Raw genomic sequence first — 69,634 nt, forward strand, 5'->3', positions numbered from 1 at the left:
GTTCTAAGAACCAAGTTGGCTGGCACCTTGATCTTGGACTTCCAGCTTCTAGAAGTGTGCCATATTTCATCACAGCAGCCTGAGCAGACTAATAAAACAGAGTTAACCAGACTGAAAAAGGAAGCCCAGACAGTGTAGAGGCTGAGAGAATTAGTAAAGCTAAAGACTGTGTCACTGAAATAGTTAGTGACAGGAATCAAAGGAGCTAATGGTGAGGGGGAAAAGGCCCCTGCCACCCACATTTTACTGATGGGAAGCCTGGGCCCACAGATGCAGAGCTGTCCTAACTGCCCAGTAGTATCAGGCAGCACCAGGACCAGAACTCAGGTCTCCTGGCTGCTAGTTTCAAGCCTTTTCCACAACACTTGTCTCACTCTGGCATCTTGGATACCTGCCATGGTCTATATGGAAACTACCTACACAACAGGAAATTGCTTCAAACATATTTATTATAATTTTTACAGACTCTAAGTTCATTAATAGTCCTGCAACGCGTGTTGGTGTAACTCGACACAGGGCCTGGAATCACACCTCTGGCCAGGCTGGGCAGCACCGTCCAGCACGCACCTGTCTCAGGTGAGGCAGCTTGCGAGGGCGTTTCCAGTGCAGCATCTCAGGACACCAGAGAAGGAAAGGGCAGCATGGTTCCCTCTGCGTGCACAAGCCTGTGCTGTGCTGTGGATGAGCTGCCACCTGGGGTGGCTTCAGACCCCGACTCTGGCCTGGGAGCCCCAGAGAGCATTTCTAGGCAGGTTAAGACATGATCAAGGTGCCTGAGGGACCAGGACAGGGGCGTGCTGGGTTTCTGTGGCTTGAATGCTTGATTGAGCGCTGCATTTTTAATCACACAGCTGCAATGCAGAAAGGCATCAGGAGGCCTGGCCCGGTGTTAGGAACTGAAAGTGGCCCAACCCTGGGCTACAACTGTATCTATCCTCCAGTGCCCTGTGGTTTCCAGGTGGTTGTGGTAGTGTGTAGAGTCCTTCGGTGTTCTCTCGTTAACACCCTGTTTCATGGATGGCACCTCATACGTTTCAAAGCCCTTTAAATATATCCTCAGGTTTTCTTCTGGGCACTCTAGCTTACACCCCTTCTTGCTCACCGGCGCTGGTTTAGACCTGTCAAATTCTTGAGCTGACAAAGGGATGGAAACAGAGAGTGATGAGACCTTGCCCCGACCCTAGGACTCCAATGGGAAAGATTGAGATTTCCAAGGCAGCATGTGTGGCTATGATGCAGAGATCTGACATACCAGGGTCCCGGGAGTGAGCACTGTTTCCTGATGCCAGTAAAAAATAGAAGTGGGGTACTTGGGATCTAGAGATTGGGACTGAACCACTGTCAGTCTTATTATTGGCTTTCCAGTTTAAGGCTACAAAACTACTTGGGGGTCCGTGACACACGTGAGAATGGATGGGCAGGGATGAGCTGGGCAGTACTCACTGTCACCGCTGCGCCCATGAGTCCTTGCACCAGTGCCTCTCCGGTGGACTTCACCTAGAAGGAGTCAGAGTCAGGTTCTCTCAGGCCCCCACCACTAGCTCAAAGGTGAGACACGTAGGACAAATCAGTAGGCCTATTAGCCCCAACAGGTAGAGTCAAGAGGGCTCTGTGTACTGGAGGAAGAGCCTATGGACAACACAATCACAAATGGGCCAAGTGTGGCTTTCAGGGAAGGCCCTGGGGACTGTCAGCTGAAGTCAAAGGGGAGCAAGAGAACAGACAAGTGACCAGTGTGGCCCAAGGAAGACAGCGTGCCTAGTGAGGAGGCTTCCCAAATGCCTAGCCGCCAGCTACCTGCTTGGCAGCGTGGCCCACGTTCATTGCATCGTTAATTCGGTTTTCCAGGAATTGCCAAGTGTCCTCAAAGTCTGGGGAGGAGTCCTGCAACATCACCAACTCTGTTGTGTTGTAGATTCCAGCCAACACTGCTCGGCGGGTGTACCAGTTAAACTGCAAAGAAACCCATCAGAGAGGTGGGTCACCACCACTGCTGCAGGTTGGGGGAAGTCTAGGTAGTTCCTACCCAAAGCCACTGGCACTCCTGGGCTTCCTCCTGATTTCTTTTCCTCACAGATACACATGGCCCTCTAGACAAGACTGCTATTCCCAAACTAGGCTAGGTGTCAGAATCACCTGGGAGATTAAACATGCAAGCTACTGGCCCAACCTCTTAGGGTTTAGAGTCAGGAGGTCTGAAATAAGTGCCAGGATCTGGATGTTTAATAAGCACCCCACGTGATTTTGCTACATCCACTCGGCTTTGGAAATGCCAGTGAAAAGCCTAAGTCTCAGGACATCTAAGTTCCAGGGAGGCTCTGTGGTCAGGCAGTTACGACCAAACCTTCGTGTGTTCATCAGTGAAGTGAGGGCTGAGAGAGCATCATGGACACACTGGAATACCTGGGAAGAGCTGAGACTTCAAGTCCTTCAGCAGCTTCTGACCGTCCTGCCGAACCACTCTTTACAGCACTAGCTCAGCTGCTTTGTGTTTTATCGCTCTGATTTCTCAGCTTTCTAATTTCATTTTCCTATCATCTCTGTTGGTGGTATATTCTCACACGATGGAAGTTTATTAAAGCACTTTGTTAGAACTGTGGTGGGAGCATCTTTTTGCCTCCTATCCTGGATTCCACGAAGTACCATCACACGTTAATTTCTTTTATGAAGGTATATATATATATATTTTTTTAATTTCCTACCAGAAATATGATAGCATTAACAAGTCAGATTCTTTCCTGGTGCCTGTTTAGAGGCTTATTGATCTCTTAGCAAAGCAGGCCAACATGGGCTACAGGGAGAGAGTTTCTTTTTAAAGCAATGAGTGTCTCCATGGCATTCTTTTTTTTTTTAAATCAGTCTCATAAAAGACACACGCTGAGAAAGTCTGCTACAGAATCTAAATCATAGAAGACTGAGGGGGAAATGATTATAAAATGGCAATCCAATCACAAGGCCCTCTGATGCCTTGTCACCAGTCTAGGGGGGAAAGGAATACCAATGGTTCATGGCTACAGTGCTGGTCCCTGAATGAAGATGACCTAGATCCCACTGTGGCTTGTTGAGGGACCCTCCTCATACCCTAGCCTCTCCTTTCCAAGATGGGAATGACACTGTAGTCCCGTGAAGGGATTTGTTATCAAAGAAATTTCACAAACTTCCCGAGGAAATGCTTAATCCAAGCGTTGCCAGTAGCCCGTGGGCCTGCAGAGAGCACTCACGTCAGTGGACTGGTCCCCGGCGTAATGCCACATGTCATCCACCATGCTGGTGAGCAGGCCCAGGCTAGGCGGGATGTTGTGAGGGAGCAGGAGGATGCTGAGCGCCTGTGGAGAGACGGCAGAGGAGTGGAACTGCACACGGGCGGCAGCGGCGGGCTCAGGTGGCGAGTGCCTCACCTCCCCCTGGAGGTACGGAACGGGGCCTGCCCAGCCCTCATCCTGAGACTCACCATCTCCACCCACGCGTGTGAGCTCCTGGCGTCTAACGCTCCCGACTACAGCTCATGGGAGCCGGGGCAGGTCCGACCCTCGGCTGACCCAGTCAGATTCTCAATCCCTAGCATGTGGACTTGGGAATGCAGACAGCCAGCTCTAGACTGGTGGCTTTGAGTACTGAGAGCACCCCATTCTGTAACATGGAGAAAGAAGCAGGGATAGCTGGGGAGTCTGGGGGTGGAATTCGAGGTGGACTGGGTCAAGCTGGAGATCTGAAACCAAGCATGGTGAGCACGGGCAGGGGACGGGACTTGACTCTGGACTGTACTCCCTCACTCCCGGCCCACAACTGAAATTACATGCTCAACCGTCTCCCAGCCGGGCAGAGGACACTAGATGATCCGTGGGCCCTCTCAGTGCTGATGTGCTTTGAGTTTCTTAACTGAGAGAATGGCCCGCACTGTGACACACTTTGAAACAGGAAAAAAGGACCTTTAGAAAAGGGGTGTGGGAAGCCCTTGGAATGAATCCTCCAATTCTCTAAGCATCACACTGACATACCGGAAGGAAGTCCCAGTTCCCTGAGATCTAGAACACGACAGGCCTGTTAATGATGATGGCCAGTAAAATCTTCTGACTTTTCTAATCCCCTTCATGGATTCCTCCTCACTGAAGACCTGGTGGCAGACTCGGGCCACTAAGACCCCGCCCAGGACGTGATCTCGGACCCACGCCACCCACGTTTCCAGGAACTGAGACACAGATGGCTCAGAGGTCCTCTCTGGCTCTCGCAAATCTGAAACCTGGCTCTGCCAACTGCACCGTGAATCCCTGGTTCTGTGGAGATTAATGAGCTCACACGTGCCAGAGCCTCCAAGTGAAGGTGCTGAGGATCATAAGCAGGAACACTTTATGCCCTGGGGCCTGGGTGTGGACTCCGTACCCGAGGCCAATGCTCAATGTACGGGATCAGCATTCTCAGTCTGGTTTCCACAGCGTCCCTCAGGAACTGGTCTGTCTTCCTCTTCCTGGAAGAGGGAAAAGAAAACGGTGTGTCTCTGGATCAAAGGCAAGGGCTCGGTGCTACACTGTTTACTCAGCCCTAGTGGGGAGGGCCCCACCAGCTCTTGATGAGACAGGCAGCTGCGTTTCAGTCCCATCAGAGCAGCAGGGCTGCTCAGTGCTACCCTCTTGGCTCTGCTTGGATGGGCCTCCTGGGGACAGCTGGTGGCGCCTAAGCTCCTTGAACCTCAGCTGCCACCCCGAGCAATGATGCCATGGGACTTACTCTGCCTGGCCCAGCTGTACCAGCTTCTGCTCCTCTTCCAGCACACGGGTGAGCCGGGCGTTGCACTGGGTCACAAAATGCAGTATCAGTTCACTGCCATCATTCCCAAACATGTTGGCAGCCGCACTGGAGAGACCCAGAGACTACAGAGGGGGAGAGGGAAAACAGGAAAGTGGCGGGCAGGTGGAGTGGACATTTGCCGCCTGTTCATCACTAGTGCCTCTTCTTCTAGTAACAGCAGCTTGGTTCTCAGTGGGACACCCCACTCTTCATTCTTGTCCGTGTGATCTGGGAGAAGCTGACCACCAAATCCCTCCACACTCCATCAAGCCCCTGGGTGTGATGCAAAGCAGGGGATCCAGACCTAGATAAGTGCAGTTCACAGCAACTAGTTCAGGAATGTGCACGTGACCAAATCCAGCCCTGCGAGGCCGCCTCCACACTTTTGCTAGTACCGATGGGAAAGAAGTACCCTCTTTCCTCTGGGGCTGCTGAGCCATTTTTAGTCCTGCATGGGAAGCCCCCGCTGAGAATGAAGCTCACAGAGAGGAAAGCAAAGCAGATATGCTGTAGAGACACTTCCCAGCAGCAACAATCTAAGCCAGAGGTACTTCCAGACTTTTCTGTCATTAAATGAGCCAAACACTCCCTTTCTTGCTTGAGCCAGTTGAGTTTGAGTTCTGACACTTGTAACCTAGAGTTGTAACTATTATAAAAAGGGGCTTGGGAAGAGCGCTCCTAACTCTCTTCCTCACCAACTCACTTAACCTAAGCCTCTTGGAAAGTAGGTCTCTCAGTTGTTTAAAAAAAAAAAAAGTCTCACAAACTTTTTTTTTTTTTGCCGCACCGCAGCACGTGGGATCTTAGTTCCCCGACCAGGGATCCAACCCGCGTCCCCTGCATTGGAAACGCGGAGTCTTAACCACTGGACTGCCAGGAGAGTCCCTCACAAACTTTTCCTATTGAGCTGTCAAAGAGTTAACAAAGCCACAGGGATCCTTTACTATTCCTCACATACAGGACTCATTGAGCAGCTACTGGAGGGAGAACCCTGACGGCAGCAGGGACAGACGGCAGAAAAGGAACCAAAAAAACCATTAACTCTAAATTCCCGCCGTTGGGAAAGTGCCTCTCTTTTGGTGCGAGCACACAGCCTTTCTGGAGGGCAGTTTGGCAATATTCACCTCAACATCAGAGCCGCAGGAGCATCAGTACTAAGGGTGACTGCGTGCTCCCTGTGTGCCTGGTGCCCGGCTGAGCGCATTATACACACGACCTTGCTGCAGCCCCACAGCAACGCCAGCAGGTGGGCATTACCATCATCCACATTTTACAGAAACCGCGGCTTAAAGCTCTTAACCACCAGGCTATACTGCCTCTAACATGTATGGAACAGGAACCTCGAAAATATACACACTCCCTGGGCCAGTTGTTGAGCTACTGTGTCTCAGCTCCAAACCTGCCCTTCCATCCTCAGCTTTGGGATGCAGGGGCTGGGGCTCTGCAAGCCACACTTCTGGCTCCATGTTAGGTCCCCGGATAGGGTCTCTAGAGGGAGACTGCAAGGCTGGAGGAGGAGGAAGGGCCTGGCTCCTCGCGGTTTACTTCCTGTCGGCTAGTGGTCTGTGTGAGCAGCGCCCTCCTTCACCACGGCAGCACTTCTGTCCAGTGGCAGCAGCTGAACCCAGTCTGCAGTATTCTCGACAGGTGCAGACCCAGTTTCATCGAGCCACCATCCTCTCCCTGCCCTCCCAACCGCTCCGCCATTTCCCCAACCCGAGGTCAAGTGCCAGCCCCCAGGGACCCTTCCTCCAAGGTCAGCGGCACCAGCACCCGCTGAGGAGCACCTCCTCCTGAGAGGTGGGAGTTTCACCTTCACAGGGACTCTCCTTCAAGCTCCTAGCTGTATTCATTCCAACTCTTCCCTTTGTTTCCTTAGCCCCGGGGATGAGAGCTCCTCCCTGAAGGTGCTACCTCTACGATACCTTAGTGTTCTTTTTATCCTTTCAGTTACCTGGTTACCAATTTCACATCTAGTTAACAATTCTTTGTGTTAAGTTCTCTCTATTGGAGTAACTGGTGGGATTTCTTCTGATTGATGCACTCCCTGAAAGACCAACTCCACTTCTCAGAATTTGTCCTAAAGAAACCAACCAGAAATGTACTTAAATCTGTCGTACAAATAGGTTTATAATATTTAAAAAATTGGAAACAACCCAAATGTTTATCCATTGAGTTCAAGTAAATGCAATAGGTATTATGCAGCCGTATGAATGGAGATATGCAGAGTGAAAAAAGCATACGAAAAAGAGTGAAAAATTTAACCATAGAATATTGAGTAGAATCAGATTTTTCCAAACAATCCTGTTACCTTTCTGTCCTCTCCTGGTTCCACACCGTTCTGTAATGATTCTCTCGAACCTTCCCTGCTACCTCGGAACCTCTGTCTCCTCCCACCGTCTCCTAACTTCAGGATCAGGAGACAACCACACCTACGTCACAGAGAAAACAGAAGCCATCCCCTGGGAACTCCTTAAAGGTTCTTCTAGAAACTAAGCCTGCAGCTGTCTTCTCCAACTTTGCCCCTAATACACCGAAGGCTAGTCTTTCCACCTGTTTTCCGGATTTCATAATCCTTGCCTTCAAGGAACCTCAGGTTTTTCATTTTGCCACTTTCTCTTGTATCTTCTCCGTCACCGGTGTTTCTGTGCCCTCCTGCCAGGACTCAAACATGCTCATCAAACTTCCATCCCACCTCCCCTGCTTAGTATACGAGCTCCCTTCTCCCCCCACAGCCCAACGCCTCTGCACTTCCTTACCTCTACTCACCCCTCAACCCACCCGTTATTTCGGACCTGTACTCCCTTCAAATGGCTGCCGCTGCAGTCACCGATGTCTGGTTGCCTCATCCACATTCTCCTACTTTGCCTCCAGCGCAGGCTCCTCTACCTCAGTCTTCTTTGCCACCCCACCCTGTTCCACCCCACCCTTAAATGTCAGTGGTCCCTGAGGACCTAGACTCCTCTCTCTTTTCACATGACACTCTAGGCACATTCATGCCACCCTAGGCAATCTCACTCACTTCCATGGTTTAATGACCACATACATATGTGGATTATGCCCCACCATATACTCTAGTCCAGGCAGCTCCTCCAGTTTCAGGCCTGTATGCTTGAGGTCCCCCATTGGCCGACCCAAAGACCCCTCATATTCAACAAAGCTCAAGACTGTACCCATGGGCCTTCCTCAAACCTGGCTCTTCAGTGGCCTTAATCTAAGAAAACGGCACCACCACGGACCCACGCATGCAAACCGGCAGGCAGCTCTGGTGGCATTTTGTCACTCCCTCCTATGTCATTCTCTCACCAAATCTACCCACTTGTCTCCACATTCACTGTCACTGCTCTAGGTCAGAAAGCCCTCATCTCTCCTGGATGACGAGCAGCAGCTCCCAGTGACTCCCTGACTCCAGTACTTTTTCATCCAGCAGCCAGTGATGGTTTTGAAATGTTAAATTGAATTCTGTATCTCCAATTATTCTTAGAATAAAAGAAACCCTAACTCTTCAACATGACCTTTGGACCTTGCCGGATGTGGCCTCAACTAACCCTTCCCCAGCCTCACTCAGCTCAGATCTCTTCCTGACTCTCGGCATGGTGGTTTTCTTCGGTTCCTCTAACGTGCAGGCTTCTTTCCACTTTGCGCATGCTGTGTCTCTGTCTGGACTTGTCCATCCCCCACCCCACCAAATCAGGTAAAGCCTTTTCATTCCTCAGCTCTCAGTTCCAAAGCCTTTCCTCACCACGTTCTCACCCCGAGTTAGATTCTGTCCCTCCACTGCATGTCACAAGAGCACCTTTTCCTGATAGACCTGACCCCATTTTATAAATATGTATTTGTATATATGTGATTAATGTCACCAGACTGGAAGCTCAACAAGGGCAGAACTTTGCCCATCCTGACTACTGTGATGCCCCTAGGACCTAGCACACTCTCTGTTCAATAAATATTTAAAGAGTGAATGATTAATAAATGAAAGGGTTTTTTTTTCTAATTTGAAAGATCAAAATGTTGATCTTTGTTATCACAGACAATTTTTAAGTTCTTTTTTTTTTTTTTTTTTTTTTTTGCGGTATGCGGGCCTCTCACTGTTGTGGCCTCTCCTGTTGCGGAGCACAGGCTCCGGACGTGCAGGCTCAGCAGCCATGGCTCACGGGCCCAGCCGCTCCGCGGCATGTGGGATCCACGTCCCCTGCGGCGGCAGGTGGACTCTCAACCACTGCGCCACCAGGGAAGCCCCTGGCAGTTTTGATCATAGGCAATTCTTGCCTAATGAGCTGCCTTTAGAACCTAACTGCCAAGAACCAACTCCACGGTATATTCTTTTGATATTAAAAAATAATTTAAAAACAAAAGCATTTCTACCCTATTGGGGAAAAACAAACAACACAAAACCAGAAAATCTTATAGCAGTGAGGAGCTCTGGGGCTCTGAGCTGGGCTGGAAGAAAGCCCTCTGCTCTGGCTTCTGTGATTCCCTCCTGGCTGATGTTGGTCAGGCTGCCCCGCCCGCACCCAGACACACCTTGGCTCCTTCTGCAATGGCCTCTGCTGTCCACCCGTGGGCGGGCACATACTCCAGGGCCGCCGTCAGGATGCGCTGCTGCAGCTGCTCCTCACTCTCGTAGTCCTCCTCCTCCTCACCGCCCTGGTCTGTGTACCTGAGACCCAAATGCAAGAGAGACATGGGGATGGAGCCCGGCACACCTCACCTCACCGCCTGCTGCCTGGCATGCAACATGTGCCTGGCCAGAAACCACAGGCTCTGTGCCTCCTCTCAGCACATGTTGAGAGGACATTTACTTATGTGTCGGTATCAGTGTTTGAATGCCAACAGAGCAAAAATCATATCATCCTTCGCCTCCCATAGAGTCACTGAGAGGAAGGAACCATGAGCGAGGAGGTCAGGTGACAGGAAGGTGCATGCTGTCACAGCACCCTGGATTTCCCAGTTTATAGCCTTACCACATTGTTTCCTTACCTGGATTTGTTCCAAACTGTAACTCCATTGAGGACAGGGACAACGGTTACATTATTCACAGGGCCTGGCACACAGTAGATCCTCAAACAATATTTGTTGAATTGAAATGAAAACTACTTTCATTGGGAGACCAGAAAAATGACTGGGAACACTCTAATTTCAGAGCTAGAGGAACTTCTCAGCGGCAGGATTAAGTAAAGACGAAACATCTAACGGAGATGTAAATTATTATTTCCTTTCTGGAGGGCAATCTGGCCTCATGTGTGTAACGAAATGTAAAATGTGCATATCCTTTGACTCAGTGCTCCCACTGCTGAGAGAATCATCTACTTTATCACATTATTTTTCATACCAGTGATGGAAATCTAAATATCCATCAGTAAAAGATAGGTCAAATAAATTTTGGTACTGCCATTTGCTGGAATACTATGCAACCATTAAAATAATATAGATTGTGAAATGACATTATAAACGTACTGTTGAGCGAACAAACAGGTTCTGGAACAGCATGTATAGTGTACAGTGTAATTAATCATTTATAATATATACAGGGTTATATATGAAAAACGTTAGAGAAAAGGATATTCACAAAAATGTCAGAGTTATTTCTGGGTTTGCGATTTCTGATAATTTTTTTACTTTTGTGAACTTCTTTGTATTATTTAGAATGTACAGGCACCGTTTTCATAAAACAAACAAACAAACAAACAACAGGTTCCTTTCAAAGATAAGGTTGAAAATGATGAAAGGTGTGAAGGGAACAGAGAGGCTAGAGGAAGGAGAAGCACAGATTCACCCAAGCACGCAAAGTGGTCAGAAATGGGTGGACTGGGGTTCTACTGCCTACCTGGGGGGTGAACGAGAAGACTCCTGATTGGGTTCTTCTGTGCCCTGTGTCTCAGAATGTTGCTGAGAAAAAGAGGGGGGAGGTTGCTGCTTCTGCTGATCTGAAGACCTCAGCTGCGTAGCTGAAGCATGGAAGGCACGTGGCACCAGGGCTGGTCGGCAGCGGGACACTGAAACAAACTGAGCTGGTCAGCCAGAGACACTCACCAGAGAAGACCCTTTGAGACCCAGAGTGGTACGAGGGATGGGGAGGAAGAAAAGCGCAGGAAAACAAGAACCAAGTGTTGGATCCCAGACAAAATTCTCGGGTAAACTGGGAACCTTTCGACATGATGTGGTGGCAAAAGCAGGAACCAGGAAACGGAAGACCTGTCTTCTAGGCATGTTTCCATCATTTGTTAGCTGTCTGTTAATGGGCAAACCATTTCACCCCAATGAGCATGATTTAAAATACGCAAATTAAGAGAAATAATCTCTACTTACTCAACGGGAGTGTTGTGAGGCCCAAACAAAAACATGAAAGTGACTTGAAAACATTATATATTTATATATCATGGCAAGAGCACTGGACTATAAATTAGAAGGGCTGAGTATTGACTCCCTAGTGGTTATGTGGTGTCTCTATCTGTTTTCTCATCTGCAATATTGCAACACCCATTTACTTTAGGAAAGGGCTTTTGAAAAGTACAGTATTGTATTTCCTAAGCAAAGGCTCATACTACTTTTTTCTTTCCCAGCATTTTACTACAAAAAAAAATTCAAACATACAAGCAAGTGGAAAGAATTGTGGCATGAACACCTGTATATCCATCACACTCTTCATACATCAAGCCATCTTATTTATTTTTTTGGCCACACCACACGGCTTGTGGGACCTTAGTTCCCCAACCATGGATTGAACCTTGGCCTCGGCAGTGAAAGCACCGAGTCCTAACCACTGGACAGGCAGGGAATTCCCCAATCCATCTTATTTTTTGATGCATTTGTTGCAGACTTCAGAATTCTTTATCTTTAAACATTTCAACATGCACATCATTAACTAGAGTTCAATATTTATTGAATATTTACTGTTATTTTATTGAGGTGATATTTACATTCAATGAAATGCACAAATCTTAAATGGGCCAATTCTGAGTTTTGACCAATGTATACACCTGCCTAACTTGAACCCCTATCTAGAGATTAACATCACCCCAGAAAGTTCCCTCTTATTCCTTCCCAGTTATTCCTCACCCACACTATTCTGAACTTTTCATTCTAGTCTTGCCTGTCCTACAATTTCATCTAAATAGAATCATACTGTGTATCCTGTGTATGTATAAGACTTCTTCTGCTTAGAATACTTTTTAGATTGATTCATATTTCTGTGAAAATCAGGAAGTTGTTACTTTTTACTGCTGAGTAGCATTCCACTAAGAAACACTATTCTATTGAACACCTGGGCTGTTGGCTATTATAAAGGTGCTACGAATATACTTGTTCAAACCTTTTTGTGGACATTTTGCTTTCATTTCTGTTGAGTAAATACCTCGAGGTCGATTTTCTGGGTCATAGGCATTACTTTTACTAAACATATTTAGTTTGGAGCTTTGTATAAAAACAACACTCATTTTTAAAAAAAATCTATGGACCAACTCAGGAAAAAATGATTTTTAAAAGAAACAGCACCTATGTGTGAAAATATCAATTATTTTAGCATATGTACAGAAAAAACCGGACCAAATATTCATAAAACTTCGAAAAGGACCTGGGAGGTCCCAAAGCAATATTGCAGAACCACTGCAGTCCAAGAGAAGATTTTAGGTGAAATACAGGAGAATATTATTTCATTAGTTATATATTTATGTTAATATGTTAATTCATACGTTCTATTTGTGGAAGGTGACATTGGTTTTCCATTTATGGTAGTGATATAAAGTTTCCTCTTTTAAGTAAACGTCTACATTTTTACGAAATCAGACGTATAAACAAAAATACTGACTATATGGTGGCAAAGGTGGTACGAGGATACTGAAGAATTACTGAAGAGGTGGGGAAATGACCGACTTGGGAAAAAGTAGACTAGGCGCGTAGACTAGGCGCTCTCTGTGTCTGTGTTTCCCGGGATCAGGGCCCAGGGACTTGGCAATGGAGTTGAGACTGGGTACAAGTGTGCCGGTCTGCAACCGACCGAGCTGTGTGACCTTGGGCACCCACAGCCCTCTCTCAGGCTGCGTCACCTCCATGAAATGGGAGTGACAGGCCCTTCCCTGATGCTCTTGCTCCTCACAGGTCGAGAATGGAGTCAGAAGCCAGCCAGACGGCCACTTCAAGCCCGAGGAGCCGGCGCGAGCCGGTATGCCCTTCACCTCACCTTGCTCTCGAGCCGCCACGAGGCTTCTTCCGCCCCTCACCCAGCCCAGATCAGCTTCGCGCCCCCTCCCCTTCCCTCCCCGTTCCCGGGATCGGCCGCCCTCTCACCGGGGAGGCACCGCAGCTGCAGGAGCCTCCACCCCGCCCGGCCGAGCGCGCCAGACACCCTCGCTGCCATCTTGGAAGCGGGCACGCTGCCTACGGCGACGCGCTGTGTAGCACCGAGTCAGCTGCATGGCCACTTCCGCCCTCCCCGCGCAGCGGGAGCTTCGTCTTCTCGCGAGAGGCGCGAGGTGCGGAGCCGGCCGATGCTGAGAAGCCGGGAGCGATCCCCGGGCGGCAGGTGAGCGATCACCAGGTGGTCCGAGAGCCCGACCTTCCCCAACGCCCCCGTTCCGGCCCACCCTCTGCCCCACGTCCTCTCATTTCCCATCCCCAGCCTCGTCCTTCGGCGGAAACGTGGCTATGGCCACCTCCCTGAGGACCACAGCGGGCTTTCGCCCTGGGGAAGCCGGTGTGTGGGGTCGGGCCCGCCCTGCCTCGTCCCGGTCTCCTGGCGTGGTGGCTTCTGCTCTTCCCGGGCTGCCTTATCTCCCGCGCTGCCGGACCCGGCCTGAGGCCCCGGGGGACAGCGCTGAGCTGGGGTCCGGGAGACCGGAGTCTGAGATCCGGTTCTGCTAGTAGCCAGCTGTTGTGACCTTGAGTCTCAGTCCCTCTTCGCAAACATCAGGGAAGCTGAAGTTTCCGTCTTTGGGGGTACCTGGACCCCCCAGGTTGTAATTTTGAACCTTTGACTTCCCTGAACCCCCAAAGTGTTGAGTTGATATAATTGAGTATTCCCAAACTTGCCGGATTGGAAAAACCATCAGGACGCTTGTTAATAAATCGGATACCGAGGTCTTTCTCCTGGAGAGTTGATTCAGTACATCTGGATGTAGCCCTGGAATCTTATTTTAACAAATGCCCCCGGGTGATTTGGATGATCTGCAAGTTTGGGAAAGGCTGGTGGCCTTTATTCTGGCATTGAGTGCCAAGCGCTGCGTGACTCAGGGAGGTCATGGACTAGTCACTGAGCAGATATGTAAATGCGGAGCGCCTCACGGGGAAACCTATCACCAGGGAAGGCTTCATAATAGTCGGAAGAAGTAAATGGTTTGGGGATGAGGGATAACCAACAGCTGGAGCTAAGCATGCCATTCTGTAAGTTTCGTGCAGTGAGACCCTTGTCTTTGTGTTTTTGCACACTCCTTATCAACCTTTTCAGAACCTCTTACTCTCCCCTGCGTGAGTGTGGGGGAAGCCTCCCCCTAAGCCAAAACTACTCCCCAAATGTTAAAACTTCAGATCCATATTTCTGGATTTCGGTAAAGCACTACTGATCTCTCCATGAGGTTTTGTTTTCTGAGTTCTGTCCACTCATCTTCGAATGAATCTTTCCTGTGGAAAATCTAGCACTTGGATATCCTTCCTGAAACCCTTAAGTTTGACACACACCTAATTGCCTGGAGACAAAGTCTTCTATTTCTTTTCCTTTGAGTTTACTGTTTCCTTGCAGATTGTCACCTTTTTTTCTGTATGTGTGTGTGTGTGTGTGTGTGTGTGCGTGCGCAAGTGCGCGCGCTTCGGTCAGTTCATTCTAATTAAATTTTTCTTTCTGTTAACTGTCAGTATTCTTAGAATTTTTTATGCATTTGACTTAAAAGGATTTGATCCTTGGTTTGAACTGATACCCAAACTTCAATCTTATTTTTTTTCTTTTGGCCCTCTTCATCCTTAAAAGGAGCCAAATGCCTCAGGATTTGATGTTTACTGGGTGCCTTAAAAATAAAGAAGTACATCTCCAGAAGTTGTTCTCAGACATCTGCTTTCACTGCCTGCCCACAACATTTTAGAAGGGCTGTGGGCATATGTGTGCAGCAGTCAGAGTTGGAGAGATGCTTAACAAGTCCAGTGACGTGACAATGACTTCTGTTCCACCTCTTTTTATTTATGAAACCGGGCTCTGAGTCACACTTCTAAGTATGTTGACTTAGGTGCCAGTCATTTTTTCCTTGTTTTTTTAGAAAAGACATTGACAACAACATAAAACTCTGATGATGAATAGTATCACACTTTGGCTTTTACATATTTAAAAGAACACTGTGTCCCATTTTATTTGGAAAATGCTGACTGAAAGTGGTGGCTGTGTCTTTTTGAGAGTTAATGTTTAATAAATGTATTTTATGAGCTCCCTGTTGCCCTAGAAGATTAGTTTGGGGGGATATGGAAAACAGGGCACTTTCCATTCTTCTAATTTACGGACACAATCCCACTGGAGTACTGTATAAGATGTCATAAAGTGCAGCTTTTATGTTGTATAATTTTAACAATAAAAAAGGAGCTTCACATTTCTCCCTGGGGTGTCCTCCCAGCAGGTATGGCTGAGGAGGAAGAACAAGATTTTATGGGACTGTTTGAAGCAAAGGCAAATAAACTGGCCACAGAGAAGTGGAGGCTCAGAGTTCTCTTAGAACATTATTTTATTGAGCTCTGTGTGCCAGGTCCTGCTGAGTATATTGTATATTTTTATCTTCTCATTTACTTCTTGCAGCAGCCTTGCAAAATATAAGATTATTCTCCCTACTTTATTAATGAGAAAAGAGGCTAATCTCTGATCCATTGTCATGTAGCTAATAAATAGAAGATCTAGTGATAGGTAGAACCCCAGTTCATCTGTATTCGAAACCTGTGCTCTCTGAAACTCTGCCTGATAAATTGGGAGATTGGGATTGACATATATATATACTAATATGTATAAAATGGATAACTAATAAGAACCTGATGTATAAAAAAATAAAATTCAAAAAAATAAAAATGAAAAAAAACCCTGCCTCCATTAAGGTTGCTGAAAACGTCTCGACATCTGGCTTTTTGTGTTTCTCTAGTTAATGAGTAGCCTTTGGCCCCTCGGTTCTTCCATGAAGATTTTTCTGTGAGTACAGTGCAAGGTTGTAGTAGTGGGAAGGGAACTTCTCATCTCTTTCTATTGTCCCAAGGGAGAGCCTGTTCCAACATCATTCTAGAAGGAGATCATTTATTTCTTATAACTTCATACCCAGCAATCCATATTCCTATCTTCCCCAGCTGGTTCTTAAATGTGAGATTGATCCAAATTTGTTCACTTGAAAGATTTGTAAGGGTTCTTCCTCAATATCATGTTACAGTTGAAAGCTTAAAGTTTCAGTTCTTGATTGTGTGCTTTTTAGGGATTTAAAAACCACAGTTCAATGACTAAGGAATCCTGTTTATCTGATAACACTTGACATCCTTTTACCACGGCATGCAGTCAGGTCAGGATAATAAAGAGGGCATTCCACAAGGAAGGAGCCAGATAAAAAGCATGATAGAGTGAAAATGCCAAGATTTTTCATACAACAAGGAAGAATTCACTTTGGGGAGGTGGGAGATACAGGTGGTGCCAGATTACGGAGCACCTGAATCCAGAAGACTGAAGAATTTTGATTTTGCTCTAGAAAATAAAAGCCTTAGGAAATGAGCAGCAAAATCAAAGTACTACAGTATTTAAGGATGACTGGCTGACCTAGGCATGTTTTGTAGGCTGAGGAGCAAGTCATTTGAAGGGAACTTTTTTTTTTTTTTAAGATTCTGCACTCAGATTGCTTCACATGTCTTTTTTCTTTAAGATTTATTTATTTATTTGGCTGCGCTGGGTCTTTAGTTGCAGCACGTGGGATCTTCGTTGCAGCACGTGGGATCTTCGTTGCAGCATGCGGGATCTTTAGTTGTGGCATACGGAGACTTTAGTTGTGGCATGCGGGGTCTAGTTCCCTGACCAGGGATCAGACCAGGCCCCCTGCATTGGGAGCACAGAGTCTTAACTGCTGGACCACCAGGGAAGTCCCTGAAGGGAACATTTTTAAAGAAGGAAGAGTGTGTAGGCCTGACTTAAACTTGGTCCCGGAGTGTCTGTGGTGGCATAATTGTCACTGGGTTAGCCACCTCTGCAGAATACAGAAGTATTCGGCTTAAGACCCATCTATGTGTGATCCCTCTCCCACAGCTTTGGTCTCATGTCATTTGGTAGAGCTGTCTGAAGCCGGGGACTTGGAGTCATTAATGTTTAAGAAAGAAATGGGGAACTGAGTAGACTGCTATCTCCTGACCTGATTGCATCGTGAGGACATTCTATACTCATCTGAGTATCAAGTCAAAGGGAAAGTTGACCCCAGCAGGAGGAAATTTCCATAGGTTAAAAGCATGGGTTTTACAGTCATATAGACTTGGATTCAGATCCTAGCTTTTACTTTTTCCACACAACACTTACTAGTTGTGTGACCTGGGCAAAGTCAACAGCCTGTTTCCTGACTTTAAAATGGGAGTAATATCTAGTTTAAGGTTGTATTGAGGTTCAATTGAGACAATGTAGGTAAAATGCTTTGAAGAGTCTGGCTAATATTAATTGTTAGAGATAGTAGATACTATTGATCAATGCAGAGTCAGTAGAATTGAATTTTTATATCTTGATGAATGGGAAAATATCATTATTCAGTTTGCTAAATTTACATATGTTGTCTCTTTTTTAAAAAAAACACTAAGCTTGTGGTTGGGTTATATCAGCCAATTTATTTGCCTCCCTTGCTGAGTCATACTTCTGCCTAATTAATGTCCTGTGTGTTTTACATTCTGTTCAAGCTGACATTATTTTGTCTCATACCAAAGAGAAAATAGTATTTGTGCCTTCAACCTCCTTACTTGACTGCCCAGTCAGGATTCTCACCAAGGAAGCCACCTGCCATATTTGGGAATGTTGGGGTTATGAAACCTTGGGATAATGGGTTTATTTATTCACACTCTGGTATCTACAGTGAGTTTTTCTAATGTGGTCAGCATTCCCTGGTGGGAGGTCGGAATTAGGTTGCAATTCTAATCACATTTGGTGGTACCCCATGGATTGAATTGCGTTTTGTCTCTGCTCACTCTTGACTCTCCTTTGGCCCATAGCTTTTAGGTCCACAGCACTGCAGGAATGGCAGATTTTGGGATCTCACCTGGCCAGTTTGTGGCAGTGGTCTGGGATAAGTCATCTCCGGTGGAGGCTCTAAAAGATCTGGTGGATAAGCTTCAAGCCTTAACTGGTGATGAGGGCCGAGTGTCTGTGGAAAACATCAACCAGCTGTTGCAGTGTAAGTACCTACCCAGGTTGTCTTACAGGGAGGGCAGTTTTGATGGCAGTGCTCCATTTCTTGTCGTTCCTTGATAGCTGGGGTTTTTGTTGTTGTTGTTCTTTTAAATAAATTTATTTATTTATTTTTGGCTGTGCTAGGTCTTCGTTGCTGCGCGCAGGCTTTCTCTAGTTGCTGTGAGCGGGGGCTACTCTTCATTGCGATGCACGTGCTTCTCATTGTGGTGGATTCTCTTATCGCGGAGCACGGGCTCTAGGCACACGGGCTTCAGTAGTTGTGGCTTGCGGGCTCTAGAGCGCAGGCTCAGTAATTGTGGCGCACGGGCTTAGCTGCTCTGCGGCATGTGGGATCTTCCTGGACCAGGGCTCAAACCCATGTCCCCTGCATTGGCAGGCAGAGTCTTAACCACTGCACCACCAGGGAAGCCCAATAGCTGGGGTTTTTTTTTGGGGGGGTGGCACATGATAGTAGTTTTTTCAGTTGAGATACAGTGGACTTAGGAGTATAGTTGATGATTTGTATAAGTAAGTTCTTATTTCTTATTAGATGTTCCACATTTTTTTAAAAAGCTTGGTTTTCGTCCACCTTCCTTTTTTACTTTTTCCCCTGAGCATACAAAAGGAGATGAAATTAGTAAGACTGAGGGAGAGCAGGGCAGCAGTGTCCTGGCCCCTCTTGCTAGTAACGGTGGTATAATAGCATTTGCTGAACAGGTAGGTGTTTATTCTACTAGGCCACGCGTGTAGCCTTTGTGGGGACTTGGGAGAGACTGGGAGATTCTGGGGCCAAGGTGATTGTTGATTAGAGTCTTCCTTCTTTTCAGCTGCCCACAAAGAATCTAGCTTTGACATTATTTTGTCGGGTATAATTCCTGGAAGCACCACTCTGCACAGTGCTGAGATTTTGGCTGAGATGGCCCGGATCCTTCGGCCTAGTGGATGTCTTTTTCTGAAAGAGCCGGTAGAGACAGCTGTAGGTAAGGAAGTTTTCACTTGAAAGACTAGAGTTTAACAGGGTTGACTCTTTAGGTGTGTTTTCTGCATCTCTCTGAGGAGGAGGTATAATGTGGAGATCAACAGTCCTATACAGAACCTTATCCTTAGGGATATGGGATGAATTATTGTAAAACTCTGAACCAACACATCTGAATAAATTGTGATATTTGACCCATTAGGTAGTAAAATAGAAGGAAACTGCTCATCTGAAAATGGCTGGATCCTTCAACAGGTGAATGCTTAAACTGGTGCATCCACACCATGGAAAACTATGCAGCAGTAAAAAAAGAACAAACTATTGCCACATGCAACAACTTGGATGAATCTCAGAGGAATCATGCTGAGTGAAAGAAATCCAATCTCAAAAGCTTAGAGGCTGTATGATTCTGTTCATGTAACATTCTTGGAATAACAAAGTTATAGTGACAGAGAACAGGTTGGCCATCGTCAGGGTTAGGAATGGGAGGGAGGGGGTACGTGAGGCTGTAAAGGGGGTGGTGTGAGGGTTCCTTGTGGTGGTGAAGACTATGCACACACACAAACAAGTGTATGTAAAACTGGTGAAATCTGGATAAGCTCTGTGGACTGTCAGTGACAACTTCCTGGTCTTCATATTATATGATAGGTGTGTAAGATATTATCGTGGAGAGAAGAGGTGAAGGGTCCTTGAGACCTCCCTGAACAGTTTTTTTTTAAACTTCCTGGGCATCTATAGTTATTTCAAACTAAAAAGTTAAAAAAATAGTGACTAGAAGTCTGAGAGTGATGAGCTAAGTATTGATTCATGTGAAAGTAAAGATAGAATCCAAGAAACAAAAACCTCTTTTTTGCTCAGTGGTAAAGCTGTCAGAATCATTCTAGATTTTTAGCATTTTTAACTAGACTTTCTATCAAAATATGATGACTTATTTCATCAAATAATAGAAATAAAAGTATTTTGAAATGTGTAAAGGCATTTATGTGGAAATATAAGCTTGTGACGTTAATAGCCGCTATAGCCTTCTTTGCTGAGATGTAAACCTTGGGTGACTAAACACAGTGTCTGTCAGAACTATACAGAGATACTTGTATACTTTACAGTTTCTCAGCCTCTTGGTCATTATCCAACAGCCCCTGGAAGGTTAGGTATTTCAAAGAAACAGAGAGTGATATGAAGCAATAATCATGGAATTATTATATGACACTTAAGAGCATCAGTAAGAGCACTTTGACCAACCAAAAGGAGTTGTCCAATTAAAATACTATCACTAAAATATATATACATTGAACAGAATAGGTTATTATTATTTTAATGCCGCTGACCTGAATAGGAGAGAGCCTTTACTATTTGTCCTGCTTTGACCTATAAAGCTATTAACTGGGGTTTTCCTCTTAGCAGTTAACAATAGCAAAGTGAAGACGGCATCTAAGCTGTGTTCAGCCCTGACTCTTTCTGGTCTTGTGGAAGTAAAAGAGGTATGTTTGTAGACGACCTTCTTTGCTGGGAATTTAAGCCTTGGGTGACTAAGCCCAGTATCTCTTTTGTCAGAAGATACGGAGAGAATCTGGGAGAAATAACAACCCTGAAGGTGAGGTGATCAGTGTCACTCAACTAGGAAACAAGTTGAGAAGGGCTTTGCATGTGAGAAACCTGATGCCTCGAAGGACGAAACCTCTGAAATCAATCTCCTCTGAAGAGACTCAGCTCGGGCCCATGTGGGTTGGGACATATTTTGGTCTCAGTACTAGTGGTGACCACTGAGGCAGGGAGAGAGCGACACACCTCTTAGTGGACACGAATCTTAGGCCCAAGTGAAGGGCAGTTGCCTGTATTTTCCTCGGCTTTTGGGTGGGAGGCTAGAACACGTTGGAGGGGGAAATCCTTTTCTGACAATTCATTAGAAATATTAACATTAAATAGAGGTATTTATGGTTCTACATTCTTCTCCAACGCTGAAATTTTCTTGTGTGAGAGGTGTTAATACCACGATAGCTGTTATACCATTGATCTGTACATGACCTAGGGCCTCAGTTTCTTCACGCCTACCCTTTCTTATTTTTCTTTTTAGTTAAAGTTCTTCCATTTTTTATTCCAAAATATGGGATGTTCATAAAAATTCAGTTAAGACTGAAGAATATAAAGTGACATCTCAGGCCTTGCTTACACTTTCCTCCCCAGAGGGAGCCACCAATACATTTCTTGGTGTGGCTGTTCGGACTTCTTTTTATGTATTTACAAGTGTGTTTTGTGTGTGTGTGTATACACATTTTTTAATGTAAATAAGGTCGTATGTATACAGTGTTCAGTCACTAGCTCTTTTCCCCACCTTTAGCTGTCTTCGACATTATCCACCTCAGTGTACTGACCCACTTTCTTACTAATGATGGAACGGCATTCAGTGCTTTAGATGGACTGCGGTTTATGTAGCAGTTCCATAATTGTCGGACATAGAGGTGGCACCCCCAGCTTCTTCCCGATCTTTCCTGTCTGCTGCTTCTTCCCAAGGAACATAGAAAGCATTTCCTTCCCGCTGTGATTCTCTTTCTCTACTGCGTACTTCATTTCTAGCATCTTTACTGTGGGCATGCTCCCCCGCCACAGGCTTCGATTCCATTCAACAGCCTCTTCAACATGTCCGATTCATCTTGATAATCATAATCATTACAATCTCCACAATGCCTCGCACAGTGCCTTGTACCTAATAGATATTTGATAAAACTCTCCAAGGGGCAGGCTCAACATAAACATGTAAACAGAAGTTACACTCCAGGGTCCTGATCAGTGAGAAACTGAACGTGAGGCACGAGGCAATATCTGTGATCTCCTGCTGTCGTGTACTTACTACAGATGTGAGCATTTGACACCTGTGAGGGCGACATAGTACACCATCATACTGTAGAAGAAGTGTGGCCTAATCCTCTGATATCTTGAATTTCAGCTGCAGCGCGAGTTCTTGAGCCCCGAGGAGATTCAGTCTGTCCGAGAACACCTGGGTTACCACAGTGACAGCCTGCTCTCTGTGCAAATCACAGGAAAAAAGCCCAATTTTGAAGTGGGTTCTTCTAGTCAACTTAAGCTTTCTACTACCAAGAAGTCTTCCGGTGAGACTGGCCTAGGGACATTGTTCTGTCTGGGTGGGCCTGAAAAGCCCTATTAAAAACTGAGCCAGAGATCTGAATGAGGTGGTGATATCTTTAGAGGATCATTCCCTTCCTTAATTTCCCTCATTTCCAAATGGAAGAATGCTTAAGTACTGTTGTTCTGGGCATATTCGGATCCAAAACTGAAATGATGCATAGATATTACCTAGTTCAGCCCCTTCTTCTGCACCAGAGGACACTGAGGTCTCCAGATTCTAGAGGTCAGACTCCCATATCTTCATTAGTTAATGAAGTCTTTCCACACCCCAGAATTATGACATGTACCCTCAGAAGACCTCACAGCGACGGTCATGGCAAATAAGAGTGTGCTGTTCCTCTTCCCATGTGTCCTTTTCTCTGTGCCACTGAAGTCAGCTTTTCTTTGAGGATCTTAAGACACTTATAAAAATATCTCCTCTCAGAAGATTGCACTCCACCCTTTGTCACCATTCTCACCCTTCCTATCACTATTTTTTAATGCCTGAGTTGAGAAAAATTGTCCTAGCTGTGAGGTATGCAAAAATTTACAGGTACATTCACACTGCTCTGTTTTGACTGTCCAGCCTATATCTTCAAGAAATCCTTTAGCGTCCTAACCTTTGGAGTCACAGTTCCAGAATGGGTAGGAGCAGCTTAGGTGACCTGCCCTGTGGGAGAGCTGAGCATCCAGTTGTGACAGTGATCTCTGGGGGGTGCACTTACCCCCCAAGGCCCATTCGTGGACTGGCCCACACTGAACCCTCAGCTATTTCAGGCCCAGACAGAGAATCAGGAGGTGTGATTTGCTACTGATTTGTTGTTACGCCGCCGCCATCAGCTCTCGAGCCCATTTTCTTGTCTGTAACAGGTCTACATGAGACCGGAGCTTTGCTATTTATAATGCTTTTTGGCACAGTTTCTTGTTTAATATTCAAATCTCCTGCAGTGGGTACAGGGAATCCTATTAGCCCCATGTTCTAGGGATGGGAACTAAGAGAAAGAGGAGAAAGCAATATGGAGTGGGAGTTAAAAGCGTTAGGTAGACTCTGTCTGTACTCGTGTATTTGTGGCTGTGTGTAACTGGCCTAAGTATCTAAACCTCTTTCCTCATTTATAAAATTAGGATGACGAGAACTTTCCTCATAAGGTGATGAGCAGGACTAAATTAGATCATGTGTGTAAAATGTTTAATGTAGTATCTGGCACAAAGCAAGTGCTTAACAAATGATGGCTTTTATTGCCATAAAGTGATGGGTCCCTCTCATGCCTTTATAAGTGGTAGAGCTGGGCCTTGAACCCAGGTCTTTTGACCGCCGGTCCAGTGTGTTCCCTGCACAGCCTCAGTAGAAAGCACTTACATGTGCTTGGAGTTTGTTTCCAGCTGCTTTTCTGGAGCTTGTTTTCTTTCATTGGTTGGATTCAGGGAAGCCTGCTGTGGACCCTGCAGCTGCCAAGCTCTGGACCCTCTCGGCCAATGATATGGAGGATGAGAGCGTGGTGAGTCAGCACTGTGGTCACCTGATTGTTTTCTTTTAGGCCCCACTTTGGGTGGGAATGTTGTTGTTTGGAGTGGCCTCTCTGGGTTTGTAGGTGTGAAAGCATTTAAAGCCCAGCCTTGTGGCTGTGCCTGCCATTGGCATTTTTTGACTCAGAAGGAAACTCCACATTAGTGGCATTTTAAATTTATTTTTCAGCATCTTTCCCCCCACAGATTTTCTTGTTCTCACTTCATGTGATATATTAGAGACTCTTGTGGGCATGCATAAACCTGAAAAGAGTTTGTCAGCTAAAATATTTTTTGGCTCCTTCGTCTGGGCAAGTCACCACATGCTCACTGTCTTAACAGTAATGCTCTTCCATCTCAGATCAATGCTTTCTGTAATAAAGTTCTTCATTCCTACAACTATTGAAGTTAGAGTGGTAAGCAAACTAGGCGACGGTTTGTGCCCTCACAGAGCTTATAGATTAACTGTCTACACGTTTATCGAAGAATTACACAAGTGTATAAATCATTATCTGCCTTTTCCTCTGGAATTATGTAGAAAATACTCCATTCCCTTTTCTCACACGACAGCCCTGTATGTATTCACATAAACATAACGCTTCTCTCTTTGTTCTTCCTGCCCCCCTCCCTCCCTGCCCTCCACACACATATTCTCTGCACATCGTAAATGAGTTCCCAGCCCCCTCACAGCCTAACACAGCTTCTGTGCGCGTAGTGTACTCACTATGTGGTCAGCTTGGGCGTGATGGTCAAGCCCAGGTAGGATGATGGATGCCTTCTACATAGATGGGCGAACTGCTGCTGTGGACTGTGACCACTTCACCTGTTCATTAGCAGGGACCATGACTGTGTCATTAATGGCTTTAAACATTCTCCAGGATCTCATTGACTCAGATGAACTGCTGGATCCAGAAGATATGAAGAAGCCAGATCCAGCTTCCTTGCGGGCTGCTTCCTGTGGGGAAGGGAAAAAGAGGAAGGCCTGCAAGAACTGGTAAGCCTTGGGGTGAGGAGAGGCTGCCAGGCTGTTTCCAGCGGCTTCTGATTATCAAGGAATTGCTGTACTTTACAATTACTAAAACATGTTTTATTGTAAAATGTATCAGATGGTTAGAAGAGTATGCTAAATAAGTACATTTCAAAGAACAATAAAATGAACACCCATGTACTGCTCACCCAGCTTAAGAACCAGGAAGATGACTTGTTCCTTAGAAGTCGCCTCTGCGTGCTCCCTCAGCTGCATCTCCCTCCCTCTCCTTACAGGAGGCTACCATTCTCCCAAATTTGTGCTAATCCTTCCTGGCTTTTTCGATAGTTTACTGTCTATGTGTGAATCTCCAAATAATACATCATTGAATAGTGGAGCCCAAACCTGACTAGGCCAGGAAAGGTCAATACTCCATATCTGTGAAGGCTCCCAGGGAAAAGGTCTGTCAAGGATTTGGAGTTTCTGGGTGGTGGTAGGTCCCACTCATCAGCTGCTAACTTTCCCCCAGCACCTGTGGCCTCGCAGAAGAACTGGAAAAAGAGAAGTTGAGGGACCCGATAAGCTCCCTGCCCAAGTCGGCTTGTGGAAACGTGAGTATCTGGTTGATTACTCAGTATTCACAAAGGCCTAAACTAAACACAGACCAGCTCGAGCTCTACAGAGTTCACTGCCCAAGTATTTTAATAATAGGTGAACATGCGAGAACGTGTCTCTAGGTAGTAATGGGAAGAGGGGTTATTTCCTGAGAGTGGGTAGCACGCTCATGCCCCTAGGGGAGGCACTTGTCATTTCTTATTTTTGGCCCCTTTCTTTCTGCTTCACATCGGGCCTGATGCTACTCAGCCATTTGCTGAGTGGGGCTATGGTTTGAACTGCTGAGAATATAGAAGTATGTCCACCTAAGGAACTTCTCTAGACTTTTGTCTTTCATGAAATCAGAGACCTTAAAGACTCTTAGTATTTGGATCCCAGTTGGACCTACAAATGTACCCAGTCGTTCTCTTCAGGACGCTGTGGCCATACTGTGAAATTTGGGATCCCTTTCTTCTGGCCTGTATCTCGGGAGAGCTGACACTTGGCTTCCCTGTATGATGGTCTCTTCTTTCAACAGTGTTACCTGGGCGATGCTTTCCGCTGCGCCAGCTGCCCCTACCTCGGGATGCCGGCCTTCAGACCTGGGGAGAAGGTGCTCCTGAGCGACAGCAGCCTCAATGATGCCTAGGGAGGGGCTCGGCCTGGGACACACCTGCTCCTCCGCCAGCTCCTGCCCCTCCCATCCCACCACGTGATTCCTCCCGTCTCCTCTCGATTGGCTCACTCCGGCTTAGGTCCACTGCGGAGAGGGTGCTCATTGGACAGAGTGGAGCTGGCTGGGCGCAGTGGTGTGGAGTGCTGCTGCAGATCAACACCACGGTATCCCGGGGCCCTGTTACCCTGAGTGGGGACCTCCTTCACCCAGTGTTAGGTAAACGGGGCGCATCCCAAATAGGCCCCTCTCCCCAGGTCAAAATGCTGACATTTCGTAACACTCTCCGAGCCCGCCATCCTTGAGTATTAACACTGTGACAGGGAGGGCCCCGCCCCATTCTAAGCTCCGCAGTAGTGCCACGGCTTATCTTCCAGAGTTGGTGGTTTATTCACCGTGCAATTTTCTTGGTGACAAGAGGCAAGTGTGTCATGACCTCAGAGCACCGAGCGAATCACTCCTTGGTTGCTGTGATCACATCCAGTGTCCCTCCGCCCCCTCCAGTCCTGCCCCCATCCCTATTTTACTGTGTTGCATCTGTGCCCTATTGTCATTTCTGTTAATCTCCAGGTATTAAACTTACGTGCTAATGTATATTCGCTGTGAAGAGGGGATATGTCTGTGTGTGTGTGTGTACGCGTAATGTCTGACACAGCCATCCAAGCTCACCTGGGACCACAAAACTTTTCTGGAGAGACTGAGTCACACCACATGGGGCCAGTCCTACACTTATAGATCAGGGCCTCTCTCCATCTACTTTAGAAGGGTCCAGGTTGGTGAGCATTTAGAGAGAAGCAGGACAGAAGTCTGACCCAACAATAAATCTCTGAGGAGACCCTTTGTTCTTCTTGTTCTCCACCAACACAGACTTGGAATTGATCTTGCCAAATAGCGAGAGAGATCATGTGAATTTAAGAGACCTGGGTTTTTCTATTTTGACAATAAAGAAAAGTGTTCATTGGTATTTGTCCTTGAAACTTGACTTGATCCTCCAAGTTTGCTTTTGCTTATCCTGGTCCCTGCTGGTGGATTTTAGTTATGGGTGTGGCTTGACTCTGAAGCCCCGTGGTAGGCTGAGTTCTAAGATGACACCCCAATGCCTCACACTTCTGTGTAATGCCCTGCCCTTGAGTTTGAGCAGGACCTGTGAGTATGATGGGACATCACTACTGTGATTAGATTACCTTGTGTGGCAGACATGAAGGGATTTGCAGATGTAGTTAAAAGTCCCTCATGGAACCCTCGAACACTGTTGGCAGGGATATAAATTGGTGCAGCCACTGTGGAAAACAGTGTGGAGGTTTCTCAAAAAACTAAAAATATAATTACCATATGACCCAGCAATTCTACTCCTGGGTATATATCCAAAAAACCAAAAACACTAATTCAAAAAGATACATGCACCCCAGTGTTCATAGTAGCTCTCTTTACAATTGCCAAGAAACAGAAGCAACCTAAGTGTCCCTCAACAGATGACTGGATAAAGAAGATGTGGTATATATATATAATGGAATACTACTCATCCATAAAAAAGAATGAAACGGTGTCATTTGCAGCAACATGGATGAACTTGGAGGGCATTATGCTAAGTGAAATAAGAGAAATACAGATACTGTATGATATCACTTATATGTGATATCTAAAAAATACAGCAAACTTAGTGAATATAACAAAAAAGAAGCATACACACATATAGAGAAAAGCTAGTGGTTACCAGTTGTGGGGGGGCAATATAGGAGCAGGGGAGTAAGAGGTACAAACCATTAGGTATAAAATAAGCTGCAAAGGGGGCTTCCCTGGTGGCGCAGTGGTTGAGAGTCCGCCTGCCGATGCAGGGGACGGGTTTGTGCCCCGGTCCGGGAAGATCCCACATGCCGCGGAGCGGCTGGGCCCGTGAGCCATGGCCACTGAGCCTGCGTGTCCAGAGCCTGTGCTCCGCAACAGGAGAGGCCACAGTAGTGAGAGGCCCGCATACCTCAAAAAAAAAAAAAAAGCTGCAAGGATATATTGTACAACATGAGGAGTATAGCCAATATTTTATAATAACTATAAATAGAGTATAGCCTTGAAAAATTGTGACTCACTATACTGTACACCTGTAATATTTTGTATAGTGACTATACTTCAATAAAAATAATAATTAGGGGAAAAAAATCCGTCATGGACCTTCAGCCTTTTAAAAGGGAGATGATCCTGAGTGGGCCTGACCTAGTCAGTTGATCCTTTGTAAGAACTGGAGGACAAGGTTCTCTTGCTAGCCTTGAGTTGCCGTGGTGCGAGAGGTCCCACAGGCAAGGCAGTGCAACCTCTGGGATCTGGGAGCAGACCCCACTGACTGTCAAAGAGAAAACCGGCCCTTGGCCCTACAATCACGTGAGAACAGAAATCTGAACTGAATAACCACGTGAGCTCGGAAGAGGGCCCGGGTTCCAGATGAGACACAGCTGGTGGGAGCCTACATGAGGGCCCAGCCTCACTGCACCTGGACTCCTCACCCACAGAGTCTGAGACCAGAAATGTGTGTGGTGTTAAGCCGCTAGATTTGGAGTGGTTTGTTACACAGCAGTAGGAAACCGTTCCAGCCCCCCGACTAGGCTTAATGGTAACGGATATTTATCGAGTCGAGCTGCCAGACGGGATGCCCTTAGTTGCTTCCGCTGCAGTTGCCAAGGTGTCCTCCACCTGCAGGTTGAGGGCAGGAGATCCTGAGCCAAAGAGCTTCCTGGGCTGGGTTTAGCAGAGCCCTGGGCAAGTTCCACAAGCTCTTGCTGAACTGATTCTTGTTCTGTGTCCCCGCCGCTGCTGGCAAAGTGGGTGACACTACCTCCTGTCTGCTGCACCTGGCAGTTAAGGGTCCCAGGCTGGCAGCTGCTGGGTCGCTCCACATGAGGGCTCAGAGCGGGGCTGGCCAGCTCAGAGTCGGGGCCAGCATGTGGCAGAGCAGCCTGGCTGGCCAGCAGCGCACACGTGGCCTTGGTGCCCAGCTGCCACTCAGCACAGCAAGACCACGGGAGGGACACGGGTCCTCACACCTGCTGACTTTGGAAGACAGCAGCTCTGAGGGGAGGTTTTGGAGCCCAAACCGTCTCAGATACCATTGAAAACAACCTCAATTTACATGTGGGGACATGGTGAAACCCAGAGAGTGACCTGCCTCCACCAATCACCTGACGACCTTTAAAGGTACAGGTGGCTGAGGTCCTTAGGTGGGCCTAGGTGGGGCTTGGGAATCTTAATTTTTTGGTCACCTCTCTAAGGTCATTTCCAAAACCTGACAGCAAGCAGTTGGGACATCCCCTTTTCTCTGAAGTCACTCCAAAGCACCAGGTGGAGTGGGCAGCCGAGCAAACCACACCTTCCTCGGGTTTAGCCGAAACGGAACCACAGGATAGTTGGAAGGGGGCCAAATTCGGGGGCTTTGGAGCTGGCATGTGGGAGGAAGACAAGGAGGACAAGTGAGAACACAAACCTGCTCCAAGCCGAGGGCTTCTCTTGGTTGTAAAATCAAGCAGGGGGTTCCATGTACCCAGAGAAGCAGCGGGGCTGAAGAAAGCATCCCACAGAGCAGCCGGGGTCAGAACTCTGGTTGTTGGGCGGGAGATCAGAGGCTTGGCTTTGTGATCATCCTACAGCCACCTGCTTCTTGTGGGGTGGGGGGCGGAGGGAAAGCTAGTATTGATGAGGGCATGACCCGGCAGGCACTCTTCCACAAGGCCGCTGGGATTGGTTTGGACAATTACCCCCTAGAGTGTCAGTTTCAATGCTGGCCATGTATTAGAATCACCTGGATAGCTTTCCCCTCCCAAAAAAACAACAGAAACACCATTGCCTGGGATCCCTCCTTCCCAAAGACCAATTAAGTCAATCTTTTGGAATAGGGCTGCAGGTGTCAGCATTTTGGCAAAGCTTTCCCAGGTAAGTGCCTCCAAAGTTGAGAGCCACTGCCCTGGAGAAATTCTTCGACGCATGCACCAGAATACAAGCTAAAAAATGTTTAAAGCAGCAGTGTTTGTAATAGCAAGAATCTGGAAATAATCCAAGTGGCCATTACCAAGAGGATGGGTGAAGGAGTTGGTCGTCACGGGGTGGGGGGAAATGATGAGTTGTAGCTGTCTGTGCACATCAGCGAGGAAGAATCTCAGAGAACAGGGAGCCACAAAAGCTAGTCACGGGAGAGCATGTGTATGAGATATGTTACATTTACATAAAGTTCAAGAGTTTAAAAACATACAAGATGCATCAATATATTGTTAGGGATATACGCATACATGCATATGTAGTATGTATATACACACACGTGACAAATGAAAGAAAATCAAGGAGAATGATAAACACTAAATTCAGGAACGTAGATGTCTCCAGAGGCTGATGGGAGGAGGACAACAGGGAGGTGGAGGGGGATGGGGACTTCAGAGCAGCAGGAAGGTTCTATTTAGTAAGCTGGATGGTGGGTATACAGGTGTTTATTTTTTATTGGTTTGTCTACCTTACATATACATTATGTATTTTGTATTGATAAGAAATTTCATTTTTAAAAAAACAAGGAGGGACTTCCCTGCTTGTGCAGTGGTTAAGAATCTGCCTGCCAATGCAGGGGACACGGGTTTGAGCCCTGGTCCGGGAAGATCCCACATGCCACGGAGCAACTAAGCCCATGCGCCACAACTACTGAGCCAGCGCTCTAGAGCCCAGAAGCCACAACTACTGAGCCCACGTGCCACAACTATTGAAGCCCGCGTGCCTAGAGCCCGTGCTCTGCAACAAGGAAGCCACCGCAATGAGAAGCCCATGCACTGCAACGAAGAGTAGTCCCCGCTCGCCGCAACTAGAGAAAGCCTGAGTGCAGCAACAAAGACCCAATGCAGCCAAAAAATAAATAAAATAAATAAATAAAGTTATATATTAAAAAAAAAACAGGGAAACCCACACATAAAACTCTGGGTCTTAAGGAAAATGCCCACTAGCCTGGAACAAAGTCCCGTGCCTCCCCGACAGGAACCTCCAGGAAATATTTGGCCCGGTTAACATCTCATTCAAAATGATAAAACTGGAACCAACACAAATGATAATAATAATAACAACAGGAACAGCAACAGAGAACATCGCCACTGAGCAGATAAGTATTGCCTGTGACCAAAATGTTTACTACAAAGGACACAAATGTATAAAATACATCAAAGAGATACAAGAGCTCAAGGAAAGGATTAATGAGGCAGAGAGAGAGAGAGCCGTGGTGGAAACGTGAACTGGCAGAACCGAGGCAAGAAGTGAAAACGAATAACATCCCAGATATGAAGTCAATATTGGAAATAACACTAGGAGAATGGACAGGGCTAAAAACAGGGACAGGAATAAAAGAACCAACCGTATGAAATGGAAATAAAGAGGGAGACAGGATCAGTGGGAAAATGATTAGGCACAGAAGGTAGAAGAAACACCAATAAGGAATCAGAATGAATTACTTAAAGACATAATTCAAGACCTTTTCCAGAAATAAAGCAAGAGTTGATCCACAGAGTGATGAAAAAAAAAGAAGATACAGAACATTCAATACGAAACGTAATAGTTTTGTTTGATAGCATTTCTAGTCCCAGAACCCGCGCATGCAGAGGGCTGAGCATCGCAAGGGGGCCTTGTTAATGCTTAGGGTCTCTTACCGTGAAAGCCGTGTGATACTCTCTGTAAACGAGCAGAACAAACGTGTTTGTTTGGAGTCCAGAAATGTTTCTAGTTTGTGCTTGTTTGTGTTATCCTCTCCTCTCCCTCAGTCTTTCTCTGCTTCCTTGCTGTCCCGTCGCAGTGACAGACTTGCGGGGTAGGGACAGTGCAGCTCTGCAGGCAGCCCTTCACACCGCTCGCTACACAGTGGGGACTGAACGCTCCACTCCAACTTTAGTGGCCTGAGACCTCGCCTTCTTTTGTCACTTCTGGGTGGTCAACTTGTGGTCTGGTCACCACCATCCAGCATAAGAGGACTTTACCTCTGCAAAGCCTGATCTGGAAGCTGTATTTAGACTCAGCTGGGCTCAGAAGTGCTCAGAAGCCCCTCCCTCCCTTCCTTGTCTCTTTCTCTTTTTTTTTTTAACAATTAATTAAACTTTTCTTTCTTTTATATTATGACATATTTCAGATACAGAGAACTACAGATACAATACAACAGACAACCGGGTTTACCATATTTTGATCCAGATCACTCTATTTAATAGGTGAAATGTCACAGCTGTGTCATTCCTTTCCCCTCCCTGCCCTCCTCAGAGGTGTTCTCCATCCTGAGGTCATATATCACACCTGTGCCTACGTTTATATTGTTACTCTGCAGAAAAGAGGTTATATGAAACGTGTCCTTTTTTTTTTTTTGAGGTGAAATTTGCTTAACATAAAATTAACCATTTTAAAGTGAAAAATTCAGTGGCATTCAGTGCACTCACAAGGTTCTGCAAACACTGATTCTGTCTAGTTCCAAACATTTTCATCACCCCCAGAGGCAACCGTGTACCCTTTTAGCAGGCTGCCCTATGCCCCTGCCTCTGGTGACAGCCGATCTGCATTCTGTCTCTATGGATTTGCCTATTCTGAGCATTCCATGTAAATGGAATCACACAATATGTGACCTTTTGTGTCTGGCTTCTCTCAGCATGTTCAAAGCTCATCCACATTGTAGCAAGTACCAGTACTTCACTCTTTTCTATGGCAGAATAATATCCTGTTGTGTGAATATACACTATTTATCCATCCATCCACTGATGGACATTTGGGCTGTTTCCACCTTTGGCGAATAGCGCTGCTATAAACCTGTGTGTCCATGTGCTGAACACGTCCTTTTAAGGCTTACTTCTCAACAAGGCCCCAGCCCCTTTGCTTGTCTGAGTGTCTCATCCCTGCAGTGTGCGTGGTGGTTTTGGAGAAGGGGTCATGGCAATTCAATTATGGGGAAACTGCAGGTTTTTGAAGACCCTGTTCCCCTAAGGGCAATGTGAGAGGCAGGACAGCAGCAGACTAAGCCCCATTCTCTTGACTGGCTACACCCTAAAGCAGGTTAGAGAAGGGCTCAATTTCATCATTCCATGGAGAAACAGGCCCAGGAAGGTGAAGTGATCGTGTCAAAAACCCACAGCCAGTCAGTGGCAAAGCCGAGACAGAACAGGTCCCTGACCCTCTTCTGTTAAAATGTACCCATGGTGCACCCACTATGGAAGACAGTATGGAGGCTCCTCGGAAAACTGAAAATAGAATTACCATATGATCCAGCAATCCTACTCCTGGGCATGTATCTGGAAAAAACTATAATTCAAAAAGGTACATGCACCCCTGTGTTCATAGCAGCACTATTTACAATAGCTAAGACATGGAAACAACCTAAATGTCCATCGACAGATGAATGGGTAAAGAAGATGTGGTACATATATACAGTGGAATACTACTCAGCCACAAAAAAGAATGAAATAAGGGGTTTCCCTGGTGGCACAGTGGTTAAGAATCCGCCTGCCACTGCAGGGGACATGTGTTCAAGCCCTGGTCTGGGAAGATCCCACATGCCACGGAGCAGCTAAGCCCGTGCGTCACAACTACTGAGCCTGCGCTCTAGAGCCTGCAAGCCACAACTACTGAGCCCGCGTGCCACATCTATTGAAACCCGCGCACCTAGAGCCTGTGCTCCGCAACAAGAGAAGCCACCGCAATGAGAAGCCCGTGCACCGCAACGAAGAGTAGCCCCTGCTCGCCGCAACTAGAGAAAGCCCGTGTGCGCAACGAAGACCCAACACAGCCAAAATTAAATAAATTAATTTTTTAAAAAAGGAATGAAATAAGGCCATTTGCAGCAACATGGATGCAGCTAGATAGAGATTATCATACTAAGTGAAGTAAGCCAGACAAATACCACATGATGTCACTTATATGTGGAATCTAAAATATGACAAAAATGAACCTATCTATGAAGCAGAAACAGGCATAGAGAACAGACTTGTGGTTGCCAAGGGAGAGGGGGCATGGGGGAGGGATGGATTGCAAGTTTGGGGTTACTAGATGCAAACTATTACATAAAGAATGGATGGACAACAAGGTCCTACTGTATAGCACAGGGAACTATATTCAATGTCCTGGGATAAACCATAATGGAAAAGCATATAAAAAAGAATGGGGCTTCCCTGGTGGCGCAGTGGTTGAGAGTCCGCCTGCCAATGCAGGGGACGCGGGTTCGTGTCCCGGTCCAGGAAGATCCCACATGCCGCGGGGCGGCTGGGCCTGTGAGCCATGGCCACTGAGCCTGTGCGTCCGGAGCCTGTGCTCCGCAATGGCAGAGGCCACAGCAGTGAGAGGCCCGCGTACCGCAAAAAAAAAAAAAAAAAAAAAAAAAAAAAAATATATATATATATGTATATGTATAACTGAGTCACTTTGCTGTACAGCAGAAATTAACTCAACATTGTAAATCAACTGTACGTCAATAAAAATAAATAAGTAAATAAATAAAATGTACCCATGGGATTTAAATGTATGTAGGTGACTGAATGCCATTAAAGAAGAATTTATTACTTACATTTCCCAAGAGAAGGGGCCATACCACACCACGCAGGGCAGAAGGAGGAGAAGCGAGGGGAAAGCCGAGGCCACAACCCTTATTGGGTTTCTGTGGAAAAAGCAAGGCAGGGCAGGGTCAGCAATTGAGGACTGGTCTGTGGGAGTCATTCCAGTGGGCTTCGGGGCGTGGGCGCTGTCCCTCATTGTCTGGTACCCGGCCCTGGGTGATTTGGGGAAATATTCATTTGGGGAGTGAGTTATATAAAGGAAGTGGTTGGTGGATTCAGGATTGGTTGGAGAGTTTGCAATATGATTTTTGCATGCCTTCGAAAGCTGGATCACAGGGGAGGTGTAACTTGTGATGAATGGATGCCAAATAGACAAATACAGAATCTAAGAAGACATGGTGAGAACACCCCTGGCGCACTGCTCTCAGCACTGCCCACGTTGCATCTGGAATTAGTGGCCCTGCAGTTCCCAGCAGTGGTTTTCCTTCTTCCTCTTCATCTCGCTAACCCCTGGCAGCGTCGTTGGTGGTTTCCTTGCCTCTGCTCCCTTAGGAGAAGGGCTGGCCAACCGCAGACACCCCGACCCTAGGCCCTGAGCAGCTACAGTTGGATGTAGGTGACCCCAGCCCCTGGGGACAGCACTGAGGCCAGGGCCCTGGTGGTCAGGGACATCCATCAGGCTCAATCTTTATTGGGAGCTGGAGCGCCCTCTGGTGGGAAACCAAAGAGCAGCGTAATTCAAAATTCCACTTCAATGCCGGGCTTGAAGCCCCGTTATGTTATCAGGGCACCGCTCCTCTGGGAGCTTCTTTCTTGACGTGCCCGTCATGGGATTCACCCAGGGGCTTGTTGATGAAAATATATATGTCAAATGTCCACTATGCACAAAGCACTTTTCCCCCCTTATAAATGAGTCAGTAAGTACCGAGTTGCCTGACTCAAATAACTGCCCCAAGGAGCTCATCAGTGAGTCAAACATGCAAATAACTACATTTACAGGGGACAATGTGGTAAAGCTGAGGTGAGAGCAGGGGGCTGGTGGAGCACACAGAGTGGGGCATCAACTGCAACCAAGGAGACCAGGGAGGGCTTCTTGAGGGAGGCAGCATTTGAGCTGAGCTCTGAAGGGGGACTGGATTTCAGACGTGGAGGAGGCGAAGCTCTTTTCAGGTGGAAGGAACAATGAGAGACCAGCGCCCCTCCCTACCGTTCTGTGTTCTTTGGTTCCTGCCCTGTCCTCTTTCTTCCTATCTCCTTACTAGCCTGTCATGGGGAGTCTCCCAGTCACGAGTCCTTAAAATGGCCTCTTCCCAGGGGAACATGGTGGCTGGTCCCACCTCCTGCATCTTGCCCCACCCACATTGCACCCTGACTCTGCTAGTAGACACGTGGATTCTGAATCCTGCATTTTGTTGCCAGTCCTGGCGCCACCTCTCCCCCACTGAGGGACCTTTAAGCCACCCCCCTGCTCAGTCACTCTCAGGGCCTCCCCCCGGGGGAACCCCTTACCTCCTCATCGTCCTCCATTTATCCGAGTTCACAGTATGGGCCTCTGAGGAATATTTCACTAGGAAAAAAAGGTTTTGATTCTTTTAAGGCAAGTTTTCAATGCACTGGATTACATGCATGTTCTCTGAGCGTTCTCTGGGTGAGGGATCTGGGCCCCAGCCCTTGTTCTCCTTTGCTGTCCCAGGGGCTCCTCCTTGCTTCCCCCTATTTTGAGATCATCTTTTTCTCACCCCTCACCCCATGTATCCGGATGACATTTTTCCACAAAGAATTCAGACCTGGCTGCCCCAAGGACTCTGGATCCAAGGCAGCTGTTCAAGGGATACTCCTTGGGACCAGGGCAGGGAAAGAGCCCACCTGTGGCTGAGGAGACCCTGGGGTCACAGAGAAGCTCACAGTTCATCACCGTCATCAGCCTTAGTAGTAGCAGTACTGTCGCTGTTTTCTTCTTGTCCCTCTTCGAAACTGGGCTTGGCTCTGACATCTGCCCTGCAATAAGACAACTGGCCACAGGGGGGCAGCAGAAGGCATAAACTTTGCCTGAAAATAACTCAATTGCAACCCCGCCAAACAACACAGGTCACAGAATCCTAGGAGAGAAGGACCCATTGCGCCTGCTCCCAGACTTAGTCCCAGAGAGAGAAGCCACAGCCTACAGCTGGTCAGGAGGGTGAGGCAGAACTCGAATCCGAAGACCCTAACTTCTCCTATCCCCCCACGGCTTCAGTCCCAAGCTGCGCCTCGACAGAGGGGTCTGGGGATGGGTCCTGGTCCACATCCTTCTGAGCTCTATGGGGTCCCCAGAGAGACTCACTGAGCTCCCAGCCTAACGGAGGAGTCAGGACTACAGACCCACACAGGAGTCGGCGGGAGAACAACCCCCTCGGGCTGCCCCAGAGTCCCTGAAAGCGGGAGGAATCAGAGCGAGAGAGAATCGGGGGTAGCTGTTCTCAGGGACAGCTTCCTGGAGGCTGGCTTGGGCTGAGGCTGGGTGAGATATCACCTGGTAGGGCGGGGCTCACACTTCAGGTCGGCAGGAACCACGAGGCCAGGCTGGGGCGGGAGGCGAGGGCTGGGGGCAGCGGGGATGAGCGGGCGCGGGGGTGAGGCTCGGGACGAGGTGGAGCAGCTCGGCCCTGGGAGCCGGGAGAGGGAGCTGGGCGCAGGTGGAGCTGAGCTTGCAAAGACCGTCTGGGCGGGGCTGGCTGGGCTGCGGAGGTGGGTGGGTGGGTGGGTGGGGTCTGGGAGGTGGGCGAGATGGGGAAGGGGCTGCGGGAGCCCCCGGGCCAGGGAGCTCCCCAGCACTTGACAGAACCCTGGCCTGTGGAAGAATTCTAGAACCATTTGTGGAATTGGATCAAATGCATAAGGCAAAGCTTGTCCTCAGCTCCGCATCAGCTGGGGTGTCACGGAGGAGAATGGGGCAGGCCTGGGAGGGCTCCATGGGCAGATAAGATGGGAGAGAATCCAGACGGCCCTTCCCAGGTACCCCTCCTGCCTGCGTGCAGCAGAGGGGAAGACCTGCTGGCCTCTTGTCACCCCTGCCCTGCTCGCCCCACAGACCCCCCTCAGCCCTACCCCTGCCCGGGCCTCCCCTCATTAAGGTGGTCTGCACACTCGAAGCCTCCGTTTTCTTCTCCGATCTGGACAGGGCGAGACTAGATGTTCTCTGCGGGCGCTTCCAGGGCGACAGGCCAGAGTGGACAGAACACGCTGACCCAGACTGGGGGAGAAAAACTTTAATCAGAGAAGGGGACAAGGGGCTTCTTTGTCCTTGTAAGGCCTCCACTGGACCCAGGGAGCTTGGGGTTGGGGTAGTGAACGTGGAGGCGGGAAGACTCCAGATGGTCCAAGGAGAAGTCAGGACGGCTGGGAGCCAGGTCACGTGGCTTCGTGGTGTTTTGCAAGTGCTTCACTGCCTTCTTCACCCGCACGTCCTTGGGGTCTGAACAGATGGATCTGCCGTGGAGAGTCACCAGCCTACACAGAGGGAGAAAACCGCGCAGGCGCTCAGGGCAGGAAGGACTTCCAGAGCCCCGGGACCAGCCTCGCCCTGCACTGACGAGGACCCTGAGCCCGCAAGAGGGGCAGGAACTTGCCTGAAGTCACCCAGGGCATCCGCGGCTGCTCTGAGACACCCGGCTCTGTCCTTGGTGATTCCTGACCCTCCCAGGGAGCCGGGCTGCATGACTTTGCCCCCCACGGCCTCAGACCGCCTGCACCCACCTAGGCCTGGGAACGAGGGGTGCCCAGGAGGGGCCCAGTGCTCGGGGCTCAAGCCCAGGGCCTGCGAAGTGACCACACGGGCCGCTGACCGCCCGTGTGACATGGGGCTGTCCCATCTCTCTCAGGGCCTCAGTTTCCCCATAAATCAATGAAGAGCTTAGACCTCACAGCCTGGGGCCCTTTGGGGGCTCTCAGTGTGGGGTACGGGGGCTGCCCTGAGGAGCGGGGCCAGGGGGTCAAGGGACCAAGGCCCTGCTCTCTCCTCTCTGCTCCCCAGTGGCCCTTCTGGGAGCTCCAGGCTCTGCCTTCTCCCTCACTCAGCTCCTAGGACAGGGGCAGGGTGGGGACAGGCAGACTCACACGATGGCATCCCTGGGACAGTCCCCTGGGGTCCGGTACCACCTCACCAGCTTCCTGAGAGGAATGACCCCTTTGAAGTACTGCAGGCAGCACTCCCGGCCCACATTGGCTCCTCGAGCTGCGGGGAAAACAAAGCAGGAGCAGGTGTGTCTGCGGCTGTCTGCGTGGGGAGGGCGTGTGCATGGCTATGGCCGTGGTTGCAGCGGAGGCTCTGTGAGAGTCTGCACGTGTGTGTGTGTGTGTGTGTCTGGAGTGGAGTCTGTGTGTGTATATCTGCATGTGTGTTGGTGTGCCTGTGTGTGTCTGTGGTATCGGGGTGGATCCGTGTGTGTGTGTATTTCTGCATGTGTGTGTGTGGTTGGGAGGGGTCTGTAATTGTATTTCTCTCTAGGGCGTATGTGAGGGGTCTGCACGTGTCTCTGTGTGTGTCTGTGTGTGTCAGTGTGTGCACGATTGTGTGCATGAGGTCCTGTGTGTGCTTTGGGGGGCCCTTTGAGTTTGTGTGTCTGTCTGTTCACATATCTGTGTATGTTTGGGAGGGTTTGTGTATGCATGTCTGTATGTGTGCCTGTGAGTGTGTGTCTGTATGTGCGCATATTTGTGTGTGTGAGATCTGTGTGTGTGTGTGTGTATCTGCGTGTGTTTGGGGAGTCTGTGCATATATATGTGTGTCTGCATGTGTGTGCATCCGTGTGTGGTCACGCTCAGACCAGCCCCGAATCACCAAATGTTGACTCTGGGCCAGGCTCTGGGCTGAGCCTTTGCTACCGCTGCCCCTTCAGCCCTCAAGCACACCTGGAGACATGTGCTGTCCCTACCCCATTCTACAGATGAGAAAGTGGAGGTCCGAGGTGTGAACACACTTTCCTGGGACTCAGTGTCCTCATCTTTGCACAAGAAAAAATATCCAACACTTGCTAACTGGCAAGCTGGTAATCTGTGACTAAAATTAAGGCTGCGACAGAGTGTTTTCTAGGAAGCCTCTGACTGTCCTCTGACCACTTCGGGGGTGGAACTTGGTTTGACTAACACGGAGCTGACCAGGCCCAGCGTTTTACGAAGTGAGAGTGAACGTGCAGCCAACTATGAAGATCACCCCATTAAGATAACCCCGAAGACTGCAGCTGTGTCACCATGTCACCACGCGGGGCGCTAACCAGCTTTATTTCTAAAGTAGCAATCTTAGTCTTCCTTTCCCAACTGAGTAGAAAAATCTCTTTTTTCACCTGCTCTGAGAACCAATTCTCCTGCCTTTATGCTGATCCTCCCATTGTATATAAGACCCATTAATAAAAAAGACTAACAGATACTTGTGAGAATTCTTCCTTTTCCACTGTCAAAACACAACCACAGTCACTGCCTCACAACATTTGCAGTGTGAGATATGCAAGTACTTTGTTCCTCAGAAGCTGAGCCCCAAGTCCTGGGGCGTCCGCATCCTCATCCTCATCTTCCTCCTCATCTCCATCATTTTCCTTTGAATGCCTCCCTCAAAATCCTATTGCTGGGGCTTCCCTGGTGGCGCAGTGGTTGAGAGTCTGCCTGCAGATGCAGGGGACATGGGTTCGTGCCCCGGTCCAGGAAGATCCCACATGCCGCGGAGCGGCTTGGCCCGTGAGCCATGGCCACTGAGCCTACGGGTCCGGAGCCTGTGCTCCGCAACGGGAGAGGCCACAACAGTGAGAGGCCCGCGTACCGCAAAAAAAAAAAAAAAAAAATCCTATTGCTGCCAGCCTGTCACATCTTTGTAGGAATAAGTGGGGTGTAGGACTAATGTGTGTGGCCAGCTGCTGTAGTCTCAGAGGCCCCCACTCCTCCTTGCCCAGTGTCCCTTCCTCCTGCTGTCTCTGATCTGCTCTCACGTGCATGGGTGTCCTGCAGGGAAGCCCCCAGGAGGAGCACGGCCAGGAGCAGCATCTTCAGGGAGGTCATGTTGCCGGGAGCCCAGGAGAAGGCCTCTGTGTGTGGGTCTCTTTGCTCAGGGGAGACCAGGAGGAGCACAAGTGCGCAGGTGACCTATTTAACCTCTTTGGGGATCTTGCCCCGCCTCCTGTCACCTATCCCCACATCCTTCCCTAGACTCATGGAGTTCGAAGCATTTGAGGTGATTCGGCAGAAGACCGGTCTTGGAATAGTTGCGGCTTTCCAGAGAATACACTCAGCTGGGGACAGAGTTGGGTTATGTGTGTCCGGGGGCCATGACACACTTCTCCTTTCACAGGGGACATTTCTTGGTTCCTCAATTAGCAGAACCAAAAAGCCTCCATCCTAAGCTGCGTGCACCCCGGCTCTGAGGCTGGTGAGCCTCCTTCATGCACGGTGCCCTGGGTTGGGGGACAGCCAGGCAGGGGCCAAGGGGGGCTGCTTAACCTGGGCCCGGAGGAGCTTCAGGGTGCCAGGAAGTCCTCCTCAGGCGGTCGGCGGGCTGCACGGGCACACGGCGTCTCTCTGCAGGGAGAGCTCCAGCTCATTCTGAGAAAGGTCTGAGGCCCAGACAGACTTGGTCCTTCCTTAAGCTGGGCCCTGGGCCACAGAAGGCCAGAGCCCAGCAGGTTTGAATCACCATGTAGTCCCAATCTGTAGAGACTGGGAAGCCAAGTTCCCTTCTGGCTCCTAGCAGAGCCAAGTCTACCTTGGGCATGAGGTCAGGGTCCACTCCTAGCCAGGCCCTGAGCAGAATTTCCACGAACCCCATGGGCCACAGCATCCCTGCACCAGGTCAGTCTCCTGGCCACCAGAGAAAATGGCCAACAGCCTGCTCAGGGCTCCCCCAGAACCAGATTATGGGAGTCCCTTAGCTAGAAGGAGAGTCCCATGCCCACCTCCACAGGCTGCATCTCACCAGGGCCACCCTGGACTTTGATTCTGACCCGTGGGGTCTAGGCCTGACTCCACCCTGTCCCTGAGCAACCAGAGGCAGCTCAGAATGACACCCACCCACCCCTGCAATAGGGTGTCTGGTGCATCTGACCCTCTCACGGTCAGCTCTGTGTTAATCGCTGAGCCGTTGTTACCATTTCATCACCAGTGACGAAAACAACAGCAGGTGCAGTTGCCTTTGTTTTGTTCTGTTTCTGTTTCTAATTGAAGTATAATTGGCCTATAACACTATGTTAGTTCTAATAGTACAACATAGCATTTCAATATTTCTATACGTTACAAAATCACCAAAGTTATTACAATATTATTGACTATATTCCCTATGTTGTGCATTTCATCCCAGTGACTCATTTATTTTGCAAACTGGAAGTTTGTACCTCTTTTTTTTTTTTTTTTTTTTTTTGCGGTACGCGGGCCTCTCACTGTTGTGGCCTCTCCCGTTGCGGAGCACAGGCTCCAACGTGCAGGCTCAGTGGCCATGGCTCATGGGCCCAGCCGCTCCACGGCACATGGGATCTTCCTGAACCGGGGCACGAACCCGTGTCCCCTGCATCGGCAGGCGGACTCTCAACCACTGTACCACCAGGGAAGGCTTAGCAGCTTTATTAACAGTGAGGCCGCCCCAGCACCCACTGCTGGGGAAACTCCCTGAGTGGGTTTTGAGTTTCCCTTGTTTTGCCACAGAATCAGAACTTTTCTCTGGAAGAAGCCAAGTTCCCCTGTCCCTTCTAGGGAACAGGTTACAAGAGCAGGAGCAGAAGGTTCTGGACTAGCTCTGGGCTGGCGCAGCCTGCCTAGCTGGGGACGGGGAACAGAGCAGCAAATGTGTCAGGGAGCCCCTGCCACGTGCCCAGCACTGTGCCAGGGGCTATGGGGTGGGCAGAGGCCAGATGCCACCCGTGCCCTTGGGGGAGTTCACAGGAAGTGAGCATGGAGAAACAAGGCCTGGCCTCACAGGGGAATGTGCAGGTGGGGTACAGGGCTGCAGGGCCTGGGTGCTGGGAGAGGTGGGCCACCTTGGAGGCCACAAGGAGGCTGTAGCCAGTGAGCTGGGCCAGGTGGGTGGGAGGACGCATACCAAGAGGAGGGGTGGGCATTTCACATGAGGGGAGCACGAGCAAAGGTGCAGAGATAAATGGGGGAAACAGCAGGGAACCCTAGTGGGGAAGATGGCCTGGATGTGACACCGAGACAGTAAACTCCGTGGCGACAGGAGCGTGTCTGCTTTCTTTACCACCGTGTGTGTCCCCAGCGCCAAGCACAGTGTCTGCCATACAGAGGGCTCGCAATGAGACTTGACTGAGTGAGTACAGGACGGAAAGGCAAGTTGGTGACACGGCGTAGGAACCAGGGTGGGGAGAAGGCCGGGAGGGATGAGTGCATCTCTCAGCCTAACTTGCAAGAGACAGAGGAGACCAGGGACATTTCTGAGGTGCTTTCCTCACCAGAGATTAACCCACTTATTCCTCTTTGGTTCTCCCAGCTGTGAAACAAACTCCAAGGGACCTTCCTGATGAGTGTGCTGGAGGGTGGGCCTGTGATAAGGGTCTCAAAAGGCCTTTATGGTGCTATGTGGACTCGAAGGTCTGTCAGGGGGATCAGGAATGCGCCCTGGAAGAGAGGCGGAGAGCGGCCGCAGGGGAGGGGGCGCTCCAGATGGAGGAAGGGGGCGGGCACAGGCAGGGAAGCAGGCCAGATACAGGCCTGTTAAGAGAACAGCATCAAAGGGGAATTGCATCGGAGCGGGAGGAAGTGGCGAAGCTTCCAGAGGTTTCAACACCTCTGCCTCCAGCTGCCCAGACACCCTGCCACCCCTCCTGCCCCAGCCCTGACACTGCTGCTATGGGGAGTCCCTCGAGGGTAAAACCAGCTAGAGGGGTCAACGTGCCCCGCCCCAGATTTAGCTTGAAGAGCCCGACCAGCCTGATTCTGGGTTCCTTTCAGGTGAAGGAGGGAGGGAGGGAGGGTTCCTGGCCCACCCCTGGCTCTACCACGGGCTGGGCAGGAACCGGGGATGCTGCTATCACACCCCCCAAACTTACCCCCAAGCCACCGAGCAGGGACTGGATTGCTGGGGTGTGGAATCTCTTTATCATCTTCAAATTGCACAGCTGTCACTGGGGCAGCAAAGTTGTCACCGTGGGTCACACCCATGTCAGCTGAGGCCCAGGGTCTCCTGCAGGAGATGGAGTGTTTTGTCTACTCAGCTCCATCCTCTGGCAGCTGAAGCTAGATTCGTCCTGCCCTGCCCTGCCCTGCCCGTGGGGTCTGAGGTGTGCAGGTCCCCAAAGTTATCTCCATCCTCCAATCCTAAGATATGTCCCACTCCCTTGCCCTGAGGGCCTGATGTACTCACTGATGCACTGATGTCTGTTGTTCCTGACAGGTTGCGGGTCTGCTTGGTTCCTCAGGTCAGAAACACAAGGGTCACCCCTGCCCTGGGGTCTTCCCCCACTCCCCTCCTACTGAGTCGGCCACCTAGACATGTCTTGAATCCATCTCCTTCTCACCATCCACATGGCCACCGCTGCATCTCTCTGCTGGCCCAGGGTCCCACACTCATCTCCCTGCTCCCAGCCTTGCCCTCCAGTCCATCCTCTCTAAAGCTCAGTGATCTTCCCTAAACACAAATCTCAGCAAGGCTCTCCCCTTGCAAAATCCTTCATTACCCTCAGGATGAGGTCCAGATTCCCACCGACTTCTCAGCCTCAACTTTTGTGCCCAGCCCTGCCACCTACCATGTCACTTTTTTCCAGCCACATCGATGTTTTTTCAGTTCCTTGAAAACGCCAGGCTCTCACTGACACTACTCAAGCCTTTGCATAGCCTGTCCCCTGCTTCCCATCTAGAACACACTCTCTGCTTCCCACACCCCACCACCTTTCATTCCTACCCTCCTTCAGATCACAGCTTAAACTCTCACTTCCTTCCTTCGGCTCCAATTTTCCTTTGTGTCCTCATACGTCACTGACTTTCCCATTATGCTCTCTTTCCATTGCATTGTGATGGCGGGTTTATTGCTGGGAACTCCTTGAAAACAGGATCTCTCTTTTTTTTTTAAAAAAAAACATCTTTATTGGAGTATAATTGCTTTACATTGTTGTGTTAGTTTCTGCTATACAACAAAGTGAATCAGCTATATGTGTACATATATCCCCATATCCCCTCCCTCTTTCATCTCCCTCCCACCCTCCCTATCCCACCCCTCTAAGTGGTCACAAAGCACCGAGCTGATCTCCCTGTGCTATGGGGCTTCTTTCAGCTTGTACCTCCAGGACTAGCACCCAGTAAGTACTCCATAAGATATGTTTATTGAATGGATGAAGAGGTGGGTGGTTGGATGGATGGGTGAATGTATAGACGAATGAGGGATGGATGGATGGATGTGTGGCTGGGTGAGTGGATGCATGGATGGGTGAATTGACGCATGGATGTGTGGATGCATGGATGGACACTTACACATTTCTGAAGTACAGCTTGGGACCAGCTTCCATTCTATCCTAGTGGTTCCTTCACCCCAGAACAAGTGACCTTTTTTTTTTTTTTTTTTGGCTGTGTTGGGTCTCTGTTGCTGCATGTGGGCTTTTTTCTCTAGCTGCAGCAAGCGGGGGCTACTCTTCGTTGTCATGTGTGGGCTTCTCATTGCAGTGGCTTCTCTTGTTGCAGAGCATGGGCTCTAGGCACATGGGCTCAGTAGTTGTGGCTCGCGAGCTCTAGAGTACAGGCTCAGCAGTTGTGGCTCACGGGCTTAGTTCCTCCGCGGCATGTGGGATCTTCCTGGACCAGGGCTTGAACCCGTGTCCCCTGCATTGGCAGGCGGATTCTTAACCACTGCACCACCAGGGAAGTCCCAAGGAAAAGTGATTTTTGATCTAGTGTGTCCCACCAGTTCATGAGATACACCTGAATCCTTCTGTCATGGATGAGGTGGAGGAACCCAACCAAGGCACCCTTTGACTCTGTTTCCATCTAGTTCACAGCTTCCTTGTGTGTTGTGGCCATTTCCTGCCTCTTGCTAAACCTAAATTGCTTCAGCTGTGGCTTTGATCTCATCCCTTCTTCGTCCCAGAAGGGCCTTCTTCCTTCCATTACACTCCCACCTCCTGGCTTCTCACACTCTCCCGCCCCACGGTCCCCTTCCCCTCTGCTCACGACATGATCCCGTTTCTCTGCTTCCATAAAACCTCTCCTTGCCCCCAACTCCCCTCTCTCCTAACCCCCAGCACACTGTCCTCCTATTTCCCCTTTTATTCAGGACCAAACTTCTCCTATGTGTGGTCTACACCTCCCACTACCAATTTCCTCTTGACCCACGTGTGATTTAATTCTTAGACTGTGGCTTCTGGCGCTGACGCTCTGGGGAAGTGACTCTCTCTGGGCCTCTCAACATCCCCCCCCTCCATGGCCACTCCTTGAACTTTCCACCCCCTCACAGAGGGCAGTGTGGGGCAGTGGTTGCCAGCAGGTGCTCTGGAAGCATTATCTACAGCCCCAGTCCTTCATCTACCTGTCCCTGGTTGTGTGACCCAAGAACAAGACTATGGACCTCACTGTCCCCATTTGTAAAATGGGCATGTTGGTAGACTCTCCCTCACGGTATTGCTGGGAAAATGAACTGAGATGATGTATGTAAAGTTCTTCGTCCCCAGCTGGTTTGATGAGTCTCCTTGTCATCACCGAGAACCCACTTCCCTTCTTGACATTCCTCCCCATGGGATTTGACACGTGGTTCCTGCCCGGGCTCTTCGTGGGCTCCTCTCCTCAGTAACATCCCTGAGCTCGCACCACAGGTTGGGTGAGGTTCTTAGCAGTTACGTTTATGGGTGAGTGGATGCATGGATGCATGGATGGGTTTACTTCGTCCTCACAACAGCCCTAGGAGGTAAGAGCTATTATTATCTACATTTTACAGATGAGGAAACTGGGGGCCAACCACGGTGGTTAAGAAACTGGTCCATTTCAGAAAGAGAAAAACAAATACCGTATGCTAACAAATATATATATAGAATCTAAAAAAAAAAAAAAATCGTTCTGAAGAACCTAGGGGCCAGACAGGAATAAAGACGCAGACATAGAAAATGGACTTCAGGACACGGGGAAGGGTAAGGGTAAGCTGGGACGAAGTGAGAGAGTGGCATGGACATATATACACTACCAAATGTAGAACAGATAGCTAGTGGGAAGCAGCCGCATAGCACAGGGAGATCAGCTCGGTTCTTTGTGTCCACCTAGAGGGGTGGGAGAGGAGGGTGGGAGGGAGATGCAAGAGGGAGGGCATATGGGGATATATGTTTATGTATAGTTGATTCACTTTGTTATACAGCAGAAACTAACACACCATTGTAAAGCAATTATACTCCAATAAAGATGTTTAAAAAATTAATTAATTAAAAAAAAAAAAAGAAAAAGAAACTGTTCCGAGGGCACAGAGCTAGCCTGTGGCAGAAGCATGCCCGGGGCTCTGTCCTAGGGTGTGTTTTCACCTCAAGCAACCCTTTTTCCCACCCTGATGTCTCCACTCAGGCCTTTGATCTTGGGATGGATGCTTCCTAAATCTCTGTCCCCAGCCTCTGCCAGTGACAGATCAAACACACACCCCTGGACTCCGCCCCATCCTCTGGCTTCCTCTTGCCTGCACTGTCAGATGCCTTAGCTCTCTCTGCCTTGCGGTCTAGCCGGCTCTGTGCAGATCTGTCACCCACACTGGACTGTGAGCTCCAGAGAGGAAGAAAGCTGCCCCCTCACGGTTCACTCAGCCTCAAGAACCAGAGAGGCAGAACCAAGTTCCCTTTCTACCAACTTCCCTTTTTTCTGTTCAAGCCAATATCTTTCCCTACCTCCCCATCTGCCTCACTGGTCTGAAATTTGCCCTTGACTCATTCCTCGCCTCCAGCCCCCACATTGCATCAGGCACAGACTCTGCTCAGAGATGTCGTCAGGCAACGCTCAGCTTTCTCACTTCCTCTTCATTCCCACTGGCTCAACACGAATCCTTCACACCCAGACTGTATCAACAATTTCCAATCCTATTTCCTCCTCTCTGGTCCTCTAGACGCCACCCACCTGCATGCTTATGTCTGATAGGTCTTTCTCAAGGACTGCTCTGACTACATACTGCCGCCCTCAAGAACCATCGATGGCTCCCTGCTTCCTTCTGCCTCCACTAGAAACTCTTCAGGCCAGTCTTTAAGCCCTACTGTCAATCTGGTCCATCCCTCCCTAGTCAGTCTCATCTCAGGGATCCCCAGGGTTCACCTTATACTCTGTGCCTGGGTTTGCGGCTCCTGTCCTCTGCTTTTCTAGATTACCCACCCCCTTCTCTGCAAACCAATTTCTACCCATTTCTCATATATGGCATGCCATGACGGATTAAGCGAGGGGGTCACTGTGGAGCCGAGGGGCTAGGAACAAAGACTCACAGTCAGGTAACCCGGGTTTGAATTCAGCTCTGCCATCGGCAAGTTGGGGGATTCCAAGCAAGTCATTTCCCTCTGAGCCCAGGTTCCACATCTATAAAATGAAAATAACAATAGTAACTGCATTAGAAGGTTTGAGTTCGCATCAACTGCCTTAGCGCCTATATCTGGCAAATAATACGTGTTCCTGACTTTAAATATCATCTCTATCCAATGACTCCCAAATTCCTCCCGCCAACTCCAGACTTGTATATCAGCTGCCTACTCAACATGTCAAACAGATGTCGCAAACCTCCAAGTTCAAAACTGAACCCCCCGTTCCCGTTCACCCCCACACCGGCTCCTCTGTTCTTTGCCAGCCCCTTCCGTCCGGTTACTTGGCCAGAAACCTGGGTGCCATCCTTGACGCCTCTTTCTCTCACCCCCCACTTTCCATCTGTCCGGTGATCGCCTGGCTCTGACTCCAGAATCCATCCAGAGCCTATCATCCCTCCCCTGGATTCCTACACTGCCTCCTGGCCGTCTCCCCACCTCCATCCTTGCTCCCTATAATCTACTGTCAGCACAGCTGCCACAGGGAACGTGAGTGTCCTCTGATCAGAGCATCCCCATGGTTTTCCATCGCACTCAGAGGAAAAACCAAGGACCCCACAGCAGCTACAAGGCCCTGCGTGCCCTGCACCCATCCTTACCCTGCTAACTTTGGCATCTTCTTTCCCTGGATACCTGCATGCCTTGTTCCTTCACCTCCTTCAAATTTTACTTAAATGTCACTTTTCAGTGAGGTCTACCCTATTTAAAGCTGCAACCCACCCCCACCTCTTCCTCTGCTCTATTTTTTTTTTCTTTTTGCTCTAATACTTACCACCCTCAAACAGACTATACCACTGACTTACTTATTCTGCCTGCTGTTCATTGCCTGTCTCCTACCCGTATCCCCCTACCCCCATCCCCACTGGAATGTAAGTTCCACGGGACAAAGGCCTTTCAGTGAAGCATATCCCCTGGCACATAGTGGGCCATATTCTACATACTGGTAGAATTCAGTGAGTGGACGAATAATGGCTGATATTGTTCCGGGGGCAGAGTACAGAAGTACTTCTCATGGAGTCTCACTCTTACTGGTGATGGACTTGTCTCAATCTCTCTCATGTCTGGGCTTTAGCACTCCATCTGGGCTCCCGCTCCAGCCCTGTAAAACAGTTCCTTTTATTCACGCTAGAGTCCAACGCTCTCTTTCCGGGGAGCATGTGTCCCAGTTTCCAAGTTATTTCACAGGCAGGTCTTTGGTCTCTTGACAGCACTGGGACAATTCCAGGCTGTGCTGCCGAGTGACCGGTTCAAGGCACTTAGCCCTCAGGGAGCAATGAGGGATCTTTGGTTTGGATGTCAGAAGTCTGCTGCAGCCTGCTCCGAGCCTGGCAGCCTGCCTGGGGGGGTGGGGGTCCTTCCTATCCAATCTGACCCTCATGCTCCGAAGAAAGGTTTGTTCAGCACCAGGGTCAGCGCTCAGAGCCCAGCATCCTGGAAGGAGAACACGGCACCCTTTCTAAGGAGCCTGACCGGTGGATCTGGCCTCTTTGAAAGTCTAGGGGTTTCCCCGCATTCCTGTCCAATCTCAGCCACTGCAGACAAGCCAACAGGGACAAGAGCAGCAGCGTTGGGCCATCTGACACGTGGCACAGTCCTTCGTGGATCATGGCTCCCCCAGTGAGGGCCAAGGGTGCAGAGGGGGTGTGGCCACTTCTGAGCAGGGTCCAGACCTGGCAAGTATGAGCCCGCAGAGGAGGCTAAGGCCCTGTTCCCTTTCCAGAGAGAAGCCGGCGCCTCAGCAGCCCTCCGGGCCCAGCCAGGTGGGTTGTGGCTTGTCCTACCACACGCGGGGCTTTCCCCTCAACCCCACTTGCCTGAGCATCTCCCTCCTTCCTGCCTGGCCTCCGTCCCATCAACTCTCCAGACTCATGGTTTTTTTTTTTTTTTTTTTTAGATGAAACTAAAACTATCTAATCTAACCCCAAAAATAATTTGGTATTTTTATTGGGATCACATTGAATGTATAGATGTCCTTAGGGACCTGGGTTTCTGTACCATCTACTCCTTCAAGTTTTTCTTAGCCTGTCCGACCTCTCCTCCCCCAGTCACCTGCTCGCCCCTGCCCTCTCTGTGGGGTACAGGCTGGGGAGCAGGGTGACTGGCTGTCTCCGATGTCTGAGGTTGGGCTCGTCAAGTACGTGTTCTCAGGGGAGATGGGGAGGAGTGTGGGAATGAGGGCAGGGAAGGGATGGAAGCCCAGAGAAGGTGTGACGTGAGGCACAGTCCCCCAGGGAGTTTCTGCCTGGCCCCGCAGGGGCTCTAAAGTGAGAGTTAGAAGCAAAAGCAGCCAGAGGGAGTGGGGCTCTGGGCGGGACACCAGCACCATTAACCATACCCATGAACCCACCACCAGGTAAGAGTCAATATTGCTGCTCACGGTGGCCCCGTGTGCCTCTCCTAATCCATCCTTCTATGCATTAGAGAAAACTGAATTGGGCATCCATTAGTCCCACGCAGTTCTTCATATTTTACTAATAGGTGTATGTCCCTAAACAATATATGCACTGTTCATGCATGTTTTTATACTTCATATTAACACTGTCATATTGTATCTGTACTTTCACATCTTGCAGTGTTGAACTTGAGAGTCATGTGCGTTGACAGGTATCAATGTATTTCTTTCTTTTTACATTGTATGCTGTTCCATACAATAACTATACTACAATTTACAAAAAGGAGAGTGGGGTCTCTGGAGTTGGACTGCCTGCTGGCTTGGTCAAGGTAAGTTCCCTTAATTGGTCTGTGCCTCAGCACTTCCATCTAGAAAATGGGGCTCCTAGTAGTAGGACATCATCTGAAACCTGAGGAACGGATTTAAATGAGAAAATTCGGGGGCTTCCCTGGTGGCGCAGTGGTTAAGAATCCACCTGCAAATGCAGGGGACATGGGTTTGAGCCCTGGTCTGGGAAGATGCCACATGCCGCAGAGCATCTAAGCCCGTGCGCCAGAACTACTGAGCCCGCGGGCCTAGAGCCTGTGCTCTGCAACGAAGAGTAGCCCCCGCTCGCCGCAACTAGAAAAAGACTGTGCGTAGCAACGAAGACCCAGTGCAGCCAAAAATAAATAAATAAAATAAATAAATGAGAAAATTCATTCGAAGGCACACAGTGGTGTGTGACATGGACAGTGAACCTCCCGAGGAGGAGGAGGCCAGTGTCCTATTCATCGGTGTCTCTGGCGGTAAATGAACGACTCCTCCTCCTTCCCCTGCTCCCCATCCTGCCCAGGGGCCCCTTGGCTTCTGCTCCTGACACTCTGGAAAGAGGACCCGGGCCTACGTACCTGGCCTCTCAGTGTTCACGCAGACAGGACTTCAACTCCATCATGTTGATGGCAGTCATGATGATATATAAAAACGAGGAAGCAGGCTGCACAGGGACAGTGAGAACCAGGGCTGGGGAGGAGAAGGGAAGACCCAGGAAAGTGGCCAGGCAGGCAGAGGCGCCCATGCTGAGACCCTCGAGATTCGAGGATGCTAGGTTCCCCCTCCACCTGCTCGCCCCTCCGTGCGTTTGGGTGACAATCAGAGCCTTGACCCAGTCCAGGCTTCCCGGGGGTCCTTGCTGGGCCTGAGGAGCAATTTCTTGACCAGGATGAGATGGCGGAGGGTCAGAGAGTTTCCGGGGTGACGAACACATCTTCACAGAAGGCCACTTTCAGCCTCTGACATCCCTTTGAGGCAGTTAAATATTTTCACCAGGAAATGCCTTGAAATGCACCTCCCCGCCATGGATGGGCAGGCTTTGAATAAATCAGAAAGGGGTGTGGCACAGGCACCAGGTCAGAGAGGGCCAATGGACACAGACAGCTGTGGGCCCTGGCCCTTCCCCTCTTTCTCTTCTTCCAGGACCTGTGGTGGTCACTGGAGCACAAAGGGGACACGACACACACGGGCCTGCTCTCACGGGTCTTACGGAAGCACCATGAAACAAGCTGGGTCACGTGAGGGATACAATGGGCCCAGGTGAGGTGAGTACCCGCGGCAGGGAGCCTTCGTTAAGCTAAGTCAGGGAAGGCCTCCTGGAGGAAGTGACATCTAAGCTGAGACCAAAAGATGAGTAGGAGTTGGCCAGGGCAACAGTGAAGGGGCAAGTTATTCCAGGAAGAGAGAAGAGCCAGTGCAATGGCTCAGAGGTATGAGAGAGAAGATTGACTTGAGGATGTAAAAAAAAACAAAACAAAATGTGTGCCAAAGGTGATGTGGGGGAGTGGAGTGAGAATGGGGGAACCGGCATCAGGGGAAATGAGCCTGGAGCCAGCGGGCCAGTTGAAATCCTCTAGGAAAACAAAGACACAGAACATGCACTTGTCAGTCCCTAGAACTCTGCTCGATTTCTGTGCCAACAGGCCTAGGTTACCCTGGTTGGGCTTCTGGGCTTAGGAGGTACGTGAAAGACTGGTTAATGTAGATCATCTGGCAAACAGGTGGTGCTCAATCATTTTAATATTCTTCTCTCTATTTACTTCCTTGTCTGCTGCAGTGATCACCAGCGTATCTGAGTCATTAGAATGCCCGAGTCTCAGTGTATCTCAAAGCAACTACAAAACCCTTCTCCTTTCCAGCTCCACTCAGTGAGAATCCCAGATAAATCCATTAACAGCTGGTGGGCTAAGGATGAACTTCATCCCATCTGCCAAGAGAGCAAGTGAAGAGAGGTGAGCTCCATAACGGAAAGCTTGTTTACCCCAGTTAAGGGAATGGGACGAGCCTTTTAACAGCATCATGCACATTACTGACAAGTCATTCCTACTTAGACCAATATTAGACCTACTTAGACCTACTTAGACCATATTTCTTCTTCCTGATTGCTGCATCAATCAGGATAGGCTAGGTTATGTTGCAATGACAAATAGCCTCAAACTCTCAGTGGTTTAAAACCACAAAGCTTTGTTTCTTCCACATAGATCTGCTGGCGCTCTTTCTGTGGCTGGAGGTTCTGAGTCATCCTCACTCTGGGACCCAGGGTAATGCACCTGTCATCTTCTGGAATATTGCCAAGTTCTGGACCCAAGGAACTAAAAGTTGTGAAGGCTCTCTCACCGATAATTAAACGTTTGAATCTGGTTTGACAAACTTTTCTCCCACGGCCAGTTCAGAACTGGTCATGTGGCATCTCACCAACGCCAAGGTGGCAAGAAGAGCAGCCCTCTTGAATGCCTGGGGGCAGCAAGCCAGAAAAACTCAGAGAGACTGATGTTGAAACTAACTTCCCATTCTGTCCAAGTCTAAGATTCAGGCATCTTGCTAGTCTGCGTCTAATTAGTTGGGATTCATGAGTTTTGACCTTGCCAAGTTCAAAAGCAATTTAGAGGGAAAAAGTTACACCAATTTGAACAGCATCTATTAGCTTAGGGAAAAAATTATGCAAATTACAAATTATTTTTATCTCCTTGCTGACACTATAACATGTCTTCATCTTACTTTACCGAAAACCAGGAAGACTGCTTTTCTTTATACACATCCTATAATTCTGTAGTCTTGTTTGGGTAATCAATAACAAAAGTGAATAGAAATAGGATGTTTCGAACCCTTTGGAAACATCTATCGCATGATCATAGATTCTAATTTACCAAGAGCTCACAATGGGCACGTCATTTTTCTAAGTGTTCAGCAAGGATTATCTTAGGACATCTTCCCCTACAGGGAGAGTTGTTATTATTCCTATTCTACAGAGGAGAAAATCAAAGCCCGGAAAGGTTAAGCAACTTGCCTAAAGTCATACAGCCAAAGATCACCATGTTACATTACACTCCCGTATGGATAAAAAACAAGAGGCTCATAATAAATAATTCTGTTCTGTCCTCTGGGGGCAACTGATCCCTTGAAGATATGAGGGGGCATCTCTGCCAAAACATTCCCTGCTTTGGAATTCTCCTAGGTTCAGAGGCATCACCACCACCAGCCGATTTGGTGAGATTAATGAGATCCTGCATGGGTCTGGCCGCTGAAGTTTGCGGTCATCTGGGGAAAGCCAGCCTAGCCCTAGATCTTTACTTTAATCCCAGCAGCTGGAACATTATTTATCCAGGAAAGCACATGACTGAGAAGAAGTAAATGGGGCACAGGTGGTCTCCTGAGCTATTAGTGGCACAGGGGCAGGAGGGCGTGTACACACACACATACACTCAGATGCCTATTATTCAGCCTCGTGCTGGAAATTCCCAGCCATTTGTGTCTGTGTTTTTCTGCCTGGCCTCACCCTTTTGGGGAATGTACAGGGAACAAAGGAAAGGGAAAGGGGAATAACAACAAAGGGCAGAGGGTGAGAAGAATGCAGGTAGCTACCACCCAAAGGACCCTGCAAACCAGGGAGGGGTGGGGGTGGGCTGGCCTGGTGCAGAGGCCTCTAAAACTTTGGCTAGGAGCCAAATCCCCTATTGGAAGGCAGGGCAGCGGGGGAGGGGGAGAGGAGCGGAGGAGGGGGGAAGGGGCAGCTGCTTGAAGGTACCGATTCCCAGCTCTCCCACCCCTGCAGTCTGAATTCAGCAGGGCTGAAGTGGGGCTCGGGAGTCTGTACTTTTGACAACCTGTGGCTCACGCTTTCAGAAATAGTGATTAAGATTGAAGTCCTGGAGGAAGACTTCAGGTCATATTCCAGCTTTGCTGCTTACAAGCTGTGTGAACTTGGGCAAGTCACGTACGCTTTGAAAGCCTTACTCTCATCATGTGTAAGGTGGGAGCCCTTGTACGTAAAGAACCTAGTATATTGCCTGGCACATGGTAAACATTAAATAAACAATGGCTATTTTAATAATAATAATATTTTTATTATTATATCTCAGAACCCTGATTGCTCTATCCAAGATTTCAGAGGCCTCCAAGTCTCTATGAAACTCTGCACTAATTGTGAGGAATCGCTTCAGCTAAAGTTTAGCTCTGTAACTGAAAGAGAAAATAAAACACAAACACCCCAGCATCCCTAGGGAGGTGCTCTGGACTGAGGGAGAATAAAATTTCCCCACTCTCCATCCTCTTCTGGCACTTGAAGAGTTCCTTATCTGAGAACGTGATGAAAAGACAGGGACAAGCATTTTCATTTCAAAGCGTCCGCTGGGGACTCATGTTGCTGAAAGGGTGGTATTCGGGGAGAGGTTGGGGGGCTGTGACTTTGCCTCCAAGCTCCTTCCTGGGGGTGGGAATGTGCAGAAGCGGGAGGGACTGGACTTGGGGTGGAACAGGAGAGCTACTGCGCACTGCTAAGGGCAGCACCAGAATTTGCAGGGTCTTCCCTGGCGGTCCAGTGGTTAAGACTCTGCGCTTCCATTGCAGGGGGCGTGGATTTGATCTCTGGCTGGGGAATCCTGCATGCCGCGCAGGCCGCAGCCAAAAAAAAAAAAAAAAAGAGTTTGCAGCTGGCGCAGAGGCAGCAATCTCAGATTCTTGCAGGAACCTCAAACGCAAATGTCTATGGGGCTTAGCAGGTAGTAAAATGAGGGAAGCAGTGTGTAAGAAAAATTATGTGTCCATCATATTCTGTCTTTCCTTGTCCTACTTTTCATGAAGACTTGGGCTCAGAGAAAAATATCCTTAGTATAAGAAAAACAAGAGAACGGTGATGATAAATGGCAACTGACATGGCCACAGGATCCAGAGCACCAAGAGGCGGAAAGGATGGTAGAGAACTGGGGGTTCTCAGCCTGGCCTGCCCCCTCTCAAGGGGCAGCCACTGCTCAGGCCCTGCCCACTGTCATCCTGGGGGTTAAACCACCCCGTGGGGCCAGACCTTCTGAATCACCTGAGAGAACATAGAAAAGTGGGCTGGTGTGTGTAATTTCCTGATTTTTAACTGTTGCCTCTAATTTTTAAAAATACCATGTAGACATCAAATCTAGGATCCCTTTGATTGCAAAACATTCTGATATTTAATAAACTACTAATAAGGAACAAAAGACCTGTCAATTAAACTGTGACAAGTCACAGATTGTAGGACAAATCCCAATTCCAAAGATGTCACAATGTGAAAAAAAATGTGCCTCTAAGAATCCATGAAATACTGTATAATAATAAGCTGGGCTTGGCCTTTGGCACCTTGTACAGTTTCCAATCTACACAACTGTACAGAGCAGCTCTTATGATGCCACCTTGGGCACTGGAGGTTTATACTTGGGTCATATCAATGAACACCTGAGTGCCTTGAGGAGTAATCCCTCTTTGATCTTTATCTGGACCAGCAATGAGTCAAGGCAGTAAAGAGGAAAATGTGGCCCAGTATGTTCCTGTGGGTCACTAGATCACTAATGGTGATACCAAGGCCCCCAAGATGGTGGTTTAGTAGGCATGGGCCAGGGGTGGGGTGGTGGTTCATAAGGGATTCTGATTCCTGCCAGGGATGGGAGCCACTAGAAGTCTCACACCTGATTTTATACATGGCCCAATGTCACATACTTGGGCAGAGCAGAGCCAGGCCAGAGGCTCGACCCTCCCCAGCCCCCTTCCCAGTGCCCCCTTCTCCTGCTGACTGTAAAGTTCCTGGCCCTCTACCCCAGGGGTCTCCAGTACTTCTCCAGAGAGTCTTTTGTTTGTTTGTTTCTTTGTTTTGGCCACACAGCTTGGCATTCGGGAACTCAGTTCCTGGACCAGGGATCGACCCATGCCCCCTGCAGTGGAAGTGCGGAGTCTTAACCACTGGACCACCAGGGAAGTCCCGCTTTCCCAGAGGGTCTTGGCCTCTCCTTTGCTCCATCCTCCGGAGGCTCTGGCGCTGAGCCTGCCCTAGGAAAAGCAACTTTATTTGATTCACAAGACTTTTCAATTTTATTAGTAAAATACAAAATGGCACAGACATTGGTGATAGTGTTGGAAAAGCAAAATGGTCAACCAACTCCTTCTAAAGTCCTCCCCAAATTGTCTTTGTCCCTGTCCTGCTTGGGGGAACTCACAAAGTCCGCGGAAGGGGGACACGCTGTCCCCAGCTGCTTTCTCACAGAGGGGAGCCCCTTCACGGGTGCCCATCCCTTGAAGGCTCCCAGGCAAGAGGAGCCCCAAAAAGTGCATTCAGATCCGCTGTCTTCCTCTCTGAGCTGTCAGAGTGCCACCACCCGGAGCCAGGCCCAAACATCCTGTGCCATGACCTGCAGGGGAGTGCAGGAGAGCCAGGCCGGCAGGGAAACACGGCTTCCTTCTCTCTGTGGACCGGAGCCCTGGGTGCTTCCTCTCAGCATCTGTCTACAAAGGAGCATGTCACCTGTACCTGGGGGAAGCCTAGCCCATGGGACACCCCTCTGGTGGAGGGCAAAGAACTCCTTCAGAGACAATCGGAGGGAGGTGGGGAGCTGCCGCCAGGGCCCTGAGAGGTGAGACCTGCAGGTCCGGCTCTGACTGCAGGGTGCTGGCCAGCCCAGTGAGCCCTCGGCCCCATCCAGGCCTGCCCGAGTCTTCAGTGCCAAAAAGAGAGCCTCTGACTTCATGCCCACAGCTTCCCTCCCCTGCCGGTCCCTCCCCACAAGACAGAGTCCCTCTCAGAAGTAAACACGGGAACCTCAGCTTTCCCTGGTGGATTCTGATCTCATGGAAATTGCTGGCCCTGCCTGCGGGGGGGATGAAGGTGAGGGGAGAGGATCTCAGAGTGCAGAGGACAGTGCTTTCAGGGAGCTAGAGGTGGAAGAGGAACCCAGGCCACAGGAAAGAAAGAGAAAATGCCTGAGTCGGGTTCCTAACGAAGAAGCGAAGGAGCGTGGCTACTGCCTGCAGCTGCTCCCTGGCTCCTTCCTAGGAGCCTGCAGGCCTCCCCTCCTCCTTCAGCCTGTCACTCGTCACTTCGTCTCGAAGCCAGCGGGGGCGGAGGGGGTCCTTCAAAGTTGGTCTCTGCACCTCAATTACCCCAGCCTAGCCGCCACCGGGGGGCCCACACTGCTGACAACGGGGCAGGACCTCCAGGTCACAGCGTCCATGGAAGCGCTGGTCTCATCATTGGCAGAGGTCATCTCTTCTGATGAAGGTTGAGAGGCTGCAACCAGGGTCTGCAGAAAGGGGTCTCTGGATCAACTAGTGATGCCTGCCAGGGGTACAGGCTATTGCCGCATATTTGCCGTCCCTCTCCCCTTTCACAAGTGGGAAACCAGAGGTATGAATGCCTTGATGGATTGGTGGTGGGCCTGGGACTAGACCCCCCAGCCTTCACGCTCGTAGTCAATGTTCCTTCACAGCACAGAGGGGGCAAGGCAGCGGGTGGGAATCAAAGCCACCGGATAACTTCATTTCCCATTCTCATGATGCCTACCCGAGGGCAGATCCTTCTCTGGGATCAGTCCCAGGAAACACCACACTAGCCTCATGCAAGAAAAGACAGGTCCCCGGCTGGGGCATGGGGTCTATACAGGGGAGCTAGCACCGCAGGTGGCCGGGGTGACTGGCAACCACAGCGGGACCGAGAGACACGATGAGGTCTGAGGGAGTGGGGAGAAGGGGCCTGGCCTGAGGCTCGTTTGTAAGAAGGGATGACTGTGGTACCCGCAGGGGTATGGGTCAGAGGGGCTGGGCGTTCAATAAATAATTGTTCACTGGGGCTGGCACGGTACCTAAGGGACCCTCTAACCAGCCAACAGCAGAGGGGAGTTTTCTGACTTGGGACATTGGAGTGAGTTGTGGAGGCCACCCCCTCTGTCCGCAGTAGGTCAAGGATGGTCAAGGGTGACCTCCAGGAGCTGGGGGCAGTTCCACCCAGAGGATCCCACCTCCTTGCTCCAGTCATCCCAGCTTGGGAGAGACCCTTGGGTGAAGGTGAGTGTGAGGATGGGGGACCCCAGGCAGCTGAGTTGAACAACTGGATGCAGGCAGGTGGGCAGCTCACACTGGCACCAGGACGTATGAGTTACTGCCACAGCTCCGGGGAACGTAGCGAAGCCCCTCCACCATGTCTCCTGCCATCTTGCGGGGGCAGCCCTGAAGGCTCTGGTAGACAAACATGGCCACCCCCAGGCAGAAGAGGAGACCGAGGAAGGCCAACAGCCCCACTGCCTGCCTTCGGGTGGCTGCCTGGGAGTCGGGGATGGGAGTAATGAGGACACCCAGCCTCTGGGGGTCAACGGTGGCGTGAATGGGCTCCTTGATCTTGGGGGTCCAGCTGCCCGAGGCCAATGGATCCGTGCTGGGGGCCCCTTCAGAGGATACAGGGACCACGAAGACATCCGACACGCTGCCGGGCCCCATGAAAGCATCCGTGTGAGCTGAAGTGGGACCCAATTCTTTGGACCCTAGAGAGTTCTCTGGCGTGGGGTCCTGTCCCTTGATCCACCCAGGTTGGCCTTCGGGCCCAGTGTTGTCCTCTGGGACTGTGTGTGAAATAGTGGGGGCCTGGGTGGAGGGGGCCTGGGTGGAGGGGGCCTGGGTGGGGAGGGTCTGGGTGGAGGGGGTCTGGGTGGAGGGGGCCTGGGTGGAGGGGGCCTGGGTGGAGGGGGTCTGGGTGGAGGGGGCCTGGGTGGAGGGGGCCTCAGAGGCTTTCCCCTCAGCCTCGAGGTCTGCCCCAGGTTGGTAGGTGGTAGAACTCTGCCAAGACGTGGTGGTGGTGACGGCAGCCTTGTTGAAAAGCTCAGTTCTCTCGGGCCCTCCATCCGGAGTCTTTGAAGTGGAGGGGGACCTGGTCCCCCTGGAGTCAGCCACTTCTGGTGGCAGCTCTGGGGAAGTCCCGAAGGCCCTCTGTGCGTCCTGGCTACTGCTTTCGCTTGTGAATGTGGTCTCTGAGGCCTCAGACCAGTCCATTCCCTTGGTGGCTGGGCTGGTCCTGGGCTCACCCACGCCGATCTGCTTCTCGAATGTGCCGCCATTTGGAGCCAGAGCAGCAGCCTTGCGGTCTAGATGCTCCATGGCTTTCTGGACCCATTTCTCCTGTGGGTCAGCACAGAATAATTTTTCCTTCATGGTCTTCAGGCTGCAAGGAAGGAAGACAAAGGATCCAGTGATGCCCAGATGCCATGGGGAGTAGGGGTATCATGCACATGCACTGCAGGTGAGCAGACCTGGCTAGAAATCCTGCCCCCACTACTTACTAGCTGTGAGCTATGAGTTCTTAGCTGGGGCAGCTCAGCTTATGGAACTTCCGTGTTCTCACCTGAGAACCGGAAAGAGAGTCCTACCTTCCGCGGGGTGACCAACCATCCCAGAAAAACTGGGACTGAGGGCGTTCTCAAGACGCGGGTCTTTTTGTGAAAATTCCAGCAAACTGGGACAAGTTGGTCACCCTACTTCTGTGTTATTGTAGAAGATGAAAATGATGTAAAGCCTCTGGCTCAGAGTAAGAGATCAGTAAAATAATAACAACGGTAATAATAATGTCATTAACATGAAGGTGGGGGCTGTGGGTTGCAAGTTTTCTGATTGGGAGAAGATGTCACCGGTGTTCTCTGCCACCGGGTGTAAGACTGGCAAGCTTGGTGGTAGGGCCTCCTCACTCTGGAAAGGACTCGATGTCCTAACGTCCTCTTCCTCCTCTCCCTCAGATACAGGCTGCCCTCCGGACCTCTACCCTACTCTCCTAGTGTGTATCCTCAGACTGAAAGGGCCCCTAGGGAGCTCCAACCCTATATATGGTGGCCCTGCTGGGACCCTGAGTGCCATCCAGATCTTGAGCTTCCTTTGAAGCTGCGTGCGGCTGGTTTACTACCGAGACCACAGCTCAGAGCTGGCGGGGACCCTTGCTCCACACCATGACCTGTGCTAGGCATTTTGCCTGGTTAAACTTCACACCCATCCTGTAAGATGGCTACCACGTGCACCCCCATTTTACAGATGAGGAAACCAAGGCTCAGAGAGGTAATGTAAATGTGCCTGGCTCCAGTATGCTAGGAAGCCAGAGAGGTCCAGAAAGCAAGCATGACCCTGTAGGCCCCACAGGTGCAGTGCTGCCCCAGTGCCATCATCTCCTCTCTGGAGCGTCCCACTTCCCCTTCGCCTACAAAATAGAAGCAAATACGTGGGGGAGTCTGCGGGAAGCGAGTCTTGACAGGTGAGCAGAGAGGTCAGGCAGTAGCACACTTGCTCCTCTTAGTAACAATCAGTGGGAGGAAGTACAGCTTCCTTTAGCTGAGCCCCTACTTCGAAGGCCCACTGGCCATTTCCTGTTGCCAGGACTCAGGGTCTGGTTGAGCCTGTCTGAGGCCGCTTTAAGACCCAAAGGTCAGTCCTGGGGAAAGGCCTCAGGGTTGGGCGATTGGCAGTACCCAAGAAGGACCCCAGAGGAGCAAGCAGCCAAGATGGCCAGGGATCCCAACAGCCAGAGGGGAAGCTGGCTTGGCTTGACCCCTCCCCAAAGTCTCAGAGGGATTCTATTTCCCCATCTGTCCAATGGCGATAATAACCTTGGCCTCTCCTATTGCCAGCAGCTTCTGGGCACCCTGCCAAGCACTTTAGTTTCATTATCTCCTTTCAGCTTCCCCAAACTACCCATTTTACAGATAAGGAAACTAAAGCGCAGAGGGTAGGCAACATGACCAGGGCCACCCAGTCTGTAAGTGGTGAAGCCAGGATTTGCACCAGATCTGTTGGCGTCTGGAGCCTGCACATTCAGAGCACCGTGTTTTCATCCCCCATGAAATCCAGCAGGTTCGAGGGCTGCATAAACACCCTTTGGCCCAGAAGGAATGATCACCCTGGGTAGCATCTCCAGGCCACGGCCGTTCAGGAAGCCACAGCTCACCTTTGCCCTGTGGCACAGATATTAAGATTGGCGAGAGGAGGCCAGCAGGTCAGGAGCAAGAGGAGCATTTGCAGAGGCCCTGGGCCAGGAGCCCAGCTTTGGGTGACAGTATGTGGACACGGATTAGCGGAGGCCAGGGAACCAACCCCGGGGCCGGAAAGGAATTCAGAGGCCAAGAGGGCAGTACCTACATGATGGCACGTTTGCCGCATGATTCTTGATTTCGTTGGTAGTGAACTAGACGAGCCACGGGGATCTCCGAGGTCATTTTGCTGCACGTGATGTTACACTTCTTCACACCGAGGTGCTGTCCTGAGCCCACAGAGGCCCCGGGTCAGCAGGACTGTCCATGGGCATCTGGCTTCCCAGCCCCACACCAGCTTGTCCCCACCGCGCACCCCCCAAACCAGAACCGATGCCCCACACCCTTGACCTCAGCCCCCTGTCCCGGGCCAAACCTCTCTATGCCTCAGTTTCCCCACCTGTAAAATAGAGACAGCAATAGAACCTACCTCAGAGGGTTGCTGTAAGGGGATGAAAATGAATTCTTACTTATAAAGCTCTTATTGCCTGGCACATTGTGCTTAATTTTAAAAATTACGTTGCTATAGTTGGTTCACCCAGGGGAGAGGAGTGTGAGACTGACAAGGATCTGCCTGAGGTCACACAGCCAGCAAGTGATGGAACAGGCTCTCCTGCTGGGCCTGGCTCCCAGCCCTTCTGGGCCCAGGGCGCTGCCTTTCCCCCCACCATGCTTTTACTCCAGTAAAGTCACCTGCTCAACTATCGCCCCCTCCCAACCATATCCTATCCATCCTTCTCAGCCTGACCCATATTCATGGATTTCCACAACCTCTGGGACACACCCAGACCTCCGTCCATCCACATCCCACGTGTATACCCGATGACACACACATACACTCATAGCAACAAATACAATGACACATATATATATGCCCCCCACCCCCCCCCCAAAACACATAAAGGCATACATGCAACCAGGCACACATAGCAGATAATAAAATTTTTTAAATATATAAGTACAACCACCTTCTAAGGAGTGTGCTGAGTAGGTGATCCTTTGTTCTGCCATTAAGAGCCAGGATGATTTTGGAAGCAGTTTCTTGGGAGGAACGCAATGGGCCATTTGGATTCCCAGGGCAAGCTGGGAGCGGGCGTAAGGAGGAGGAATGGAGATGCGTTGTACATGGAGTGGGGACACAGTGAGATGGGCGGGGGCCTGCAGATGGCTGCGTCCTACGTGGAGCCAGACAGAAACCCCAGGACAGAATGACGGTGATTCAACAGATAGCTGAGAACCCAGACATTTTATATAAACATTCGAAGTGGTTTGCATTGCATTTCCACCTTCCCCTAAAATCGCCAGCAAAATGTACTCTGTTTGCTGTAAGCTCTAGAGGGGAATGCAAAAAATGAGGAAGAACCTGAGTGTCAGATCTGGGTCAAGGTCATATGCAGCCGAAGCATGACCTCAGAGGGTTTTGCAAAAATCTAGAGGCCAGGACTTCCAGGGCAGTGGAGCTGAGGGAACAAACTAATTTAGCTCTGCAGAGCTAGGGAGGCCCCAGGTGACCCCCCGTGGGTTCCACCAAAACACACACAGCTCACACACAAATACTTATGTGTGTGGATACGCAAACCAAACACGCTCCGCCTTCCCCAATACAGGCATGCACACACACCTTCTAGAATCTGCCACCCCTTCTCTCATCATTTCCCCTGCTTCGGCCCGCCCTGCTTTGTGGGAAAGGGGGTGCAGGGCTTGCAGGGTGAGGCTGGGCCATCAGGGGGCAGCACTAGTATCTCCAAGGTGGCCGGCGGGCTCCGTGCCGCCGGTCCCTGAGTCAGCGGTAGCCCTTTCTCTCTGAGGAACCAGGATGTGAAGGGCGCTTTATCACCCACCTTTTCCCAGAACGGGACCTCAGAATGACTCAGCTGCAGCCTCCCCAGGTCCTGTTGAGTAGAGCCAGGAGTCGGCCCCTGGACTGGTGTGGCAGGTGACTTCCAGAGGAATCCCCAGAAAAATGGTGCCCCCAGATGGCCTGGACCCGGGAGAGGCTGTCCAGCGGGCAGGAGGGATAAGCTCGGGCAGGTCAATTTGCTCTTCTGACTTGCTTCCACTGCCCACCTCCAGGGCTTAAAGAGCCACAGAGGTGGCCTGTCCTAAAGTCTCCACCCTCTGCCGTGGTGCCTGAATGGCCCTGGCAAGGCTCTGTTCTTGGTTCTGCTTGAGAAGGTTGTGTAACTAACTGGGGGGGGGGGGGTCTTTTCTTCTCAGAGCTGAAATTTTCTTTTCTGTAACTGGAGATAATGCCTCCACCAGCCAGTCATCTATTACCTGTCATATGAGTGTCAGGAGGACAGGGACCTTGTATGCCTTGGTGTCACAGTGTTTCCCAGCATCCAGCATTAGGTAGATATAAATATTCATTGAAGGAAATAATGTCTCAATCTACTTATCCCTTCACACACCTCCCCATCCATCTATCTATCCATCCATCCGTTTATCTGCCCCCCCCCTTGTCAATCCCCTACCCATTCCCTGCCACCCACCTGTCTACCTCCCATCCATCCCCACTCACCCTGGTGCATCAATCTATCCGTGCTCCACTCACCCACCTATCACCTGTCCATCCCCTCCACCCCCTTCATCTACCCACCCCTCCTTCTCTCACCAGCCCACTCACACATCCTTCATTATCCATCCATTCATCCATCCATTTCCTGATTCAGGCAACACTTGTCTGAATTACTTTTGAGGATCTACAAAGACCCAGACCCTCTTGTCCTTAACCCTGAGCTCCTCCTCCCGAAGGTGCTGGTGCTGAGCTTGGAAAGAGCACCTCAATCCAATAAATGCTGTCAGATCACCACGTTTACTCAGTCAACCAACAAATGCCGACCTGGCTCTTGCCAGGCCCTGTGAGGAGTAGAGGGATGAACAAGGCCCATCTCTGCCCTCAGAAGTCTCCCAGCCTGATGGACAGCTAAGACATAACCACAAAGTATCAGAGCTTTTCCGAGTAGAACACCTACTGTGTTTTGGACCTTATGCTCAGCACACACACATCTGCTCTCATTAATTCCTGCAAAGGGATGATTTTTATCCCCATTCTAAAGATGCAGAAGCTGAGAATCAGAGAGGTTTAATGACTTGCCCAAAGCCACACAGCTGCTTAGTGGCAGATCTGGTTTTCCTCCCAGGCCCTAGACATCCACTGTTCTAGGCTGCCTTAAACATCAGGTAAAAACACCGTGTTCCAGAACAGACCCCAAATGTGCCAGGGTTTACGGGAGGGAGAGACCACTTCCAGCTGCAAGCGATCAGGAGACGTTTCTTAAAGGAGGTGTACATTAGGCTGGACCTCAAGGACTGTTTGGAGGATTACAGGCAGGAAAAGATGGGAATGTTCTGGGTCTCTGGGTATTTGGGGGTAGAGAAGGCTTGAGCCATTGCTCAGCTGTGTGTCCTGGACGAGTGACTGAGGTTCTCTGAGCCTCCATTCCCTTACCCGTAAAGTGGACATGATAATACCTGCTTCGCAGGATGGTTATGAGAATGAAGCTTTAAAAATATCTGGACCCTTAGAGCAGGGTTTTCTCAACAGCAGACACCACTGACATCTTGGACCACATAATTCTTTGTTATGGAGGCTGTTCTGTGTACCGCAGGACATTTGGCATCATCCCTGGTCTCTGCGTACTAGGTGCCTGAGCACCCCCAACCGAAATGTAACAACCAAAACTGTGTCCAGAAATTGCCAAATGTCCCCTTGGAGGCCGAATCCCACACTGAGGAGGGCTGCCCTGGAGACACCCATGTGTCCCCGCCCGGCTCCCTCAACGCCTCCTTCTTCCCTGACCCACTACTTAAAATCTCAACACCTTCCCCACCACCCCCGACTCCCTGCTTTTTTAAATCACAGCGCTTTTTTCCTTCTAACAGACCAAATCTATTTATTTTGAGGATTGTCTGCCTTCTCCAGTTGATGTTCAGCACGCTGAGGGCTGGGATCTCTGGTAGTTTTATTCACTGATGTGGCCCCAGCACCTAGAATTGTGCCTGACACATAGTAGGTGCTCAGCCAGTGAATGAATCAACAAAATGCACAAGGAAGCACTTTGTGACATGTAAAATCCTAACCAACGGAGACATAGAGGAATTTTAATTTAAGTTCGACTTGGGCCTGGACCTGACCTTCTGGATTTATCCTCCCCTGCCTTCCCCCCACCCACACCCTAACCAGGGGGGCAGACGACAGCAGCTTAATTCAGATTTCTTTTTCTCTCTTTCTTGTTGGAGCTTGAGTGGGAGTGAATGCGTCAGTGCTTGGGGAGAAAAATTCACTGCTCTGACTTCTATCTGCAGGTTTGTTATATAAAGCAGAGGAACCTCTCGCCTGACACAGCCCTGCAAACCCACATTTGGGAACTGACGCCGCCACCCTGCGCCAACCAGGGCAGTAGCCACGAAGTCCCCAGCCCCCTTCCGGGCCTCTCCGGCTTGTGGACCACTCCCTAGTCCTGCAGGGGTTCCCAGGGGCTCTCTCAGAGCCACAAATGTCAGCATGGCTAAGGACTTCCAAGATGAGCCCAGCCAAATGCCCAGTCTTAAAGGAGGAGAAACTGAGTCTCAGAAAGGTTGAAATAATGTGAGTATCTCCCAGCAAAACCAGTGACCAAGATTAGGGCAGGAACCTGATGATTCTGAAGCCTCGGGCTGCTGGATAGAGCATCCAGAGTGCCCCCAGGATCCCCTCTCCATCCTAACATAGAAGACCTTCACCCCAGCTTAGAATAAGTAATCCCTCCTCCTCCCACTTTCAAAGCATCCTCATAGGCATTAGAGCCTCACCACATGGAGGCAATAGCTATATTTAAAGGTGCAGCAGCTGGGACCAAAGAAGGCAAGACCCCGCTCAGGGTCAGGGCTATGGCAAAGCAACCTCCATCGGAGTCCACGTCTTCCAGTACTCACTATCCCCAAACACCTCGGAGCTCAGTGTTCTAGCCCAGAAAGCAGGAGGGCCAGCGGCACGAGGCCCACACCACACCACCCACCTGCTCTCCGCCCCACTGGTGGGTTTCCCCCAAATACAGGGGCTCGGGGGACAGTTTGCTCCACGGAGGTGCTCTGGAAGCTGGAGACTGGTTCTCATTTTCCCAGCCTGGCTGTGTGCCCTAAGTCAGCCTCCCACCCTCTCTGAGTCCCAACCTGCCGGATGGTCCGGGTATTCCCTGAGGATGGGGCTGACTCAAACGGTTCCTGAAGGCAGTGTGATCCACAGATGTGGTGAGCATGCATCCACACTCTCTCCTGCACCCAGTCTTACCCTCTCCTGCCCTACTTGCTGGCTGTGCATCCTCAGGCCAGTTTCTAAACCTCTATGGGCCTCCATCTTACTCATGTCGGGTGGGATGGGTACATCATGCCCTATCACGTCCCAGGCTCCAGAAAGCAAGTGGCTGGAGGTGCAGACATTTCTAAGCTATGCTTGTAGGAGAAAGGCAGTATCATGGGGGAGACACAGGCAGAGGGACTGGGGGCTACAGGCCAGAGGAACAATGATGAGCCGAATTCATGAGCTGCAATGACCTTGACCTCCACTGGTCCTGGGCCCCCTACTCCTGGGAAGAACTTGAAATCAGGGCAGGAGAAAGTCCCAACTGTGGCTTAGCCCGGGGCCAAGCTGAGACTCAGGAGTCAGGGCTGAGGGTTACATATTAACCCTGGGCAGGGAGACCGGCCCACAGTCTGCCAGGGCTCCCACCCCAGGGCCCACCAAGAGCATCCTCGGGCTTCCCACAGCCCCACCTCCTGGCACCCCTCCCCACCCGGCACCTTGTGCCGCCCACACCACCTCTCTGTGCTGCCACACGGTCGCCACCTTGCTCACTGGGTCGGGCAGGGACAGTCTCCGGAGACGGTAAATCTTTCCAGCCGGAGGGGCAGTCCTGAGTCCAGGACCGCCACCAGGGAGATGCTCAGCCCCCTCCGGCATATCAGTCAGGAAGGGGCTGCCACGGATCTCAGCCTTACACGGGCAGGGTCCGGGGGCCCTCATGGAGGCCTGAGGGGCAGAAGTGGGGCTGGGGGCTCCCCAACCCCGCTTATGCCTGAGTCCACCACACTCACCAGCCAGGAGCACGATCAGCTGGCAGAGGGCAGTCAAACGGAGCAGCCACGAGAGAGGTGGAAGAGCCATGGTCGAGGGGGTCCGGGGCTGCCGGGGCAGGCGGTGGGGGCCCTCGTCGGGGCTCGGTGCTGTCCCCTCGCTGCCTGAGCTCTGCCGCGGTTTATAATGGGGCTCCACTGCCTCTGCCTGGCTCGCCCCCGCAGGCAGCAGGCAGGCGGTGGGAGGAGAGAGGAAGGGAGCGTGTGCAGAGACTGAATTCCTTAGCATGTTGCCAAGGAGCTGAGTCGGCTCCCAGGCTCTGGGCGAGGGCTCCTGGTGGGGGTAATGGGCTGGCTTCTCATACGGGGACCCGCCTGCGAGGCTGGACGAAGCCTACTAGGGTTCAAAGGGCCTGCTCTCCACCCATCTGCTGGGGCCACCTTCCTACTGGGAGCTGGCACACGCCCTAGGGTCCGACCTGGGGCCCTAGCTCCTAAGTGGGCAGTAAATCAAAGGACAGAAGACGAGAATGCTGGCTGTGGGCAAGCCAGGAGGACACAGGGCCCGTCAGGCTGGGTCTGACGAAGTCTCCTTTGGTCTGGGAGGTAGCTCTCCCACGCCAGGAAGGACCTCCAGCCCTTACCTCTTAAAGCCCCAACGCCTGGGGGACCTCGTTCATCAAGGTCCTTCGATGGATACTTCGATGAAGTATCCTCCGAGCCCAGCATGCAGCCTGGCAAACAGTAGGGACACTGTACAGCAAATGCCTGCCGAAAGAATGATCCCGCCCAACTTCATAGGGACAAATGGGCAAACTGAAGCCCAGAGAGGGGGCAGAATCATGCCAGGTCATAGAGGTCATCAGAGCAGAGAACCCACCTCCCGCTGCCACAGAGAAGGGTAGGCGCGAGCAGGGCGTGGGCAGTTCAGGCAGGACACAGGCAAGAGCCCCGGCCTCCCTGCTTCCAGCCCCCTTACCCGTCGTTTCCTCATTTGCACCCACTCCCATCGCTGGCTCTGGCCCTCTGCGAGCCCACGGGAAAAACACGGCTGCCAGCCTCACCCCTGGTAACTCAGGGCCTCTCGGTTGGTCCTTAACTCGGCAGCATGCTTGAAAAAGTCCGGGCGCTCACGGGGGCTCCATCTGTACAAGGAGGGAGTTGAGCTTATCCACTGAGGAGGGAGCTGCGCAGCTCTGACTTTCTAGGTTCTCTCTTTGTTAGAGGTGGTGACAACAGGACCAGGCATGATCGGCCATCAGCTCCCACCAAACTGGTATAAGTGCTTGCTGATATAAATGGGTGCAGCATGGCTGCTTTCCCTGCAGGCAGTGGCAATAATGCCCAGGACTCTGGAAGAGTCTAACAGGAGCGTAGCTCAGTCTGGGACAGGAGTTAACTGTGAACCCACTCCCACCTAGGCAAGTCTGGGCTGCCAGCCAGAGCAAAACCAGTTTGTGAGGCACTGTTGCAGGCTACGGAGCCAGTTGGTCTAGGCTGGGCTGGGTGGAGGGGTCACAGCTCCCAAGGCCAGGGTACCTCTCTCTCACCCAAGCACAGTAAAGCTGCCTAGGGTGTGGAGCTAAGAGCCTGGACCCTCCTTGACAGGGAGGAACACCCCTGGCACTGGCCAATGCCCACTCAGGCTCAGAGAATCTGTCGCAGGCCATGCAGATACGAAGCGAGTAACCTTCACTTCCCTCGGTGTATAGCTGTTGAGGCCCAGAGGGGGACAAGAAGTGAAACAAACTGAGGTCCAAGGCTTTCTGTTCTGCCCAAGTAGGAGAAGACGAAGAAAAGGGGGAGGAGGAAGAGGAGGAAGAAGAGACGGAGGAGGGGGAGGGCCAGGGGGAGGGAACAAGTGGGAGGAGGAAGGG

General features: G+C 50.2%; 3 protein-coding genes across 5 annotated transcripts; 1 reads left to right on the plus strand and 2 right to left on the minus strand.

Moving 5' to 3' along the window:
- Positions 1-439: 439 nt before the first annotated feature.
- Positions 440-13,204, minus strand: COQ9 (coenzyme Q9). 2 transcript variants are annotated; one of them, XM_082606386.1, is made up of 9 exons: positions 13,072-13,204; positions 10,613-10,781; positions 9,310-9,445; positions 4,726-4,790; positions 4,381-4,465; positions 3,222-3,326; positions 1,798-1,953; positions 1,444-1,497; positions 440-1,134 (listed from the first exon to the last, which is right to left on the minus strand). In XM_082606386.1, exons 1-9 carry the CDS (start codon positions 13,139-13,141, stop codon positions 1,099-1,101), a joined length of 876 nt encoding a protein of 291 aa, XP_082462512.1. In that variant the 5' UTR covers positions 13,142-13,204; the 3' UTR covers positions 440-1,098. The 2 variants fall into 2 exon arrangements, with proteins under 2 accessions (XP_082462512.1, XP_082462511.1); XM_082606385.1 differs by having other exon boundaries at positions 4,726-4,868.
- Positions 13,205-13,214: 10 nt separating this feature from the next.
- On the plus strand, positions 13,215-26,572 carry CIAPIN1 (cytokine induced apoptosis inhibitor 1). 2 transcript variants are annotated; one of them, XM_082606388.1, is made up of 9 exons: positions 13,215-13,306; positions 17,965-18,146; positions 18,970-19,122; positions 20,520-20,596; positions 22,060-22,222; positions 23,664-23,737; positions 24,623-24,738; positions 25,241-25,322; positions 25,844-26,572. In XM_082606388.1, exons 2-9 carry the CDS (start codon positions 17,990-17,992, stop codon positions 25,952-25,954), a joined length of 933 nt encoding a protein of 310 aa, XP_082462514.1. In that variant the 5' UTR covers positions 13,215-13,306; positions 17,965-17,989; the 3' UTR covers positions 25,955-26,572. The 2 variants fall into 2 exon arrangements, with proteins under 2 accessions (XP_082462514.1, XP_082462513.1); XM_082606387.1 differs by having other exon boundaries at positions 13,216-13,306; positions 20,517-20,596.
- A 30,199-nt stretch (positions 26,573-56,771) lies between these two features.
- On the minus strand, positions 56,772-67,942 carry CX3CL1 (C-X3-C motif chemokine ligand 1). The gene is made up of 3 exons (XM_082606395.1): positions 67,779-67,942; positions 61,813-61,933; positions 56,772-59,857 (listed from the first exon to the last, which is right to left on the minus strand). The coding sequence occupies exons 1-3, from the start codon at positions 67,846-67,848 to the stop codon at positions 58,777-58,779; spliced, it is 1,272 nt and encodes a 423-aa protein (XP_082462521.1). The 5' UTR covers positions 67,849-67,942; the 3' UTR covers positions 56,772-58,776.
- Between the last annotated feature and the right edge of the window lie 1,692 nt (positions 67,943-69,634).

Source organism: Mesoplodon mirus (genome assembly GCF_964341445.2).
Source record: "Mesoplodon mirus genome assembly, chromosome: 19".
Lineage (NCBI taxonomy): Eukaryota > Metazoa > Chordata > Mammalia > Artiodactyla > Ziphiidae > Mesoplodon > Mesoplodon mirus.

Excerpts from the sequence above, each read along its gene's own strand:
- COQ9 (XM_082606385.1), bottom strand. The coding sequence starts at position 13,141 with ATGGCAGCGAGGGTGTCTGGCGCGCTCGGCCGGGCGGGGTGGAGGCTC. Across the intron at positions 10,782-13,071 it reads GCAGCTGCGGTGCCTCCCCG|TGTCCCGCTGCCGACCAGCC; the intron begins GTGAGAGGGCGG and ends AGTTTGTTTCAG. Across the intron at positions 1,498-1,797 it reads TGGGCCACGCTGCCAAGCAG|GTGAAGTCCACCGGAGAGGC; the intron begins GTAGCTGGCGGC and ends GACTCCTTCTAG.
- CIAPIN1 (XM_082606387.1), top strand. The coding sequence starts at position 17,990 with ATGGCAGATTTTGGGATCTCACCTGGCCAGTTTGTGGCAGTGGTCTGG. Across the intron at positions 18,147-18,969 it reads CATCAACCAGCTGTTGCAGT|CTGCCCACAAAGAATCTAGC; the intron begins GTAAGTACCTAC and ends CCTTCTTTTCAG. Across the intron at positions 24,739-25,240 it reads AGGAAGGCCTGCAAGAACTG|CACCTGTGGCCTCGCAGAAG; the intron begins GTAAGCCTTGGG and ends ACTTTCCCCCAG.
- CX3CL1 (XM_082606395.1), bottom strand. The coding sequence starts at position 67,848 with ATGGCTCTTCCACCTCTCTCGTGGCTGCTCCGTTTGACTGCCCTCTGC. Across the intron at positions 61,934-67,778 it reads GCTGATCGTGCTCCTGGCTG|GACAGCACCTCGGTGTGAAG; the intron begins GTGAGTGTGGTG and ends CTGTGGGCTCAG. Across the intron at positions 59,858-61,812 it reads TGCGGCAAACGTGCCATCAT|CCTGAAGACCATGAAGGAAA; the intron begins GTAGGTACTGCC and ends CCTTCCTTGCAG.